Source organism: Molothrus ater, chromosome Z, assembly GCF_012460135.2.
Source record: "Molothrus ater isolate BHLD 08-10-18 breed brown headed cowbird chromosome Z, BPBGC_Mater_1.1, whole genome shotgun sequence".
Classification (NCBI taxonomy): Eukaryota; Metazoa; Chordata; class Aves; order Passeriformes; family Icteridae; genus Molothrus; species Molothrus ater.
The window spans coordinates 41,333,240-41,405,328 of record NC_050511.2 but is presented as its reverse complement, the minus strand read 5'-3'; the positions used below and the strand labels follow the sequence as shown (position 1 = coordinate 41,405,328).

At 40.4% G+C, this 72,089-nt stretch overlaps 1 long non-coding RNA gene across 1 annotated transcript; it reads left to right on the top strand.

Annotated features, from left to right (window-relative positions):
* The first annotated feature begins 14,374 nt into the window (after positions 1 to 14,374).
* Positions 14,375 to 64,200, top strand: LOC118699429 (uncharacterized). Its single transcript, XR_004982075.1, has 5 exons — positions 14,375 to 15,104; positions 27,109 to 27,143; positions 40,150 to 40,282; positions 62,314 to 62,394; positions 63,338 to 64,200. It is a non-coding gene; the product is annotated as an uncharacterized LOC118699429 (long non-coding RNA).
* Positions 64,201 to 72,089: the final 7,889 nt, after the last annotated feature.

Genomic DNA, 72,089 nt, shown 5'->3' with positions numbered 1-72,089 from the left:
AGTGGTACATGTGGGGCAGTGCCACTCATAAATGTTTGTGAGATGGAGAATTTTACATGTTTGCTTAAGAATAAGCATCATATTAATTAAAAATATTCTCAGAGGAATAAAATATAAGCCACAGAAATTGAACTGAGTGGCCTCTGCCCTGTTGTTCAGAAGTGTCTGGGGCACAGCCAAATGAAGTATAATTAATATGCCTGGGAACCCATAAACAAACAAAAAGGGCAGGGTAGAAAGTGGGATTTCATCGTCCTTCACATGTAAGTTTATCTGAGTTGATAGCTAATAAATACCTGTGGAATTGCTTATCTGTTGAGAATTATTTCCCTTCTGGAGCAATGTTTCTCTAGAGACAAGTTGTGCTATGCATGAAGAAGAAAAATCTTCTTAAAAGCAGTGCCAAAAAAATGTACTACCACAGACATATTTTAAGCTACAGTCAGTGAAGATTTCTGGCTAAAGTTGCATGCATCTGAAGTGGAGGTGTCCTTTGTAACGAAGTCTTCCCAAGGGTGATTGTAGCCTCAGTCAGTGTGGGGACAATGGCGACATACTAAACACAGAGTACCTCACACTCTATGTTCACATTATAAGGGCTAGCGCATAGCACAGTGTTTTACAGCTCTGTGAAATATTCATGGAGGCCAAACCACAGCTGAACTGGGGCCTAACCACGCCAAAATATAACTTTATTTCTTTTCCCCATGACCTTACACAACAGGTAAAGCTAGAATCAAGTAGGTGATAATTAGGAGTAGCTTTCTGTTTAAATGTCATTTAGCCCAGGAAAATCTGTCATTCCAGCCAGGTGAATAAGAGGTATCTTGAGCAACCAGTATGAGATTTCCCTAATTTTCCCTCTGCAATTCCTTTCTCAAAAACTGCTGTGTTCCACACTCTTGGGAGAAGATCGACTACCGATTCAGTATCTCTTGCTAATGTAATGGGGATCCTGATCCCATTCGGAATTAGGCTGGCAAATCCCATTTGATAAAGTCATAGCATCAAACCCATTAAAGTGCCTGCAGTGGAAGGGACAGTGCTAAATACCTACATTCTGTATGTAAATTCTGTACATAAGTTTTTAAAGTCTGGTCAGATAGGCAAAGAGATCAAGATGAGCAAGCACTTCCTATCTGGTCTCTCACCTTGCATTTCAAAATAAACCAGCCCATTCAACAAAAAAGTAAAAACTAACAAAAACTAGTGAGTGAAAAAATAGCTGCATTGTTTCAACTGTGACGTGTGGGCACTTGCTTTTATATCATAGCATTTAAGTAGCAGGTTGGTAATACTATTGTCTATGAATACTATTGTCAGGCTACTAATGTTTTACTTAAAACATTAACTGAATATGGGAAAATAGTAGAGCATCCTTTTATCCTATTGACTGAAAATATTCTTATCCATTAAATAATTTGCCTGGCAGAATATTTGCTTTTACACTGTGAGCTAATATCAAATATAAAAGAAAAATGCATTTAAGTTGAATGACAAGCATTGCTGGTGGCAGAAGGAAGAAATGTTGGAATAAAAGACAGCTGACTATGTTCTCCATTTTTAGTGTGCATAATTGTTCCAAATATGCCTTTGAAGTTTGAGATTGGGTGTTGGTTGGTACAAAAGGCCTTCTCACTACAAGTGAAACATAAAAGAATTTTATCTTTCAGTGTTACTTTTTCCAAGTTTAATTAAACCTCATTAAGCTTAACTCCCCTGTGACTCAGCTCTGACAATAGTCAAACAAAAATACCATTATGTCAGCATCATGCAGAAGAAAATGAAGCAGCATCAAAATTTCAGAACAGAGGAATAAGTGAGTCCACATTGTTGTATTTGCCAGAACTGGCCCTGTATCTACTGAGATTTGTATAATTGTTGGTTTAATGTCAGGCACATTAAGAAAACAAGGTGGTGGAGGACCAAAAACCAGTGTGGGACCCTACCTATATTGCATGTCTGGACTGAAAAACTGAAAGAACATAAATGTTCCATGACTGTGAGTACAGGGTGAGATTGCTACCAAGCATGCTAAAATACTCCACCAAGCACTGCCCAAATCTCCCAACAGAGTAGGAGAAATTAAATTTTCTACTCAAAGGCTGTGGGCAAAGTAAATTTTCTTTGCAGCAGCACTATTAGAAAGTTATGGAGAAATGTTTTGTATCTGCACCTTCCCTTTTTAAATTAAACAATGTGTTTTTAATGCACCATATAAATACTGAAATTATTGGTGTAAGTTTAAAGAATAAAAAAGAACTCAGAAAATTATGTGCAAAAGCAAAGAAAATAGAAGAAAAATCTTATAATAATGAACAACATTTCCAAAAACGACCAATGGAAAACAGTCAATTTACATTCACAGTGTCTGAGTGTAAAGATGTGATGTGGTAGCAAAGGCAGAATAGTGATTGCAGAATAATGAAAAGCATCTTTCTTTGTTCAAGCAGAAAGCCAAGGTCAGTCCCAAATTTTGAGTATTCTGGAAGACATGCCTAGATACGTAAAGCAGCAGTTTTTCCTGAGAAAATGTCTGAATGAATTATTTTTTTCAGCATTCATTCTGGATGCCTTAGTCAAAGAAGAAAGAGCAGCATCCTTCACACTACAGAGCACAATGCCATTTTAAGATGCTGCTGTACTGCTGCACAGTACGCTGATGACATCTGTGACCTTAAATTCAAAGGTCTATTTCAGAAGTACAGGTTATTTCATAGAATCATGAAATCATGGAAAAGACTTCAAGATCATAGTGTCCAACTGATAGCCTAACACCATGTAGTCCACCACCACACCACGTCCTCAGGCAGCACATCTAAATGTCTTTTATATATCTGCAGGGATGGTGATTCAATCACATCCCTGGGCAGCCTGATCCACTGCTTAATAATCCTTTCCAGCACTTAATAATAATCCTTTCCAGCACTTTATAATAATCCTTTCCAGTGAAGAAATTTTTCCTTGTGTCCAATCTAAGCATCCTCTGGTGCAACTTGAAGCCATTTCCTCTCTCTTCCTATCCTTTCCTGCTTGGCAGAAGGGACTGAATCACACCTTATTACCATCTTCTTTCAGGTAGAGGGTGATGAGATAGCTGTAGAGAGTGATAAGGTTTCCACCTGAGCCTCCTTTTCTCCAGGCTAAACAACCTCAGTTCCCCCATCTGCTCCTCACAGGACCTGTGTTCCAGACCCTTCATGAGCTCCATTGCCCTTCTCTGGACATGCTCCAGTACTTCAATGTCTTTCTCATAGGGAGGCACCCAGAACTGGACATGGGATTTGGGGTGCAACCTCACCAATGCTGAGTACAAGGGGGCAGTCTCTGCCCTGTCCTGCTGGCCGCACTATTGCTGATACAGGCCAGGATACCATTGGCCTTCTTGGCTATCTGGGCATGGCTGGCTCCTGTTCAGCCTCTGTTGACCAAGCACCCCCAGCATCTTTTCTGTGAGGCAGCCTCTTGCTCAAACATGTAGTTCTGCTATTCTGTATGGTGTGGTACAAAGGGTTATGATATATGAACCATCCTGAAGGAGCCTCAAGCTATCCCTACTACATTCGTTTTAGCAAACCCCTAATGAGCTTTCTGTACTTTGAGAATTCCTTTCTGTGGTATCCAGCTTTGCCCATGCATGACTTATTTCAGAACCAAGTTCCATCACCATTTTTCCTTTCATACACTCAGTAGCCTTGTACCACACTCTGATTATTCAGGAGGGAAACTCTCCCAACTGGAACATTAAGAAGATAATTTTGAGGCTATCAAAATTTTACTTCTGTCCTGCAGATTGCAGCACTTGCATTCCAATTAATTTCCCCAGAAACTTTTTTAGCTGTAAGTCGTGATGTATTCTTTAAAGAAAGTGTATTGTATGTCCTTTCCTTTGACTTTCATACCTTCAGTAGAACAAAAAACACATCAAAAATTTCTTCTTGTGAACTACTAATTGAATGTTTGTACACATAGACCACAATTTCTTTACCGCGAGTAATGTAACTGTCAAGTTCCAAGTTACATTATTGAACATTTGCTGAAGTGCACTTCAAGAGAATTGCAACAATACTTTTTCACAAGAATTAAAGCTAACACATTGTCTTTATGTTCTGAGATTCCACCCTCCATCCCCCACCCCACCTCCGGTCTAATGTAGATATTTTGTATTAGTAAATAGACTAGCACAGATCCAGCTGTGCTTAGATGTTGTGCCAACATCACCAGACTCACTCTGCAGACAGGACTGTGTGAACACAGTAATGCTGGTTCCAGATCTGAGATAGCTTTGTACAAGCATAAGGATTTTTTCATCCCACCAGTAGCTCTGATATCATAGAAGGATTCAGATCTGCATGCAAAACCAGCTGCAGAGTGTTTGTTTTTTCCATACTGATACCCTAATGCAAACAGGGAGGAAAGTATGTCACAAGAGAAAAAAAATCAATCCTGAAAACCTAGCCTGTACTTTTCCCAATGTTGGCTGTGTTTATCTGTTTGACTCAAAATTCCCCGGGCACTGAATGCATCTGAGAAAATCTATTCCAAGAAGCTTTTTGTCTATTTCCTGTTCAACTACAATGAAGAACCAAACCCATGGGAAGCCATTTTTTCAGACTTCCAGATTAGCCTTTAGCACACCTACCACCTATGCACCAACCTTGACTCTTCAAATGAAAATGACTGACATTTTACTGAAAGTAATAAAGATTATGTGATTCTGGTCTTATAATTAAGATTATTTGCCAAATTCCCTTGCCTCAGCTGAACAGGCTAACCACTGGGATAAATAATAATGCTTTCCATTTGCTATGCTATTTACTCTTTTGTTCTTCCTGCAGAAGGACACTATGTCAGCAGGAAGGATCCCTCCAAACAAAAATATCCCATCAGCTGATGGTTTAACTATTACTCTGGAGAGAAGATCAGTGTGTTTTTTAAATGCTTTGATTGGAAAGAGGAAATTAACCCTGTCCTTCTACTTCCAAACCAAGTTTTTTTTTATTATAAGGCTATTCTAGAAATATTGAGTAATGCTCTCCCATTTTTTTCTACAAAGAAACAGTGACCCCCTGCTCAGATGATTAAAATAACAGATAAAGGTGACTACCTAGGAAGCTCAGGTTTGTGGATCCCAAGATGACAGACATGATTCAGGCTACCGATTCTTCATTAGCATTTGTAAATACCTAATGAGCTTGATGGACTTTGAGATTCTCCTTCTGAAATATCCAGCTTTGTCCATTCATGACCTACTTCAGATCCAAATTCCTTCATATTTTCTTATATAACTCCACTAGACCTATAGATCTGACTAATCAGTGAGGAAGAAAGTAAAAGTTTCAGTTAATGTAGAGGTGCAATTGTGTCACAGCATGTGAAGCTAGAGGTGATCACAGGCAGCAATTGGTATTGACAATAGTCAGAAAAAGAAACACAGAAAAAGCATGCACAGAACTTGCCCCACATGATCTCCCAGCCCCAAACACCATGTGCCTGGGCCATTTATTGAAATACAGATGTTCTCAGTGTATTTAGTAATCTTCAGTGGATTCCTGTCCCAAGAAGCTGTCCAGCACCCTTTCAGTAAGGATACCTACCATACAACACACACCAAAGTGTTATATAGTAAGTGAAGTACATTCACATATTTTAAAAACCTAGAGAGCCCTGATCTTCATGTCTGGAGTGATGATATGCTCATGTCAAGGCACAGCAGTCCAGTCTCTTAACTCTGGACCAAACAAAACTGCTCATACCTTCATTATACTTTAAGGTGTGGAAATCTAGTGCAGACGTAATAAAACTCAAGTGTGTAAGTGGTGGAAACTGTTTCACAAAGTCTAAAAATGAAAGCACTTCTGTTGCTCTCTTCATCTGAAAGCTGTTTACTTTTACAGACATTTCTTGCCTTTGGGGTCTATTTGCTTCCTTTAGTCTACAGTGGTCTAGGGGATTAGCTATAGATAAAACATATAGACCTCAACCAAAGTATTATGATTGGTTTGACATGTTGGTCTGTATTTCTGTATACAAAAGCCATCACCTTTGACTTTTTCTTGTATTTTTCTAAACTTCTTCCTTTAATAACAGAACTCAAGTAAAACTCAGCTGAAAGTTTCCATCACTTCAGAGTCAGCTATACATTTATCATTTCATCAACAAGGTTTGTACAAATAAACACAGGTATTAAACCAGAATTCACTTTAGGGAATTCACTCTGATGCTTAGTATGGACAAAAAATTCTACAACTTAAACACATGCTGCAATCTATGTAGTTATCACTGTAGACGGACTATTAGAAGAGATATTTGCTTAAGAGAGACATTACTATCCTTTACCTTCTTCTGGAAGAAGCCTTCAAACTGAAAATATTATCCCTGTTTGTGAAATATCACTGGATGTGCCAAAGTAAAGAAGAATGAAATATACCCTTAAAAGTTAGCTGATCTGCTCTAGAAAAATATATACTAAATCCTATAAATCAATTCAAAGTCATTTTCATGTGTTGGGGGTTTGAAATCTTTTTTCTATCAAATTGAACCTTAGAATTACATAGTCTTTTAAAATATGCTTTGCTTTCCAAGCAAACCAGCAGCCTAACACAATAGCATCATTCATATCTGTCCGATACGTTTAGCTTAAGCCTCATATGCAATTGCCTTACTAAATTACCTGGTGCTTTCTGGTATTTTGCTTAGTTTTGCTGTAGTAGAGAACCAATGCAGCTGTTCCTTCAGTTATGAAATCTGTTCCTCTTTTTCTCTTTTTTAAGCTTTGCTGACTACAAGCCAACAAGTAACATAAAACAGTACAAACATTCAGACTTAAATTTTAAGAAACAAGTGCCTGAAAATCAGGTCTGCATTTTCATCAGTGTGTTGAATCTCACTTTTCAAATGTCAAGGAGCAAAAGTTCTTGTATTTTATTTTTTCTTAGAACAACAAGATAAATCTAGGAAACTGATGGCTCCAGCACAAATACATTGTGTTTTCTTAGTCAAAGTAATAAAAAACACAAGCTGTTTTTTCTTAAAACAATAAAGGTTTGAAGAATTATTATAGAAAAATAGTAGCTATACTTGACAAACACTGCTTACATTATCTAGTAAGGACTTGACTATGTTGTCTGTTTTCTTTAGATTAATACACATCTCAGCTATAAGCTGATAACAGAAGCATGAAGTCATCCAGCAATTTAGCAAGCAGAAGAAGCAGCATACAGGCAAAGCAAATTTACAGAATACCCAATAAGCAAATTTACAGCTGAACTATATCAATTACTGCAGGAAAACTTACTGATTTATGTCACAAGGCCTCACATTTCCTGCTACATCTCACACCTCAGTTTGTAGTCCCACGTGTACAGGTGTGTTGAGGATACATGGTGATGCTAGGACACTCATGTTTTCCTGGCTGCACTAAACCTGGGCTCTAAGGGTATTGTGACCCATTTGCAATCCCTCTGCTAGCACAGCAATCAATCTCACAAGCAGAAAGGGAACACTTCTGACACACCTTGTACAATACGTATGCTTCTTTCACTCCCAAGACTCACGTATTTATTTTCCATTTTGCTCTATACTAGTAGGCACAATTACTTTTCACGTTTATGCGAATTCTTGCCTGACCAGTCACAAAAAACTTTTGTGGTTTTCAGCCGTATGTCTCTTTCTGTGACTCATTTTGTTCGTAAGCTGCATGGCTCTCTCACTGCAAGACTGGCAGACAGTATTTGCCTACAGCCTCTATTCTGGTTACTGAGATGCTCTTAAAACAATCACTGTTGTTGGCAGCCAGACTCACGTGCTCAACTTCCCCCCACCCCAATGCAGTGGCCAAAATGAACAGTGCCCTACACCAGACGCACAGGACCTCCTGGAGAACAGATGTCTCATGCAGAACTACCCTGACTCTCCATAAAAGGCACCTCTTGGCCTGGTGTTTGCCCCCTGCAGGGAGGAGCACAACGTGTTTGGGTGTTATCCAAACACACGGAAAGTTGGTTAATGCCACTATTATCCAAACAGATGGGCATAACTCCAAGCTGATCACAGGCTGCGTTTTTACATAGTTGCCGGCAGTAGTATGCCCAACTGGGTAAGTCAAAAGGGTCTGTCAGTTTTGAGCTTTCATGCTTCTAGTTAAAGACATGCCCTGCTGCTAATCTTGCTTTTCCCAAACTAGATTACATTTAAGACATTCAAATGCCTTTCCCATGGCTTCACAAAAGCATTCCTTATCTCAGGCCTAAAACATCAGGCACAGTACTGCCAGGCGAGCGTGTGGTCACAGCCCCTGGCCCATCTTTTTGTTCTTGTCTCCCCACAGTATCTTGGCTGGATAAGTAGCTGGGATGACCCTCACTCTTCTCTAGTGATGGGAAGAGTAAGACATTTGGGCTAATACTTGTGTAAGGCAGCACAGACTTCTTGTTGGCAGTCAAATGCTAGGGATGAGTCACTTCCACAGCTGACTAAAAGGTGAGCTACCAGGGGCTACCATGACAGCAAAATGCTAGACACACTCATGCCTGTTAATTGCTATGCTGCTTAAAAATGGACTAATGAGATGTTTGTGATTCAAACTCCTGCAGTGTCCAGTTGTCTGCCTGCCTTGCTTCAGGTCTCATTCTTCAGTCATAACACTGCCACATGTTGACCTGACTTCTGACATCCAAGGCTGGTTCTGGTAGTCATTTCTGCCAGCCTCAGTGTCACCTGCTTGGAATGCAGCTCCCAGCAGAAAGAAAACTCATGCCACTTGATGGTGCATATTGCTGGGAGACATAATTTTCTTTCTCTCTTAAGTGTTTTGTCCATTACTGCTATTTTTATGCCTTATTGGGTTTTATCTTTCACCTGCCACCACCACCCTTAGAGATGATTCATTAGTGAAAATCTCACAGAAGTAAAAGCCACTCTTGTTCCTGGCACATGGTAAAAACCACTGACTAGTCACAGAAGCCCCAGCTTACCCCCACACCCCTCAATACCAAACCACAATTCTAGGAGTGTGTCATCTTATGGTTGTTTCCAGCTGTTTATTCCTGGATGGCTATTTCCCTGAAATGTTAATCTTTTCTGTGAAGCAGAGTTTCTCTGTAAATTCACATTAATGATGTGTACATTAGGCAATTTTGCTGCTCTCAAACTATACTAGTTGCATTTCAAGTTAATTTCCACTAACACAAAACCATTAAGTTCTTTCAAAATAAAGTCAGCAAAAGCTGAATCTAGTCATTATCCCGGACAAAAAATGGACAAAAAGCAGAAGGTATATATGCATTTTTCACTTGTGCCACTACTGTCCTGGGTTTTTTGTGACATATTATTAAATTACTCCATGGGGACACTGAACAGAAACATAAATAAAACCAAGATTTTATTTTCTTAGGACAGGTCATAAAAGGAAATTAGTAACAGAGTAATACAGAATTTGCATGGGAGTTGAGATAAAGCCTTGCAGAAAATGACAGCATAAAGAAAATTAAAATTTCCAGGTAGAATAATCAGTGTGTTTAAAAAAACAAGCACACAGCCATGAAAACATGCTTTCACCTTTTCTAAGTATCAATAAACAAATACTGGGAACTATTTTTTGCATGATTAATGAATGCTCTTCATTACAAATATCAGATCCTCTGTTTGTGCCTGTGCCCTATGAATGCCCATTATTCACTCAGTTTATTTCATAAAGGGAGGGAAAAACGCTGAATTTTGATCTCTGACAGCTGCATACAAGTCATTTCAGGAGACTCTGCAAGTACTTAGGCAACTGGAGTAGGGGCAAAAAAACTTCAGAGGATCACAAAGGCTGTTTGCTGTTATTTCTGCAGAGCAGTGCTGCAGCATGCCCTTGCTCACACCATCAGTCAGACCAGGGGCATGTCAGGATGTCCTGCACCTTCCTCTCTGTTCATAGGCCCAGTTGTCTCAGCAGAGAAATCGGGGGGGGGGGGGGGGGGGGGATGGCAGTAGCACCTAGTGCATAAGCAAGTCTCAAAAAACTGTCACAGGACCCAGTTACACCCATATAGTCAAAAAAAAGTTACCTTGTTTCCAGTGGTAATTGAATTGCGCACCATTATTCTTTTTAAGAACATTTAGGTAATGCATTGCTTTATTTCAATCAGCAATTATGTAAACATTAACAGAAACATAACAATGGAGTCTTTTTTCAGACTTAAAAACTGGAACTATAAATAATGAACCATCAAAACACCGTAATGTTAAAGACCAAGTACATATTAAGCACTGTTAAAATAATTTACTTGTTACATGTTTTTATTTCTGTTTTGCAATTATGGTGTTTGTGTGCAAAAAAGTATTCATGGTTCTTTCAAACATTGTTTTAGACCATACTGACCCAAAATTTTACTAAAATAGTACAAAAAAATCATAATGAACCACAAGAAAGTTGCTTTACATAATGGGTCTCACTAAAATCTCCCGATCTCCTTTTTCTAGAAAGGAGACACATATACTGTGAAATTCATTCTAAGAGCAGGAAACTCTTTAGGTAGATTCACATATGCAGGAAACCTGTCTCTGACAAATGGTATAGAAAATAATAGCTGTTAGGAGAGGCCTGCTATTAAGCTTTCTGCAGCTGTGGGAAGAGGGAGGTAGTTAAATTAATCTGTAGCTAACTAGTTCCCAGTCAATAAAAAATGTTCATTGCTTCTCACATTAACACTTAACACTGGCCCCCAAGAGATCTAAGACTTTCATTTTGCAGGAGGGAGAGAAGACCATTGCAAGTCCCATCCATGCTCTCCTCTCCCTCCTGCAAAAACAAACAGAACCTGCTTTATATCCCGTTCCTTCCAAATAGAGATTTTGAAACAGATTGCTTATGTCCATTTTTAATAATTAAGAGCTAGTTTTAGAGGTCATACCCTTTTCCCCCAAATGCTAATCCCCTGAGCTCTTATCACCTTGTTAAATGTTTAATGTTGTGAGCATACACTGGTGAAAGCTGGGTCAGGTCAGTGACCTCCCTGATGGGCGAAGAGGCCAATATTGGAGATGTAATGTACATCCCCCAAGGGCTGAGGGGGAGGAGGAGGCAAAACAGCTGCTAATCTGCTGTAGCAGAGTGACAGCACATTCTTCTGGCACATGTTCATCTTAATTTTTGTAATTCCCCTCTCTTTGTTTCCTCAACATAATTTGCCAATTTGGTGTAGCTCAAGAAAACTGGACGGCTCTAAGAAAATAATTACTGTCCCTTTGTCTACAGACACATGCACAAATATGATCAGACTTTTGATTAATAAATGGGCAAAAAATTCACTGAAACATTGTCAACACAACCCGGTTTTGACACTGAAAATGACAGAGGATCTGTCAAAGAGTGGAGTTATGCCAGTTTACATGTTTGGTTCTGAGCATTTTCCCTGCAGGAAATGAACACATGGAAGCTAAGGCCAACCACAGAGAGATTTTCATTAGCTCAGAGAAACTCTCCTTGTCTCCAGACAACAATCCACTTTAGTTAAAGAAACAGATTTACTGAACAAAGCTATTTTCAGCCTTCTTTGACTGGACACTGTACAGGAAGATAGGGATGAGGTGAAAAAAGTTTTATTGTAATTTAAATTATTCTGCTATTTCACATTTTCTGGCAGAGTGGAGAAAGTAATAATTGTGCAAGTTAAAAACTGAGGATCCCATGCATTAAAGTTTATGCATGCAATTAAATGATCCAAAAACTCATACAAACACAAAACAAAAAGAGCATGTAAAGGTCACAACTGATGAGCTTTAGGATTATTTTGTTCTGACAAACAACACCATGCGAAAAATTTGTCCTCTTCTAATAAACTTTTTTTCCCCCACAGTCCTCATCAACCAAAGGAATGAGAGTATTGGGCTATGGTTGATAGAAGAGACAAGTCTCTATTTGTGATCTTGTGTCTCACACAAATTGATTTTCCCTGACTTTCACTTTTGAGTTTTCCCAGATCTCTTATGAGAAGTTGTTTACTTTCTTTACGCCCTTTGCTCATTTAAGTCCCTCTGTGTCTGGAAAATGGCATGTCACCTTTATAAGACAGAGATTCAGAGAATAGCTCAGGCTGGGAAGGATTTCTGGAGGTCACCTGACCACATATCTGCTCAGGCCGTCACATTCAGTTGAATTCTGAGTACTCTCAAGGATGGAGAGTCCACAAACTCTCTGGGCAACATTTGTCATTGTTTGATCATCTCACGGGGGGAAAAAGCCCTCAACATTTGATCAGAATTTTGTCTCCCTGTTGTGATTTGTGTCTGTCTCCCTAACCCTCACACCACTCAGTCAACACAAGAGAAAACAAAAACCCTTGGCCCCATTTTGACTGAGACAAGGCAGCCAAAGGATGTTACAGCTGCAGAAGGAATGCTCTCATGAAGAATTTCCAGTCTGGGAAAACCTGCAGTGCCTTGTCTGAGGCTCATCTGAAGGTTAAGGCTTCATATGCCTTCTCTTACTAGTTTCCCAGGGAACTGTTTACCTTTTTTTTTTAAACTGCACCTCTTTCTCTGACCTTCTGAGAGAAAATTATTTGCAACCTTCCTGACACAATGAAATATGAAGCTACATTAACCAGAGGCAGCCACTGTATGACGATCACAACATTTACATTGGATTATTTTTTTGACCCTAGTGTTCGCTTTGTCAAAGGTACATTAATTACTCAAAACTTGCATCATATAAGTCAGCATGAACATTCAGGTCAAGATAAAGCCTTAAGAATGTTTTTCTTCTTCTGTTTTGCAATATTTGGGAATTAGTCTGCAACACACGGCAGGGCAAAGAGCTAAGCTGCAAAAATGCACAGTAACAGTAGCAGAGTGCTTTATGATAAGGGAAGCCAAGTATCTTAGGCTCAAAGAACTCTAACACTATTGTCAAATAGATCTTCAAGAAAACAACAAAAGTGACATTTTAGATGAAATCTGTGAGTCGGTGAGCAGTTTAAGTTTTGATTAGAAATTAAGTTGAAACATTAGTGTAAAAAAAAATTCCCCAGATTTCATGTTTGATCATTCCTTCACATTTAAGATGTAGGTAGGAATAAGCACGTTCAATTAAGACCGTGTTTGGTGCAACAGCTTCTTAACACAGAGGCAAGAGATTACTTGAACATGCAATCAACCATACTTTCATTCGCAAGAGCATGATAATGGCTATGCAATGTAACACAAGCTGACACCACTTTATTCATGTGTTACATCCAGCTTCACTGAAAAACACAAGGGAGAGGTTTCATATGCTGAAGAGAGTTAGTCTCTAATCACAGCCAGAGTCTGTAATATTCCCATAGAACAGCCTATCATTAGTCTCCAAATGCTTTAAATGAGAAATCTCAGCCCTGCAAGTGCCCCTTGTGCCGTGTCCCTCTAGAAGCACACTGCTATGAGGAGAACAGGGCCGGGCACGGAGCCCCATGGCGGCGGGAGGTGAGCAGAGAGCTGAGGGGGAGCCCCACGGCAGCGGGAGGTGAGCGGAGGGCCGCGGGGGAGCCCCACGGCAGCGGGAGGTGAGCGGAGGGCCGCGGGGGAGCCCCACGGCCGCAGAAGGTGGGCGCAGCGCTGAGGGGGAACCCCATGGCGGCGGGAGGTGAGCGGAGGGCCGCGGGGGAGCCCCATGGCGGCGGGAGGTGAGCGGAGGGCCGCGGGGGAGACCCACGGCAGCGGGAGGTGAGCGGAGGGCCGCGGGGGAGCCCCACGGCCGCAGAAGGTGGGCGCAGCGCTGAGGGGGAACCCCATGGCGGCGGGAGGTGAGCGGAGGGCCGCGGGGGAGCCCCATGGCGGCGGGAGGTGAGCGGAGGGCCGCGGGGGAGACCCACGGCAGCGGGAGGTGAGCGGAGGGCCCCGGGGGAGACCCACGGCCGCAGAAGGTGGGCGCAGCGCTGAGGGGGAACCCCATGGCGGCCTGCCAGGGCCCGAAGGCAGCCTGCGGGAGAGCTGCCGAGGGACTGCAACAGAGCGGGTTAAAGGAGTCAGTCTGACAGAAGGTGGGTTCAGGTTACATACCAGGAGGAAATTCTTCTCTGTGAGGGTGTTGAGGCACCTCCTCAGTTTACCTTCCTCTAATGTGAAGGTAGGTTGTTACTGGCTATGCTAGCCCATGGAGCCCAAGGAAGGTGACATTCCTTTACTCCTAACTTTAACTTACTTATGAGCAGGCTGCATGAGGAGAGAGAAGCACAATTTACATTCTACCAGAAAAGGAGGGAACCAAGAGACAGATTATTCAAGCCCTATGTTACTATTGTTTGTCTCTGGTCACCAAATCTCTTTATTGCCCTTTACTTAAGGAAGCTTTCATTACAGTGCTCTAAAACATCATAAAAGTGAATTATTTCATGTAGCAGGAAAATGAGCTCAGCCTGGTGTCATTGTAGGCAAGAGCTATTTTGTGAGGCAGAAAGGACAGTGGGTCATTGCTGTGCTACACATACATAGATTAGTAGAATAGTTAAGACTGGGAAAGACCTCTTAATCAACAAGTCCCACCATTAACCACTGCCAGTTTCAGCACTTAACCATGTCCTTAAGCACCATATCTGCATCAAAAAGTGATCAAAAACTTCGGGAACCATGATTCCACCACATCCCTGGGCAGCCTCTTTCCATGCCTGACCACCCTTTCCTGACAAAGATAAACACCAAGTATTTAAATGAAATGAAGAAACTAGTAGGGAGAAAGAAAAGAGGAGTACAAAGTATCATGCAATAAAATGGAGGTTGAGAGCTCAAAGAAGCTGGCTAAGGACAATAGCAATTGCAGCCTGAGGTATAGCAAGCAAAAGCAGCAATAAGTTTACTTAGAAGAAGGAGCCAGATCTATTCAGGAGGGGGTCATATTTATTACTGATGACAGGGAGAATTTTTTCCAATCCTCTGTTCCCATGCAGTGTCCCCGGCTTACAAAAAAGGATACAACTGCCCACTTGCAAAGTTACCCTCTGCTGGGATGCTGCGTTGTAAAAGAATGTTCTGCATGTGGGCTTTAATCACGCTTGTTAAGTACCATTACAGGGAACGTGATCCTTTAATATGAAGGCTTACTGGAACCTAGCATCTGTGTTTTCTTCCCTCCTAGCTGCCTCCTGGTAAGTTCTTTTCGGAAGTGCTTACTTAAGTACTCAGGTACCTGTCAGTAATCATAACCTGGCGTCCAATCTCGTAATAGAAAACTTTGCCATTTTCAAGGGCTTTTGATAAGCTACAATATAAGAGGGCAAAGCAAATGGCAACAGAGCCAGAACAAGCACTTTTTGTGAGTGACCTGAACTGCTACTGCTAACATGACAACATTTTGTACCAGCTAGTGCATTACTGAAACTAGTCCAAGTTCCCCTAGTTGTTGTTCTGAGAAAAATTTAAGTAGGAAAGCAGTACTTTAGGCATACTGTGAAGAAGGAAAATGCTACACCCAGAAGCTTATGGCATGAGAGGAAGGCCAGGGTTTTAAGTGTTGACAGTACATACTGTCTATCTGAAAGGCATGAAAGTGCAGGGTAGTGCAACCTATTCACAGAGAGGAGGAAAAGCATAAAACCAGAGATAGATCATGCACAATCAGTAGAAGTTATGCCACTGTTTTCTGATAGCCCATAAATACCATAAAAAGTATGCCAGATGTTTCTTGAAGAATCAACAGCTTTGTGAAACACATACACACCATGGTCTTTATTGGAAGCAACAGAGGGGGATGCTGAGGGGCTGCAGCTACATCCTGCTGTCGTTTGGGTCTGGAGCAGCCGCAGGTCTGACCCAGTGCTTCTCACACGTGGCATGGTCATCGCCAGAGAAGCATCTGGTGTGGGAGCCTGCTGGAAGGGGAGCTCTGCCTGCCTCTGTGCACTGCCTCTGTGTGATGTCAGTCCCCACAAGCCTCATTTTGTCAGCTGAGGAGTGGTTTTTGGTGGGCCACCTGTGCAAGTTGTAGTGCAGCTGTAAGGATTAGCTGCAGGCCCTCTCCATGGCAATCTTGCTGTGCAGGAGGGCAGAAAAGCCAGCTACATACTCCTCATAATGGCTGCCCCCTCCCACTGAGTATGGCAACTTCCCCAGAGACTGCTTGCAGGTGTCCCTCCTCCCTCCCATCACCAGATAAAGGCAAAGCAGAAATTGTGCATGCAGCAGGCTGCATTGACTGCCTTTTAGTTATCTCCCAGGCAGACAGGGCACTGGGAGTCCTGGGAGTCTACTGCTGCCTTTTGTGACCCTACCTGGGGTGGCTGGCTCAGAGTGTCATCCTTTACCGCAGTCACCTTTGCCCACAGCTTCCTTGACACCCAGTGCTTTCCCCTGACAAGAGAGACATGCAGACTGCTGGAACATGTCTGGCAGAAGGGGCACATGGTTTGTTCTCTGCCCACACAGGATGCAGAGGTGGCAGAACAGGTAGAGTCAATGCATCACATAGTTGGCCTCCTCCCAGCTGTCCAGGAAGTTGGGACAGTAGTTGTCTAGCTCCATGGCCATGCTCTCCATTCGCTGCAGTGGCCTGCAGGGAGCTGGTGATGAGTGGTTCCCTCTCACTGCCTCACTGCCACTGCAGTAGTGGGTGTCACACTAGCAAAGGAAGAGGCACCATAGCCGCCAGATGACCTGGAGAGGGGTGATGGAAATGCCCAGGTCCTTCAGGAAGAAAAGCCTCACAGCCTCCCAGAATGAGATGTCCCCTTCCAACTCACCTCTGCTGCTGTGACTACCTCCTGGGTGTCCTGGATGCTTGAACCTGGCAGGGAGGGGGAAAATCCTCCAGCAGCTCTGAGACTGGGCGTGAAGAGCTGCTACAAACAACTGTCCCCACTCAGTGTCAGTACCTATGGCCTCGTTCAGCATTTCAAACCTCACCAAATGCTCAGCTGGAATCTGGGCATGAGCTGGGTGAGTGGAACTTGGCACTGAATGTAAGCAGCAAGGATGCCTAATATCAAGTTCAGGCTTCCCCTGATGCAGCTTTGCACCATCCTTATGTGGCCTGTCACTGGATGCCAGTGAGAAGAGATCAGTACTTCCTCCATGCAGCCTGGCAGAGGATGGAGGAGCACTTAAGGTGCTGCCTTTGCTCAGTGCCCAGACCTGCTGCCCTCCCCCATGCCAGAGCTGCTAGAGCAAGATGAAGGTCCCTCTGGAGCCTGCATGCCTTGCATTTGTGCCCACTGGAGTCCATGCACAGAGGCTGTGGCTGATGAAAAGCAGCAAGATCAGGGGCTGTTTTAAGATCAGGCTTGTTGGATCCTCTGCTGGAAAGCTGGTGGCCCAGCTGAAAGGCCTGGCAATATGCAGTCTTACAATATAAAGGAGAAGTTCTGGACACTTCCTCAGTGCCAACAGGGCATCTTGACATAGTTCTGACAAGGGCCTTCAAAGGAGTAGAAGGCACCCATCATTGCTGGAGGGAAAGTCCATGAGGTGACAGAGTGGTTCAAGTTTGAAGGGACCTGCCAAGGTCACTTGTCAAATGTTCATGCTCTAGGAGGCTCATGTAGAGCATCTTATCCAGGACCACCTCCAGACAGCTTTGAATATCTCCAAGAAAGTAGAGTACAGCAGCTTTCTGGGAAACCTGTGCCAGTATGTGATCACCTTCATAGTACACAAGTATTTCCTGATGTTGAGGAGGAACCTCCCCTAGATGTTTCAGTTTGTGCCCAGTTCCCTTAGTCCTGTCACTGAGTGCCACTGGAAACAGCCTTTTCCCCTTGCCTTCACACTATCCCTTCAGATATCTGTACATCTTGAGGACATCTATCCATAGCCTCCTCTTCCACAGGCAGAAGAGTCTGAGCTCTCTCCACCTTCCTCTTACAGAAGACACTCCAGTTCTTTTGTTATCTAAACACAGCCTTTGGCTGCACTCTCTCCAATAGCCCTGTCTCTCTCCAGTAGTGGGGAGCCCAGAACTAGGTATTGTGCTTCAACTGTGGCCTTTAACAGTGCTGAGCAGAGGAGAAGGATCACATGCACATTGTGAAAAAAGTTGATCAAAGACCTACATGGATCAAAGACCTACATGAACCAAAGAGTGTCATAATTTGCAATAACACTCTGATCATGTATCCTTGCTTCAGACATCGTAGAGTTAATCTCTTCTCAGAAGATGGGGTTGAGACTGTCTGTCTGGTGTTTAATCTCCAGCTGGGCTTAAAACCACAACATCTTCATCAAAATTGAGCATTAAGAACAGTAAGCCTTGAGTGGAGTAGTAGGATCAGTATTGTAAAATGAATTGAAGTTTTTCACAAAATGTGTATGGTCAAATTCTTAATAGTGTAAATGGGAGATTTATTTATTTAAAATAAATTCTGCCAGAAATGGCAGATTTATTTATTTAAAATAAATTCTGCCAGAAATGGCATCTGATAAGCATATTGTGCCTGTAGGAGAAGGCTAGAGAGAATGAAAAAGAGAAACAACAAATTTCCAATTAGGTTTTATATATTGCACCCATTCTTCCCAGCTGACTGCCCATCTGTAGTCATAATTAAGCACAAAGGTGTTCATGAAGCAAATAATTGGCATTTAAACAATTTTGCCATTCCAGATAGCCTCCAACTCCAGTGAAAACATCCCTCACTGTCACCCCCTAGTTCACTCTTGCAATAACTAGGGCACAAATGTACCATTGCTTGGAAAAAATTTTGCTCCCTCACCCTCCCAATTCTTTGCCAGCAAGCTTGGAAAGCTGTAGTGGAACTGCCAGTGTCAGTTTACCTTAAGCATAGTTGGCAAGAGACACTTTCTGTAGCTTCCTCAGAGGAAAGAAAATGAGATTTCAGAGATCATATGCCCAGTGACCATGCTCTACTAGGATAGAGTTTCTCAGCAACAGTCTCCTACTACACTTGTTAAAATATGAGTCTAATCTGATGATAAAACACTCTGAAAGATACACAAACTTGAAAAATGCAGTAAGGATTCTCCCAGTTCTTTGAGATTGGAGGACATATTTTTCCTGTTCCTCTTTTAAATAAATAACAACTTTAAAAATTTGCTCTAGTCACAGCAGGTTTTTCTGAAATTCTGCTAGGGCATGCAGAATTTTACATTGAAACCTTCTCTGTTAAAAAACCCGAATAAACAGCAGTGATGCTTTAGTGGTTTTGAAAAAACAGAAGTCCCCAATTCACCTTTGGAAATAGAGTTAGGGGAATCCACAGGACAAAAAGGTAGAAATAGAAGTGAAAAGTCAGCATTTAGATTATGCACGGAATCTAGGAGAGAGCAAAGCACTATACTTAAATATTACCAACCATGGTGACAGTGAGAATTTTTTTGAGGAAGGGGATAAGGGACAACAGGCACAAACTGAAGGAAGTTTGTATCTGAATAGAGGAAAATCTTCTTCACTTTGAGGGGGATAAAGTTTTGGAACAGGCTGCCCAGAGAGAATACAAAGTCTAATTTATCTGAAGATAGCCAAAGCAACCTGCTGTGGGGAAACCTGCTTTAACAGAGGCGTTGGACTAGGTAATCTGCAGACATCCCTTCCAGCCCCAATCATTCTGTGGTAGTAATGAATTTGCATGGTAATGGTACCATATAAGATTCCCATTCTTTCAACCTGGGTTAAATTCCCAGCTGGTGCACCAAAAAGGCCATAGTGGGTTGACCCTGGCTGGATTCCAGGCACCCACCAAAGCTGCTCTGTAACTCCCCTCTGCAGCTGGACAAGGCAGAGAAACTATAATGAAGGGCCCATGAGTTGAGACAAGGGGCAGAGAGAGATCACTCATCAAATACTGTCAAGGGCAAAATGGATTTGAACTGTGAATATCAATTGAAATAATTACTAAAAAATCAGAGCAGGATAATGAAAAGCAAAATAAATTTTACAAACCCTTTGCCCCCCATCCCTCCCTCCTTCCCAAGCTCTACCTCCTCCCCTCAAGTGATGCGGGGAGTCGGAATGGGGAGTACAGTCAGTTCATCACATGTCAGTCAGTTTATCACCTCTGTTCAGGAAAAAGAGTCTTTCCCCCACTCCAGCATGGAATCTCTCCCACAGGAGACAATTCTTCATTAACTTCCCCCATGTGAGTCCATCCCATGGAAACAGTTTTCCACAAACTGCTCCAACATGGAGCAGTTCCACAGGGTGCAGTGCTTCAGGCACAGCCTGCTCCAGCATGGGTCCCCCACAGGGTCACAAGTCCTGCCAGGAGATCTGTTCCAGCCTGGGCTCTGTCCACTGGCCCTCAGGCCCCTGTCAGGAGCCTGGTCCAGCACAGCCTCCCAAGGGCTCACAGCCTCCTCTCAGGCATCCACCTGCTCCAGCCTGGGGCTCCTCCATGGGCTGTGGGTGGATCTCAGCATCCCCACGGACCTCCATGGGCTGCAGGGGCACAGCTGCTTCACCATGGGCTGCACCAGGGGCTGCAGGGGAATCCCAGCTCTGTGCCTGGAGCACCTCCTGCCTCTCCTGCTGCCCTGACCTCGGTGTCTGCAGGGCTCTTGATCCTCTCACTTCAGTCTTGTCTGTCTGCAATTACGTCTGTGCAATAACTTCTCTTTCCTTAAATGTGTTATCCCCAAAGCATTACCACCAAGTTTGATTGTCTCAGCCTCATCCAGGAGGACATCTGGAGCCAGCTGGCACTGGCCATGCCAGACATGAAGGAAGCTTCTGGCAGCTTCTCACAAAATCCAGTCCTGTAACTCCTCGCTACCAAAATCTGGCCACACAAACTCAACACATTTTGATATTGACAGACAATAATGACAATTGTATGTAACATATGCCAGTGTCTCTTGATTAGGTTTTAAAGATTTAAAAAGAGAGAAAGAGAGAGACAGAGAGAGAACAACAATGGGGAGGGGAAACTTTTACCAGCTGTATTTTAGTTTGGTTGCAACAAATTTTAATTTTACTGTCTATAAATAAATTGCATTATAAGGATGCAGCAAGAACAAGTTATTATCCTCTAAAAGTTGGTCTTTATACATTACAGTTACTGCACTTGCATCCTACTGGCCTTATAGTGTTTCAAAACTATTAGCTCCTAATTTCCTTTTAGGACAATAGACTACAGTAAAGGACTACCAGCAGCAGTTACACTATATTCTAAAACTCATACTTTTTTTTAAACATGGTGTTAATCTCTGAGAAGGTACTTTATAGGTAATTGACTGTCCATTCCAAACCCACAGTACTTCTGTTGAAATGGTCTTTTGGCTTAACTGTATTTCCTAAAATTATTATGAGACCTGTTATCCATTGACGTATCATTTTAAAAGAACATCATGACATCATTTAGACAAAACTGCAAAAGGCTTTTTCTCTGATTATTGATAAAGTTCGTCAAATTAGTCAGTCTAAGAGACAAGTAAAATAGGTTCAGTCTCCCCTGGAACTTCCTCTTGTTCCCAGCTCAGCATGTTGGCAGGGTATAAGTATTGCCACTGGGGTTGTGCCCCAGAGAAGACACACTCTCACATGCTAAGCAGGACACAAAACCAAGTACACAGCTCCCTTGACAGAGGTGATGTGATCAAGTGCTGGCACAGGTCATTAGCCACACCACCTGAGATCTTCTCTTTAATTTCAGACTTTTCCTCAGTCAAACGTAGTCTAGGATTTACTGTAACACTTGGCAGCATAGTTTGGGTCGGGTTTGTCTGAAAAAAATCTCCTGAGAAAAAGATGATCCAGCCTGCAAAAAATTACATTTAAGTGGAAAAATAAATCACTTTTATGTTCTCTACAAAGAAGTCCGGTATGTTCAGTTCTTCAAGAGAGAACTCTGTATTCAGAAACAAGATGTTTTTCATGAAAAACAAAATTAGAATGATCACCATAGAGGCCATTTATCTAAGAGACTTCTATATGTAGATCAAAATGATTGCAAGAACTTGCTGCCTTTTTGCACCATTTGAGGATGACCCTGCAGCGTTTCTCTTGTGCTTGTCCTCCCAAACTGCTGTTTACTCCCTCAGTATTTCAGTTGTCATTGGTTTCCCCATCAATCCCGGAGTTTCAAACTGATGTTCCATTTCCTAAACACCTTCTCTCTTTGAGGTTGCTTCTTAGAAAGCCCCTCAGCTGGGTGAGATGAAATGCAGGCTGGAGGAGGCAGACACCTTGGACTGCCTTTTTTCCCTCCCAGGCTGGAGAGGGGGAGTGCCACCCGAGCAGTGTGTTTGTGTGCGCAGCACTGGGGAACCCAGCCCTGATGTTTGCTCCCATAATTTCAAGTTCTCTATCCCACTGGCAAGGCAAAAGATGGCAGGACACACATACAGCCCAGTGATTGTCCTGTTTTTTTTGTTTCTCTGCTCCCTGTAGCATGGCTGCCATGTCCCATACCAACCTAGTACTTTCTGTTTCCTTTCCCAAAAGAAACAGGGATATCAGCTTCCTCCCAGCCAGCATTCACCGTAGCTGCCAGGGAGGTTCAGGGAGTCAGGAGGTCATGGAACACCTGTGGGAGGAGCAAGGTGGTAAGCAGGTGTAGGAGAAGAGTAATTTCCAGTGGGTTTGGGAAGGGTGACTGTGTGGAGAAATCCTGTGAGGATTTGCACTCTCTTATGTGCAGTATGGGCCCTTCAGCCTGTACTGACCCTGTCAGCTTCCTCCCTTGTGATGGGACAAAGCTACCTTTGCTGCTTGATGAAGGTATCAGATTGAGTTATTTTGTGCGCTTTTCCAACCAGCAAATTTGGCTGTGCCTATATTGCTAGGACGCCCTGACCCAGAGCCATCCACTGTATTGCTCCTCCATCTTGTGGCATCCCAATCCAGAACTTTTTGTACCTGACAAGAAATTAAGTCCTAAGAGCACAATTTTTAGGTAAGTTATTATCACTTTCTTCAGCCTTCAATTCATATTTCCCATTATCTCCCTGCTTACAAACAGGCTGCCCTGTTGTTAAAAAAGTGAAGTGATTTCATCAACATTTCTGGTGATACATGATCTATCCAGCTATGGCTGTCCAGCTGTTGCGAACTTGGTTGCCACTCAGTCAGTATTTAATTTCAAAGTAAGCTACACAAATAGCTCAACTGATACAAAGAGGCAGGAAATAACAATAAGATATTCTTTGAAACATATTAAAGAGACCTTGTCTGTGACAATGTCTCTAGAATTAGAGTCCCAAAAGAGTTCATTCCTATTCTTTAACTTCAATTCTCATCCCCATTTATAAGCATTCACCATAACAGATTGTTTTGCTTTATCACAGTGCTGTTGATAATATGAGGAAAATTAAAACCCAGGATGATTCTATTTTCACACCAAGTTAGAACAGTACAAAGAATAGCAAAGAATTAATTGAGTCAGTGTTTGCTTTTACCTATAGCATGAACTATTTTGAAAATACATCCAAAATGACTAAACTATGTTCAGAAAAAAATCTTGATCATCAGCAAGACTTGTTGAATTCAAACTGTAACCTGAGCCCACACAGCATAACTATATCAGGTATACATCTGGGGCTTCCTCACACTACCTCTGAATTTTATTTTAAGTTTCTCTGGAGTTCTGAAGTTCCTGTGAGTTCATTTTGTTTGTTCTCTTTTGCTGACTGGTGTCAGCAAAAGAGAGTCACCAGTCCCCCTTACCAGTTTGCCAGGTTTATGATCTTTCTTCAGTGTACTTCTTCAGAAGATACTGCAACAATAGGAAAACAATTGTATCCCCAGTGGCAGACCTGCTCCAGGGATGTCTACCGGATCCACTGGACCTCATGGACATATTAAGACAACTAGGGTAGACTTTGGGATGTCACGGTTTTCTTTTGGGTGCCTTCGTCCGTAGTCAGAATTGGGGTGGAAGTATTTCTCACATTCTCATCACATTGATAACATCTGCAATACCAGAAAGAAAATGTAGGGTCTTTTTTCTTTATCAACTTCTATAAGGGCTCTTCATCTGAGAGTCTTGTTACAGGAGAAATGTGGTTTGTTACAACACAGAACTTTCAGAAATAGGCAATCAGAGAAAACCTGATACAGTTTGCCCCACTTATTCTCAAAGACATTTTGTTCTGTGTTCTTTACATTTTTCTAATATAAAGTATATATAAGCAAAAATAGTTGTCTGCCAGAGCAATGAAAATCAAGAATAAAGAGATGCTTCTGTTAATTAACAGCAGCCTGCAATTAACAGCCATTTACAGCCTGCTTCCTTTCCCATCTTGCAGATTTAATTCAATGTTCTTACATATTTGACTGAGATAGAGAGCATATGTTTTATCTTGTTTCATTACTCTGCACACACTGTTGTGTTCACTCCCCTACCTTTTCATTTCCAGCTTTTTGCAGAGAATAACATATTTACATGGCTAAAATCTAAGTGCCAGTGTCCCTTCCTCCTTGTTTTCTCAAGAACTGTCACACATTGTCACATTTTTATCATTACGCTTTCTTAAAGGCCTTTTTTAAAGTAGGACAAAACTCAGTTGGGGAGTTCTGTTTCTAGGAGACAGCAAGAGGTTATTGTTTCATAACAGATGTGTTACATCGCCTCTAGTTTTTCTATAACATCCTTTTAGACTATTCCTGACATATCCTAAAAGATAGACCACATTCTACCAAAACACTTATAGCTAGAGCTAATTGGAAGATTTAATTTGGAAATTAAACAATTTTCATTAGAACTCTATACAGGTATCCTCTCCTGTTATTTTTGGACCAGGTTTTTCTAGATGTCAGCTAGAAGCTGAATCATTAGTTTGGAAAAATACTCTCAGACATATGCTTTTTCTCTAACTGCCTATGTTTTAAAGCCAAATTAGAATTTTGAAGCAGCTCTTTTCTGTTTGGGCGACAATGCACTTTTCATCTGAAACCATGTTTCACCAAGTAGATCTAAGCTTGAAATACCTCGATTGCACACTTGTTTTTTTGATTGGATCTTCAAAGTGATGTGAAATTAGATACTATTCCATTAGTGATAGGACAAGAGGGAATGGTCTTAAGTTGAAGGATGGTTAGTTTAGATTAGATATCAGGAAGAAATTCCATACTGTAAGGGTGGTGAATCCCTGGAACAGGCTGTCCAGGGAAGTCATAGATGCCCCATCCCTGGAAGTGTTCAAGGCCAGTTTGGACAAGGCTGTGAGCAACCTGGTTTAGTGGAAAGTGTCCCTTGTCCATGGCAGTGGAGCTGGAACAAGAGGATCTGTATGGCTCCTTCCAACCCAGACCATTCTGTGATTCTGTGATTAAAAGACATTGACGGATGTTGGTGGAGTGCTTTCTTCAGTTAATACAAATACTTTCAGTAGGCTTAGGGTGACAATGCACTTTTCATCTGAAGCCATTTCCCATTTCATGCTATAACATATTTTGTTGGTTGCAAATTCATGGACCTTACTCCACACAGAGAGGTCTAATCCTGATAGAGGATGATGAGAAAGTAAAGTAACAAAATTGATGTCATCAGGACCCAACTGAATCTCTGTGTCTGCAAGCCTGTGCACTGGGCTGATCCAGAGGTAAGCAGGTCTTAGTGGGGCAAAAGTTGGACATGTCCTCCTTCATTCTGCCCCTCTGATGTATTATCTGTTGTATGTCCAGGATCCTGGATTTGTCAGAGAATAGTGTAGTAATAATGGTGTCCCACCAACATACACCCCAAACCATGTCTCCTCTGTTGAGTATATTTCTTAGACTAATATCACCAATGAAAAAAAGCAACAAATATTTGCAACATGAGGTTACAAATTCCTCCTATGTGTGCCAAGATTAGACAAAGTCTTTTGTGTGCTGAAGAAAGTCAGTCCCTAACAATTTATCACCAAGTAGGACAGTTTATAGTACAGTGTGTTTTGTTTCTGCATGGCTGTCTGTCAGGTAATCTTGCCATCCTAGAAAAACACAGAATCCCTTCTGAGGGCACAAAGAATAGCTTCCCACCTTGGGAAGTGATGCTGAATGCTACCTGTGGCATCAAACAAAAGATTCCTTGTTAGACAGGAGGAGAGTTGATCTGACAAAAGGCCATTGAATTCAGCTTGCAGGTATCTTTTCAAAAGTAACATCTTTGGTTTGGTAAATAGCAAAGTCTTTAAGAACTGCAGATAAAAAAAGGCAAGAAAAATTACAGTAGGGTTACTTACTTTTTCTTAGTTATTTCATCTTGTTTTATTAACCTGTATAAAGGTTCATTAGATTTGTTCAATCCCAGAAATTTGAATAGGTGCTGACTGTTAAATTTGTCAATGGAAAACAGATCTGGAATCCCACTATACTAGTGATACTGCAAGACCTTCAAAGAAGCATAACACCAAAATTTCCCAAGGGCATACGTCTTGAGAGACAGAGCATTAAGCTTTCTAAGCAGGAACTGATGATAGTAGTAGAACTGCCAAAGCAAAGGACAGCCTTCAGCATATAGACCTTTCTATAGCACAGCTCACTAGGACTGTCCTTTCTTTCCCACCTGTATTGCAGGCGGTCCAAGTACTAGTTCAGGCCAAATTCTCTGTGTGTGAGTGTAGATGAACAATCCCAGTCTGTATTCTCTTTAAATTTTTAATTAAAATCTATGATATATTTTTTCAGAAATACTATGTCAAATATTTTTTGTTGAAGGACTCAGTCAAGGTATGAAAGACCTTCTGAAATCAATTCTTTCTGTACAATTCATCACCACATGAAATACTAGCATATGGAAACAGATATTCTCATGACAGAATCCAGTCTCTGTTCTTGTTTATCCTCATATTTTCAGCTCTGCTGCATATTCAAAGTGCTGTTTTGCCTTAACTACAGTTGGCTTTAAATCTTTCTGAAGCATGTTCTTGCCCTCCTAATACTTTCTTTTGCTACTTATCTTTTGGCTTAATTAGCCATTAACAGGACAACATTAGAGCTTGGACTAGGTATTGATTCTTGTAGGGTATTTATTTGGGGTTTTTTGTTTTGTTTTTAAGTGTCTATGGGACAAACAACCCAGACATGGAAAGAAAAAAATAAAGCAGGGCAGGTTTAGAATTCTGTACCCCACTCTCACATACAGAAGAGCAGAAAAGTAGGATACAGAGATACAGAAGGAGAAAAACATGCACTATATAAATTAAATTGAGTTTGGGCTTACGCATTCTGTCCTACTGAATGACTTCCAGCCCTGGTAATTGTAATTCATTTCCTTTCTGCAGGGTGGAAGTTGCCCAGTAACAGCAAGAGTGAAAAGGTGGGTCATTTTTCTACTGTTTCACATAAGGCCTCTTAAGTGATTTGAAATGACTAGGTCACTGTGTCTGTATTGAAATACTCCAAGTATCATATTCATTTGTTTGAAACAGGAATTAAAACCTAGACAGTGATTAAATTGGATGAACATTGATCCCTTGACAGACACCCCTTCCCTGCTTCACTGCCACGACCCCATACCACTCACAGTTTCATAACCAGCCACAAAATTACTACACAAAATAGATGGAGAAGGGTCATGCACAAATAATCCTTCAGCTGCTGGAGTCCATATTGCAGAAGTAATGCTTAAGATCTACTTGCATTTACTACAGCCTTAGAATCTGCATGAAGAACACACATTTGGAGTAAAAATCTATTAACATTTTTGTTTACAGCCAAAGTAAATGGGTCTTTTTCCAGTGTCTAAGTGCTGAGTGTTTGCAGTGTGCTATAGTCAAGAATGTCCTCTTCTTTTTGTCAATTTTTAACCCAAAGCATACACATTGAAGCTTAAATTCAGAACTGAAGTTTGCCCTCCATGTTCTTTGTACCTAACTTAATTTTTCTTAAGTTGTTAGGCAGAAATTGATGGTTTTCTATTCCTGAAATGCAGTTTTTTGCTTTCTAAGAACTAGAATTTTTATCACTTTCCATTGAAATATCTGCAAAGCAAAATAGAAGGAAGAAATATGTTTACCAGCCAATGGATAATACAGATACAAAGAAAGATAGACATTGCTTGAACCTTTTAGGTTATGAGTGGAAGCTCACAGACTGTAGCATCACGAACTGAATGACGTTCCAAAAGGATAGGTAGGCTAGTTACCATTTACACCACAAAACAATCACTTGTACTATGTACAGTTTGACAGGGCATTGAAGAATCAAGATTCAACTGTCCAGCTCCTTCATTCTTAAAAGCAGGTAAAAAAAGAGAAAAATGGAAAGAATTTTAGATGGAACAAGGCAATTTTTGTATGTCAGAAGGCACCCAAGTTTGCTCCACTTACTTTTGTTAGGCAGTCATGAAGAATATAAAAACCCCAGTCCTTTCTGCTCCAGCCATGTTAAGCCCTGAGATGTTTTCAGACTTATAAGCTGTCACTGTTAAATGTTGTGAGCATTTGCAGACACACTACCAAGAAGTTGCTGAGGAGAGACAACAGTACACTCATGCCAGCAGCAGCCAGGTTAGAAAGTTCTGCCCTGGTTTGTTCTATATTTGGATGACTCACATTCCCCAGGAAACCACATCAATGAGAACGCAAAAAAGAGCACACATGCCTATGTAGATGGATAAGTATAACACTTGTTGGTCAAAACTTCTCAAATGGTAAGATAATTTCTATAGGATTAAAATAAAAGTTATTAAGAAACAAAACTGCTAGGGGTTTGGACGAAGTGGTCTTTTGGGCTATATAAAAGAGTAAGCAGCAAAGGGCAGGGCTTAATGCTAACTTGCCATGGAGCTGGATAATATCAAGGACCAGATTATTCAAAGTCTTTGGTAAAGACTTTAGAACAGGTTTCTAAACAAGCTACTTAACTATTTGTAGTAGGGAAATGCCATGCCATTGGCAAAGAACTCTGTAAAGACTTAACAAAACTACAAAAGTGAGGCCATATGAGCTCCAGTTTGAATACATATAAAGCATCTAGGCAGAAATAACCTAACCCAGAGGAAGCAGGGCGGAGAAAGGAAATCACAGAATCATAGAATGGTGTGGAGTGGTAGGACACCTTAAAGATCATTTAGTTCCAACCCTTCCACTAGAGGAGGTTGCTCAGAGCCCCATCCAACCTGGCTAAACATCTTTGATAGAGCATCCACAGCTTCCCTGGGCAACTTGTTTGACTGATTCACCACCCACACAGTAAAAAACTTTTTCCTTATATCTAATCTAAGCCTACACTTTTTCAATTTGAGCCTATTCCCCTTTTGTTTTCACTACCTGCTCTTTTAAGTAGTCTTTCCCTATCTTTCACATAAGTTCCTTCCAGGAACTGAAAGGTCACAATTAGCCTTCTCTTCTCCTAGCTAAAAAAAAGCCAGTTCTCTCAGCCTTTCCTCACAGGAGAGATGCTCCAGCCCTCCAATCAACTTGGTGGCCTTCTCTGGATTTTTCTCCCAAGAGGTCCATGTCCTCCCTGTGCTGGGACCCCAGAGCTGGATGCAGGGTTCCAGGTGGGCTCTCACCAGAGCAGAGCAGAGGGGCAGAATCCCCTCCCTCCCCTGCTGCCCACGCTGCTCTGGATGCAGCCCAGGACACGTTTGGCTCTCTGGGCTGGGAGTGCCCATGGCTGGGTCATGTCCAGCCTCTCACCCACCAGCACCCCCAAGTCCTTCTCACAGGGCTGCTCTGCATCTGCTCATCCCCCAGCCTGTGCTGATAGCAGGGGTTGCCCCAAATCAGATGCAGCACCTTGCACTTGGACTTTTTAAACCTCGTGATGTTCCTGTGGGCCCACTTCTCCAGCTTGTTGAAATTCCTCTAGAAGAAATACTGTCCTTCAGGTGAATCAACGTCACCACTCCACTTGATATCACTTGCAAACTTGCTGAGCATGCACATGATCTCTCTATCTGTGTTATTGATGGAGAGATAAAATAACACTGGTACCAGTGTGGATCCTTGAGAACCACCACTCATCACAGATGCACATTGGGATTCTGAGCCATTGACCACTAGCTACTGGATGTGACCACACAACCAGTTCCTAATCCTCCTAAATCCATCACTCTTCAATGTAGAAAGAAGGGGGGGGATCATGTCAAAGACCTTACGGAGGTCTATCTAAATGACACTTGTAGCTCTTCCCTTATCCACTGACATAGTTACTCCACTATAAAAGGCTACTGGGTTGGTCAGACAGGACCGTCCCTTGTGAAGCTGTGTGGGCTGTCTCAAATCACCTCCTCCATGTAGCACTTGACTGGACATTATTACACTACTAGATTTTGCAACTTCCTTTTTAAGAGAGCAAACCCCATTGCCTTTAAAATCCTGCATATAGTGTTTTCAGCTTTGCAAAGTGTATGTGATAAATTATTTCAAAGCCCTGTCAGATGCAAAGTGCTATATGCTGAAGAGTCAGAGAAGAAGCAATCCATTTTTCTGCTCCAAGCTTAATTTAATTTAATTTAATTTAATTTAATTTAATTTAATTTAATAATAAAAACTTCTTTACACATACTACTAGCAAGGCCATCTTTACAAGTATTCATGTTATTCCATCCTACTCAATAATTGTAGTGTTTACTCTGAACTGAAGTCAAGCTACTTGTTAGTGGTTTGGTCTTTCTCATGTGATATCTCATTATGAAATCAGTCCAGAGGACAGTGGATGAGCAATAGCGTTTTCCTATGTAGTGTTCCAGCACTGGAGAATTTCTTGATATTGCCCCTGATGAAATGTTAGTCATGTTACTTCATTTTAGCTAACAAAGTACAGAAAACTTTCTATACTTCTACAGTGATAAAAACCGAAATCTGTTAGAAAAGAGCTCCACAGTGGTCTTTAAGATTTTGAGAGATGCCAGGACAGTTACAGCAACCTCACAAGCAAGTGTTGCTTCACTACCCTTTCTGGAATGGGCATAAGGAACAGGATTCCTTTCTCACCATGCCTCTGTGACTACATCTGTTGTAATTTGGAGCAGTTTAATTGATTGAATCTGATTTCTTTTGTTCAGTGCATCTCTTGGTGATACAATTTTATTTATATATTATTTGTGATTATTATACCATTACATTCTCTATATAAAGCCTGCTTATTTTAACTCTGTATATTAAATATTTTTAATATACCTGTCAGATTTCATTCCTTTGAGAAAGGAACAGTGTTTCCCATCTGAATAAGCAAGTAGAAGAGGTTTAAAAAGTGCTTTCAGCTGAGCAACAGTGAGCACTTCCCACGATGCACCTTTACCCTGTGCCAGGTGATGCTCCTAGCTGAGCTACAGTGCAGTTCACTCTGCCTGCCACAGCAGCCTTCATTTTATTTTGTGTTTGTGCAGCACAGACTGTGAGAAGTTAATGCACCATTCCAAGGTTCACAGATGCTATGGTAAAGCTAATTGGTTACCCGCAGCAGCTGTCACCATAATTAAAAGAAGGAATTTCTTTTTAATATTTTTTGTCCAAGTTTGTTTGATCCCCTACAAGTGTCCTCTGAAAACATATAATTTATAAAATTTTCCCCAACTCTTTCACTCAACTCAGAGTGCCTGCTGCCTTGGCTGATAACAAGTCATTGCTCCTGACCTGCAGCAATCTGCAATGTGCAGGAAGTGAGTAAAGCTTGCTAAGAACTGCTTTTCATCCTCCTGTCTGCTAATCCTACCTGATAAGATCTGCTGTCTCTGAGCACATGCTGCACCATAGTTTCCAGCCTGAGGAAAAATTTATGGGTTGTGTAGTCATAAATTTTATGTAGCCATATATGCAGGGAGAAGCTTGTTATAGGCACATTTTGAAGAGTTCTGTGCACACACAGAACCATTAGCACAAAATCTTGTTTTATAAATGTCATAAGAGGAACATGCAGTGGCAGTACCTTTGAGTGCTTGAAGGCTATGTTGCAAATATGAGTCAACTACAGTGCTCTACTGAATTGCTACTCTGATATTTGTCACACATTCAGTATCAACCTATATATATGGATATGAAATTTTAATTGGGGTCAAAAGTGTTTGGGTTTCTTTTTTGAAAGGCATTAGAACTAACTATATAATGCCTTTATAATGCCTTATTATAACTAACTATAATCAAGAGCCCAGATCTGATCTGGTATTTTTTTTTACAAAACATTCATTTTCACGGTGCTGAAATTCAACAATTGCTCCCACTGAGAGGTATCTTTTCAGCAAGTATGTCTCTGCCAGCTATGACATGAATTATCATACCCTCTGAAAAATTTAAATTTTGGACCATTCAAATGGGGTAAACATACAGTAGCTCAAAACTTTTTCAGTGTTCACCAGGCCTTTCCAAGACGTCACAACCTGTTAAAATTTCATACAAGATTGCCAGGACATAGATCTAATCTAGACTGGAAATATCCTAAAGTACCCAAAAGGAAAGGTAAAATAATGGCCAAGAATGATGGGGGAAAGAGGGAGCAGCAGAGTAAAATAATGCACATTACTCACAGCCTTGACTTTATCAACGTTCCTGTAAGGGCACTAACTTCTAAACAATTTGAAAAATGCATGGAAGTGCTAAGCATTTCAGGTCCATGCAAACCTGTATTTTTAAGCTTCTCATTGCACATATGTTAAAAACAAAAGTTCCAGAAATCTTCAAGATTTTAAAGGTCTGAAGAAAACACCACATATTGCTAGATTCATGCGAAAAATAGTGAGAGGTAACAACATCTGTGCCTGGAATTGCTACCAGAGCAGGCAACTCCAGGGTATCTTTCATATGCCATCAAAGCAGCAAAATACAACTGCATGGGATATGTCTCTTAAACAGTGAGGTAGACACATTCCTAGCAATATTAATATCAATGAAACATATTTTTGCAAATCTACACAAAAATATTTTAGACGCCTTTCCAATACTGGCAAAACTTCTGCCAAATTTGACCAGTGAATAAAGCAAATATGTCTGAATCTGGCTTTGTAAGAAGATAATGTGATACAATATCCAGCCCAGAAAAGCTAAATGGCTTACTGAGATCACTGTAAATTCCCATTTTGCTGCCCTCAGAACCTTTCACACCACTCTCAGCTGCTACTAACCCTCTGAGCCACCATCCTACTACCGCTTCATTGCATTTGTTTAAATTGCTGAGAAGCTTGACACAGTTCTTGTCTCAAACTTTGAAAATGCCTAAGCAGCCATATGCAAATGAACACGAGGAAAATTTAAACTATTCAAGGAGTTTGAGCCCCATGTGAAATCCCACCAAAGGAAATTGCTACTTAATCACCACTGTAGTTCTTCACACTACTTTCACAAATATTTTCATATTCTAAATCAGCAGGGGTTTAATTTATTTCTTTAGTTCACTTTATACTCACATATACATATACATATACATATACATGTACATATACATATACATATATGTATATTGATATTCCCTATATTTGGATATTCTCCATACATAATGTGTGTACAAAATTTTGGTATTCCATACTTGATATTCCCTATATTTGGATATTCTCCATATTAGCTTCTTTCTACATACTAAACAGACCCATCACGTTGACCTGGAGGAACAAATCTCCTTTGTTTTACTCTGCTCTGCTTTTGCATCATTGTACACTGAGCCTAGAAATAAAATGGTAGGCCAGTATTACCACAAGGGCTGATGGACATTTAACAAAACAGTGATGTTCACAGTCAGGCTTAAATTAAGAAGTCAAACTCATCATCAGTTATTTCTGTGTGAAAAGTCAGGTCACTATGACTCCTTTTTTATCTTCTTATGTATTAGCAGGAATTAACCACATTAAGAATATTAACAAATCTTGAGGTCCAGGAGCTCCTTACCAGCTTTTCCAACAGAGGTTGGAGACAATTTAAGGAGAAGCTATTTACAACATAAAATAAATTGAAAGTTCCCTTGCAGGCAATACATGAAAGATCGTGCTTCAACTTCACATTGTTTGCAGATCACGTTGGCTTGAGAGATTGTTCATTCACTAGGGCTACAGCATATTTCATGTAAAAGCATGTACTGCTGTTATCACAGCATTTCCTAGAGCTGAGGTGAGGGCTTCAATTATGGCACTGATATCACAGTTGGCTCAAGATGCTAATGCGTGCCCCTGTGAGATAACTGTGCACTTGCAGGGTACACTTTAGGTGTGCAGCAGACTCTTAATTAAGCTCTCTGCCCAGCTGCTCACCAACATGAGAAGAAAGTTCACTTCAGACCATGGGAACATTTTGTTTTGTCCATGCTGGGACTGCCTTTTGGAGTGTAGGTTCTGCCAGCCTTCACTCAGCAGTCACAGTCATCAGGGAACATTAACCTTTTGCAGACTGTAAACACAAATGCTGTACACATGCCTTCCAAAGTATTCATTTGGCTTACAGGCTGGAAAATGCCATTATATTTAAATCATTGGCACTGATCTCATACAATCTAGGTATATACTGTAAATTTGGTTTAATTCTTCTCCTGATTGATTTGTGCCTTTTACCTTTATGATACCAGCACATTCTTGAATATGAAATACCACTTTTTGGGGTAATCAGTCCAGTACACAAAAGCTTACAAAGAAGTAAAAACAGAATCTTGAGAAATGGAGAGTGATTTTAAAGGCAGATTTATATGTTAATATTTGTCTTAGATTTATTTTGAAATTATTTTTCCACATTATTATTTGATTAGCCTGAAACATTTTATGAAGGCACAGAACATAATAGTTCTACCTAAGCAAGAACCAATAATAACATAGGATGTGACAATTATAATAATTGAAAAAGAACTGAAGCATTTTCCTCCTGGCTAAGAACACAGAGGAAAGGTAGCTGGGAACATGCTGGACTTAAAATCTGGGTTATAATCATAAATGAGGTCAAGTAATGAGTTAAAGAAGCTTGGACCTTTGGATACAAATGACTTTAAATACAATAAAAGTTTCTTTCAAGTTCCAGATTCTCTACTATTTTAAAATATCATGCTTTAGCTCTCTGTGGTAAAGAATCTGAAATGTGAGAGCAGAAACTCAAGTGAATATCTGGACAAATATCATGATCTCTATAGTAATCTTCTTCTAAAATAGGGATGCAGGAAACAAACTTGTGGGAGCATCATTAAATGTCCAGGTGGTAACACACAGTCAGATGGAATATGCTCTGTTATTTTTAATTTTTGCTAGTAAGATTACAGAGCTCAGAGTAGTCTGGTGGCATTTAACAGCATGCCCTGAAAAATGCACCTATTGAAATGTTGCTGTCTCTTTTAAAAATATCTCTGGTGCCTGCAAAACCAAACATTAAATTGGAATATGCTATCTGCATCCCTGAGAACAATAGAAGGCTTGATTTGTATGAAGCAAGACTGAGCAAAGTAATTATAAGGAAATAGAACTTTCAAGACCCTCAAAGTATAATGAACCTTTTCATGGTGAAGGAGGACAAGATCAGAAAGGTAAACAGAGAATGCTGCCTTATGTAATTTTATTAATTCCATTATATTAAAAGATAGGAAGTTTCAAAATACAAAGTTTGTCTGGGAAGTCCTTATAAAAAGCTGTAATATATATAAGAAATTGAATGAAAACTTTGTCCCATGAGATTTGCAGTCAACTTTCTCAATAAAATTAATCTATAGTATCAACAGATATATTCTCTGATCAGTATCAGAACGCCTGACCCAAGCTCTTGATATTCAAGGTCTTGCAAACTCATTCCACCAGGACAACTGGATGATACATTTGATATGGTTGCAGTCTTATTTATTTTAAAAGAAGCTAGACAATGTAAAATTTTTTCAGAGCACTAGAAATTCAAAAATAGACAGTAGTTTCCTTGTCCAGAGGACAAGTGTTCTTTGAGAGTCTCGAGTGTTTTTCTGTCTGGTATCACACCCAAAGCTTTCAGCTTTTACTCACTGCCTTTTCTTTCTGTGTGCACTTTTGTTGTGTCTCTTTTGACTGTGCCTGAGTCTCTCAAGCATAACCAAACACACACAGACATGTACGCCTGACTGCACGTAAGATTCCTCTAATGGTTCCAAATGTATCTGTTCATACCCAAAACCTTGCAGGGGTCCAGATTACTTCCTTCCCCAGCCTCCTCACAATCTGCATGCAGATCAATCTGACCCTGAGATTAGAGCATATTGCTAATGACATCAGAATTGTGGGTTTGATCTCTGTATGGACCACTCACTTCATATGGACCTGATGATCCTTGTGAGTCCCTTTCAGTTTAGAATATTCTGTGATCTGCAAAGTCCAACTGCTGGCCCTGCATGGGACATCCCAGGAATGTGCTTGAGAGCATTGTGCATGTACTTACTGAACTCTGTCAGGCTGATGCTGTGACCACTTCCCTAGAGAGCCTGTTCCAGTGCCCAATCACCCGCTGGGGAAAGAACCTTTTTCTAATATCCAACCCAAAGCTCTCCTGACTTGGCTTCATGCCATTCCCTCAAGTCCTGTCACTGGTCACCAGAGAAAAGAGATCAGTGCTTGCCCCTCTGCTTCCCATTGTGATGAAGTTGTAGACTGCAACTCCTTTTTCCAGGCTAAAGAAGTCAAGTGATCTCAGCTGCTCCTCATAAGGCTTCCTCTCTACATCCTTTACCATCTTCAATTGCTGCAGTCTTTTATTTCAGAAAGTAGCTTGGTTTTCCTTTCACCTAAGTTCAGAACCAGAATAAGCTCTATGATGTGCCATGGAGATGTGTGAGAAATGGGGTGGGATGGAGTATGAGAAGGTAAGACAGGTGTATCTATGCAAGGTATGCTACAGTGCAGCAAGGAGGGGATGGAGACAGCCCTGTCCTGCTTGACACATCAGCTGGGCTTATTTTGCAGTCAACAGAGATGCATACCTTTGTACCTATGTACCTTTGTCACAGGTAGGTGACAAAGGTACGTAGTGCAGGCACACACATTCATCTAAGTTTTCTTCTACTCATTATTTATGAATTACACTGTCCCCTGGAAAAAAGTTCTGCTGCCTGTTTTGCTGTTTTATATGTAAAGTGTGTTTATCATAAAGCAGTCTCATTTGCGGCTTAAGACTTATTGTGGCACCTCTGCTTCCTCTTGCTGTTCCATACACTATTGGGGTGTATGTGTGTGTCCATACACTTGTGCCTGCTGTCTTGGTGCAATCAGGTGGTAGAAGCTGTTAGACACAAGCTAAGAGCAGTTTCCAGAGAGCTGCCATAGCAAATACCTATTGGAAATCAAAAAGGCTCCTAGACAGCTTTTTTATAGGCTTTGAGTTATTCTTATTTTGAACATCATTAAGACCCTTGCCTGATCAATAATGTAACTCCAAATCCAGACAAGTTCCTGAGTGTAATTGCATAGTTCTACAGGATTGCTTTCTATTAACAAAACTTTGTTACAGCAACTAATTTCATTGAAGCAGCACTTTATACCCAGGTATATTGCACTCTTAATGCTACTGAATGTCAGTTAAGCTTCACCTTCCTTATAAATCTATGTATTTCTTCTCAAAACATTTAACAGAAAAAAAAGATGAGGTATTATTTGGCTTGTCTAACAAAGCAACACAAGTTCTGTAACCTGAGCAACAATAACACTACCTGAAACATGTCAAGTGAAGAATCAAAATCAGCTTTCTTTGAAGAAAAATAAAATTGTTACTTGCATATAACTTGTAACTTTAGTTTATTACTATTCTCATTCCATGATACTGCCTTTGTTCTGTGAATACAGTACAAAATGGTTAGGAAAACCAAAAGAAAAAAACCTTAACACTGACAGATTTCCTAAGAAGGTCAAGGAAAATAGCATGTAGTCCCTCCACTGAATACTCCTTATTCCCATGCATGTTGCACATCTTCTTCAGGATAGGACAGGAGGGATGCTGAATTGCTGCAAAACCCCTGTCATCTCTGCAGCTGCCTTCCCATTGCTCCCAGCCCTGACCACACTGCTGCAACTGCCAGGGTACCACACAATGTGTGTTACACAGCTCACTGCTCTCTGTGCATAAAACATCCTAGTCAAGAAGTAGGCTGGCAAGCAAATGGATGCCAAGACTGATTTCTGACACCTTCATACTGTTTCTGACATGTCTGTGATGTTCATACTTCTATTTAGCATTAAAGGAGGTTAAAGCTGGGCAGCAGCACAGTCCTCACAAAACAAAGCGCTGGCCACATTTAGCCATGAGAAAAATAAGCTGCATCTTGTGGGTCATTACTTTTCTTCTTAAAACAGCTGTAGCCTATCAGTGCAATCTTCCTTCACCTGTTATGAATTCTTCAGATTCATTATTTTACCTTATAGTGTGTCAGTATCCACTGAGCTATGTGTCCTGAGATCACAAACCATTGCACTCATAAAAAGCTATTTTAATGTTTATTTCTACCTTCAGGAGTAGGAAATTTTCACATCACTACCCATGAGTCACTAGTGATCAGACTATTTTAACACCTACCCAAAACATTACCTCCCTTGAGTTTATTCTTTCCTCCTGCTGCTCTTGCTAGCACTGATTGAACTTACTGTACTAATGTTTGTTAGTAGAGGTTTTTTCCAACCCCATCAAACTATCCTAGTCAATAGAGAATACATCTTCTGCAAATCCTAGGAAGAACTAGTTGGTGACAAAAAATAAGATGCAGTACAAAGAGGATTAAGTCAGTGAGGTGAGGCATGGATAACAGAGAGGACTCTTTCACAGCCCTCCTGCTTTCTCTTTTCAAATTGAATGATAAATCTTAGAGTACATAGAGCACACACGTTATTCAACACCCTGGAAGGTGATTATCTACTGGTAGAGGTATTGCATTGAGGTCTGTGAGGGCAACATGCCATCATTCATCTGGAGGATGAATACCATTTGCTAGCAAAAGATATCAGCCCTGTTCTTAAAAGGACCACCTGCCAAGGAACCAGCAATACTTACTGAACACAGTGCATCCACCAATGCCTCAGAGAAAAGCAAACTCACAGAGGACAGAGCTGCTTGGTTTCTCTTGGTATTCATATAAAGAACAGGACCATGACACTCTCAGCAAGTGTCCGTGCACCTGTGTTGCAAATGCCATGTAGGACCTTGCTGTGTTGTAGGACGAGTGGCCAGTGACATCACTTTGCTTCTCATTTAGGAAGAAATTCTTCACTGTGAGGGGGATGAATCACTGGAACAGATTGTGCCAAGAAGTAGTGGATGTCCCATCCCTGAAAGAGTCCAAGACCAGGTTGAATGGGGCTTTGTCTAACCTGGTCTCGTGGAAGGTGCCCTTGCCAGTGGAATTGAAATGGGGTGATCTTTAGGTCCCTTCCAGACAATTCTATGATTCTGTGATTCCTCTCTGGAATAAATCAACTGGTTTGGGTTTTTTTTTTTTCTGGTATGGATTCCACACAGTTCTCTGAAATGTTACCAGGGCAGTCACCAGCTTTAGTGGACATTTTGTATTTAACAATGAAAAAGTACCAGGAAAGCAGTGAAGGAAGACAACCAAGTCGGTGTACCATACAGTAAGGACCATTAATAAACACAGACCTGAATACAACTGTGGTTTTGAATACATGAATTTAAGGTAGTTTTAGCTGTAGCCAATTTATAAATATGAGGAAGCAGAATACTGCTGAAGCAGTGTCCTTTAATCATCCCAGGAGAATGGGATGGAATCCCATGCAGGTATCATATCTGAGCTACATGTAGTTTTGTTAATGCACATGGTGCATTCCCCTTCTCCCTCTGTGGATATCTTTCTTGAGAGACAAATACAGCTTACTGGCCATTAAGAATAATTGAGTTTTCCTGCAAGATAAAGGCAATAGTGTGGGTTCAAGTTTGTTAGTTGTTTGATGCCAGGACTTACATAATGCTTATTTTTCAATATGTTTACCAGAACTCCATCTACTAGTGGATAACATGGGATCAGTAAAAATGAGACAGAACCTTCCATGATCAAATGAAGTCAAAATAAAGCCTCAGAATCTTGGTTTTTATCAGGCATTACCTATCCACTGCTGCATCCACAAATAACTATGAAGTAATTCCTATAATTTAAGTGTCTGAGTACTTTGTCTGCAGGGACAATCACATACTTAAATGTCTTGTGCTTGTCAAACTTCTGCAATTCCTGCTACCCACATTTACAGCTGAAAAAAAAGAGACCATTGTTTAAAATTTGCTCCTTAAAGTATATGTCCTCAATAGAAGATAACATCTGTTCATTGCATGTGCCACTGTCAGACAAACATGGAGCTTACAGACAGATCTGTACCAATTTCTGCAGATTGAGGCAGAATATGAACCCTTGAAATATTCGCCTACTTCTGCAATTACTTTTTTTCTTTCTTTCACTATTAAAAACAGTTTTAGCTACAGACTGTCTACATCTGATTTGAAGAGGATCTGAAGGAATCAGACTCATTTTTTTCTGAAGGACAAGACAGACTTTTGCTACTCAGCATTTGCTCAGAGTTTGCTGAAGCTGTGATACTGTTCGGTGAGTATTTCTATTTTCTCCTTCTAAATAAATATTATTTGGTCAAACAGCTTGCAAAATGTGTTTGAATTGAACAATGGCTAAGCAAAAGCATGGGATCCCAACTCAGTGATTTTCTTGAATCCTTTCCGAATCAGGCTATTCATATTTTTGCTCTGAATTTTCTTGGCCATCCTCATTCCAGATCCTTTTCTTCAATTAAACACTAGGTAACTAGAAGAGAAATTGGAGTGAAGCAGAAGATGACCAGCAGCATGTGCCCAGAAATGGGGAAAGCTAGTGTCCAGAAAAGCAGCAACCCTGAGTACTGTCTTGAGAAGTACCCCAAGAGATGACAGAACTCTCACGGGGGCCCAAGGATGCAGCTAATGCTGGTGGAAATGCAGCTAATGCTGATGGATAAGTGAGCAACAGCTGCAAGAGGAAAGAAAATCACCAAGTTCTGCAAAACACACTGTATATCAACTGAACTTAAATTTCAAATAAAAGTGCCCACACCATGATGTATTCATATGGCCACCCAGTTCTCCAAGGGCTTGTATGGAGAAGCCTGCCAGTAGTAGCCCCAGGAGCTCCCACAATTCAATATCAGATATTGATATTGAATCCAGATGTTGCTAAGGTGTTCTAAGGGATTACGCACCCAATGGTACCTACTACATGGCCTGCACAGCAACTTTTGGTATCAGCAAAGTAAAGACAAGGCCATTGGAGATTCAAGAATTCTGGCAGATGCACTATTTGATGTATAATTTGAAAACTACTCTAATTATAATTAATTACATTAATTAACAGAGTGAAAGAGTAATGAGCCCAGAGAGATAGAGGTGAGAACACAACTATCTGCTACAGGTTTCGTTTATTTTATTTACAGGTTTCTGTGTAATGCAAAATAAATAGAGGAGAAAAATGGGGTCATTTTTCCCACCTGTGACCTGTGGAGATTGGTTTACTAAATCCTGTGTGATCAGATGAAAATGTTCATTTTATACATGGGACATAGAAATATTTCCAGTTAATGTCAGGATGAACACGTCTTGGAATTTATACTAGGTTTTGCAGGAGACTAGACATACAATATTGGTGCAACAAAACCTAGAATGTAATCTATTTCAAATTATTTGAGGGTGGAAGTTTTAATTAATTTTGAATTTGGTGTGAATATCATACGATGAAATAAAACACAATCTGAAAAATAACTTTTAGGAAAACAATGAGTAATTAGAAGCAGCTGTGGGAATTTCAGAGCCAGATAGTGAAATGGTTTCCATGTACTTCTGAGAGCTGAAAAAGGAGACGAAACAAGAAATCTGTCGGTTCTAAACATGTCAGATAAGTAACAGAAGCAGAAATAGTCAGTTTATCAACATGTCACAAACAGATGTGATTGCAGAGAATACCATCAAATGGGGTTTCCCAATCCAGTTCTCTGTTGTGTTGGGTGACCCAGGCATCACCTGCAAACTACAGTGGGATCTCATTGGGTGGTATAGTCCCTGGTTGCAAGCTAAGCCAGCACACCAGGAGGGAAAAAAGTCCTACATCCCAACCTAAGCAGTGAAATTAATACCATGCAGTGCAGATTTGCTAGCTGGCAGGTGACATACAGAGCCAAAGAGCACAAACCTTTTTGCCATCTGCAGACAAACCTGATTTTGGGCTGCCCATAATAGTCCCTGCCTACCCCAGATTGCACAGGGACATGCCCTTGGGCCTCCCAGCTCACCCCTGCAGGTCCTGCTGAGAGACTTTGCACGAGATTTTGGCAATGCTCAGAGTCAAAGAGTTGAGATGCCAGGGACAGAGGTTAAATGTGACCACATGCCTGTAGCACACTAAACCTGTCCCACTCAGCTGCTCAGGGACAGAGAGCTATAGCTCCATCACCCTGTCCCTGAGCAAAGCTGACTTGTTCAGGCTCTGAACAGAAAGCTGAACTGGCCTTTGTGGGTTTTCAGGCTGTGGGGGGCTACCAGAGAACTGGATGTGTGCTTGGGTACACACCCACCCTCTTTTTACAGTCCCCTAAAATGGAAACCAGATGTAACCGGGGGGAAAAAAATCAAGCTGAAGTGGAAAGATTGAAGGGAATGGGAGACTCAAACTTTATTTTTATTGCTAATATATGCACCTTCAGTCCTGAAAGACACACATTGCACCTTTTTTCTGAATTAAGAGAGGCAGGTGAAAGCATTCAGACCTGCTAGTGGAACACTGAATCTTACAGTTCAACTGTAAGATGCAGTTGAACTGTGTGAACTGATGCTGTAAGAACACTGAATGCAGCACCCAGTAACATCAGTAGGAGGGAGATGTGATTTCCTCCTTCAGGATAGTAGATACATGACTGTTGGGGTTTAGCAAGATACATCCTCAAACAAAACTGTGCGCAAGACTAAGAGGCAGTGAGACAGAAGGGTAAAAAAAGGCTGTGGGTAAAGACTCTGAAAGTGCCTGGGAGGATGACTGGTAGACACAAACAGGAATTCTATTTTCAAGAGAAAATGCCATTTTGAGAAAATCAAAAACATTCATAAACATCAACCAAAGAGGGAGAGAAGGCCTCTTGGAACCTGGGGAAATGGAGCTTTACAGTCCAGCTCATGGGAGAAATTAGGACACAAGACACGTGAACAGCAACTGCTCAGAGAAAAGAAATCTCTTAGGAAGTGTAGTTTAATTTTTGAAATTACTGAAAATGTGTTGTTACACTTTCAACAGATGTAAGTGAAGCATATTAATTATGAATCACTCATTCAGAACTTTTTGCTCCACAGTAACATTTTTTTTCCACTTTTTCATAGAATCATAGAACCATCTGGGTTGAAATGGACCTTAAAAGTCATCTATTTCCAATTCCCCTGCTGAGGTTAGGGACACTTTTCACTGGACCAGGTGAAAGGTGACTTGTCACTCAGGACACCATCCAATCTGACCTTGAACGCCTCCAGGGATGGGCCATCCGCAGCTTCTCTGGGCAAGCTGTTCCAGCACCGCCCTCACAGAAAAGAACTTTTTCCTAATACCTAATTGAAAGCTACCCTACTTCAACTTAAGGCCTTTCCCCTTATCTTGTCACTGTATCCTCTGTAAAAAGGATAATAAAGTTCCTCTCTATGTTTCTTTAGGCTCCCTTCAGAAATTGGAAGGCCACAATTACATCACCCCAACTTCTTTCTTCCAGGCTGAACAATCCCAGCTCTCTCAGTCTTTCCTCACAGGAGAGATGTTCCATCCCTCCAGTCACCTTGATGGCCTCCTCTGTACTCACTCCAGCAGTTCCATGTCCTCCCTGTGCTGGGACCCCAGAGCTGGATGCAGGGTTCCAGGTGGGCTCTCACCAGAGCAGAGCAGAGGGCAGAATCCCCTCCCTCCCTTGCTGCCCACGCTGCTCTGGATGCAGCCCAGGACACGTTTGGCTCTCTGGGCTGGGAGTGCCCATGGCTGGGTCATGCGCAGCCTCTCACCCACCAGCACCCCCAAGTCCTTCTCCCCAGGGCTGCTCTCCATCTGTTCATTCCCAGCCTGTGCTGATAGCAGGTTTTGCCCCAAATCAGATGCAGCACCTTGCACTTAGTGTTCTTAAACTTAATGAGATTCACTGAGTCTTCTTCATGAGATTCACTTAGGCCCACCTCTCAAGCCTTTCCAGGTCCTTCTGGATGGCATCCCATCTTTCAGGTGTGACTGCACACTCATGTGCAGCTGCAGATTTGCTGAGGATGCACTTGATCCCCTTTTTTTTGTATGGAAATTCAATCCTGCTTCATACAAGACAGAAATTTTAATTTTGACTATGCTTTATGCAGGCTTTATGTCCCAGTTTGTTAACAATGCCCTTAGAGGGGAGCCTAGTAGTATGACTTATATGGGTATTCCAGCAGAAAGGAAAGAGTAGCACTAAGAGTGGACTAAGGATTTAAGCGTTGGAATGCAGGGGTATAGCAGGGCTCCCTTATCCAGGAAGAGTGCCCTCTTAAAGAAATATTTAGATTTTGGCATTATTGTTAGGCATTTTTTCAATGAGACTTGAGCTACTAAACATTTATCTTTGGTTAAGTGGGAGAGGAAAGCTGGCAGCTGCATGCCAGGCAGCACAGTGGGAGAAAGGGCCACAGTCCTCCCACACCCTGGGATACTCCCTGTCTCAAGGCTGCTGTCATAAGAAGCACTGTGGAGTTAAATGTTTTGCAAGATGAACAGCTGGAGGAGAAGTAGGAGGAGTACTTGGGATAGATAGGTATCTACGCATCATTTAGGGCTGTAGTTACGGCAGGGAATTTTATGAGAGCAAGATGAATAAGAACTTGCAAGCAGGCATTGTTATGCTGAAAGGGGAAAGTAACATACATGTTCCTAATACATATGTTTACACCTGTTTGAAGCAGGTTTACAAACAGTGGTAATTCTTACATTATTCTTTTAGAGTCTGGCCTAAATACAGGCTGCCTGAACTTTGCATGGCATGGAAGTCCTATGACTCCCTGCCTGAGCTGAATCCCGGCAGCCATATGTACCAATCTGACCCTGAAATATCCGGCCCTGAAAGGGATCTTTGTAGGATGCCTGTGCATTATATACCACTGACTCTTGAGATTTAGTTATGTAACTTGCTGTTTCCTTATATGTAGTGTGTTTGAGAGCTCCACAAACCCAAGTGACTAAAAATGTCAGGCGATAATGTACCCTTTCAAAGAAAGGTATGCAACCCTGCCACTCCTGAAGCTACACAGCACAACACTAATTAGCCTTTATATTATAATTTAGTTTCATATGTCCTTCCCCAGCTGGGTAAGTGAATCTCAAACTAGAATTTTCAAGAAAAAACACAGGGATTTCATCAGTACTTTTATGAAGTACCTGGATCACTGATATTACAAACTGTGAAAAACAACACCTCGCATGATGTGTGACTGAATACCTTCTCCAGTAATCATTCAGATTAATTTCTTGATCGATGTCCTGCATTTCACTTAGCCTCTTGAATGAGCAAGTCACATAGCTTCCTTCTTTTCTCCTGGAAGACCATCCATATCTAAGAGTGATAAGGAGGGGGGTGGATATGAAGGGGAAAAGATTACAGAACAGTTTGTTGCTGCTGCAAGATTGCTTGTCTTCTAACTTCAGCATTTTTTTTTTCCTGTACAAAAGAGAACAAAGGCAAAAGCACCTATTGTCAGGTGTTCCAGAGAGAGCCAGTAAGTGGTCAGGAATGAAAGACAGTCAGGGGAACAGACAGTGGCAGAAAACATACTGAGTAGTATAGAAATACTTAGACACATGCAGAGTGTCTTCTACAGAAATGTAACTAAATTGGTAATCAATGAAGCTTTTATAATGCATGGTCTTAAAATAGGGCCCTGGGTCAAACACAGGCATTGAGGTCCTGCCGAGCAAGTAGGAATTTTTCCCCTTTTATGAGACTTGGAAAAACAACAGCAGTCTCAGTGGTACTGATCTCTCAACACTGCTGGTAAAGCATTCCCCTGCTTCAGTCTGGCCATGAATGCATAATTGCCCAGTCAGCCCAATGTCATCACTTCCCACATCTTACAGCTTTGTCATAAAAAAGTCTAGATCTTTGTTCTCTGCCAACCAACACAACTGCAGGAAAAAAAGGAAGATTATTTCTACTACAATATTTAGAAACACGTGTTTCCTCTTGTTTAACTTTCAGCATATGCCAGCATAATTACATAAGGCTGCATCAGCTGTGTAATGTGACATGAAGTTGCATAAGACAGAATGCCTCATGCAGTGTGCTGCATCATCCAGGAAATATGAAGAACTTCAGTCAGGAAAACAAGTAATTCTCAAGCAGAACATTTAATCCAACACAGCCTATGCATAATTTTCAATAATACTGTCATTCCCTCTTCACGTGGGTCATTCCAGCAAAATAATAACTACTATAACCAGTAGCTTTTTCCCCAGTCATGATCTGGGCTTCAGTCTGTTGTTCAAACTGAGTAATTCTCCTGATTCACAGGGCAACATCTCCAAATCTAATATTATATTGGACTAGTGGATCTCAGCAGAATGGTAGTAGCAAGTGTTATTTTGTTATGCCACATACATACTTATCCCAAATGCTCTTTCATTTTTAAGTCCAGGGCCATATATCACCATGGTATGAATGAGTGGTCCACTCAGCTTTTTTTGAATTCTGGGACTTTGTGCCCTTCCTCATATTTAATGCAGGGACAGGATTTTATTTTATATTGCAATACTGCAAAAGTTAATAATTCCATGCTATGTGTTTTTGCTAGAACTCAACAAATTACATTTCCCAAACCTACAGAAAAAGGATGCAGGTACATTTTGGCATGAGAAGTTGATTGTCAGGCCCATGACTATTTTTCCCCCTATTGAACTAGATACTCAAAACAAACTCCAGAACTAAAATGATACTGACCATCTTTACTATTTATCACTTACTTTCCTTCTGTAAAATCTAACAAGTTCCAGCAATGAATGTATAACATTTCATCAAGTTTTCTATTCAAAAGCAGCAGAGAAACTTCTGTTCCTTTTCATGTAGCAAAGACCATAGCTGACACACCCAGTCCTGATTTATTTCTTTTCCCAAGGAGAATATAATTCTTCTACTTGCCAAGTGGGAATATTTTCTTTTGCACCATGCCAGAAATTGATAGAAAACTTCTTCCATATGAAAATGTCTTTCTCCTCTCTCTGCCATTTCTCAAGTTGAACAGCCACATAATTTCAAATCTCCTCATTAAGCAGCACTCTCCCTACAAAGCATGCAATTATTTGGAAACCATTTTACAAGCTGAAAATTTCATTTTGTGCAACCCTTGTAGTTTGCTTCATCAGTGTGTTGCCTTTGTTTTCTACTTAAAAAGCAAGTTCTTTCAGTCTACAAAGTTGTTTTATTTAGTGTCTGCACATTGCTTGACACTGAAGAGTTCAGTTTGCAGAAATCTGTATGGCACAGGCATAGAGATGGGCAAGTCTGATAGTGGCTGGTCCTGCATCTTGTCATGGCAGCTTTCATTAACAGCTTGTGTGATGCAGTCCTACTCAGTGTTTGTCACGGTTTCCAAAAAAAAATGAGCACAGGAGGAATGTAAGCTTTTTCAAAGACAGGACCAGAGCTCAAAATGATCCCAAGAAACAGGTGAGGTCATTCGAAATCAATATGAAAAAACTCAGCAAAGAGAACTGCAAGGGCCTGCAGTTAAAGAAATGAAATGCACAAGCTTGAAACGTGTAGTAAATGGTGGTCATTAGTATAATGATAAAGGATCTGGAGTTATGGAGGTTTGAAATTAAATGTGATATTTTTAAATACTACATTTCTTATTTTTCTACTACAAGTAGCCATCTCAGCTCATGTCTTAGAATCATGTAACTGTTGGTAATCATCTGGTATGGGTATCCAATGTCACAACTACCAGGAGAAAAATAGGCTTAAGTTAGAGCATGGGAGAGTAGAAAAAGGGTATTTAAATATGGTAGTGAAGCTCAAAGATTCCTATAGTGAATAGTGTTCTTTGAAAAAGTTAATCACCTGTCAGGTTACACATCAACTTGCATGATCCCTGGAGAGTTTTTTTCTAGCCTTGCACTTTTATGTTTCAGATTTGAGTCCTCCAGCTAGGGAAATTTATTTGTGTGAGCTGCAATTTGAAGGGCATGCCTTGGCAAAACCAGTGGTTCACAAGTGAGCCTAAGAGACTGTGGTGCAGAACTCTGTGGCTTCTGTCTTTATTTAGCATGCAAGGGAATTTCATTTTCCCCTATTTGGAAACTGAGGTCTCTCCAGTTATTACAGTGTGATCCTCTACTTCCTGCATATTAATAGGACCTGGCCTAAGAAGAAAGGAGAGCATTACTAAAAATGAAAGTGATCCATTAGGAAATCAAGACTTAAAAGTAACTGAACAAGATCCTGTAATATCAGCTGTGATAGCAGCTCTCAGTGGCTTCACTAGCACAAAGCATGACCTTGGTTCATGCTTCTGCCTGGCAACACTGTTCACGAAATGCAAGGTGCTTCACCCATTCCTCTGAGCCATTCATTCCTGAACAATTACCGTGTTGTAGGAACACATACAGGAGCAGCTAGCAAGGAGTAGCTGCCACACTCTGAACTCTGACAAGGAATCACAGCTCTGACACAGAATTTAAAATATTGATTTTTAATTCTAGACTTTTTCCTTATCATTTGAACAGCATTCTCATGAATGAAACACAATTCTTTGAAACAATTTTTTGAAACAATTTGACTGTCAAATTCTTTCCTCTTGTCCTACCTTACACACACAATTTATTTTTCTTCTTCTATGGAAACCTAGCATTTCTTGGAGCAGAATATTTATTTCTAAAAGGAAGTGTTGTAGCCTAGTTGTGGTGCAAATCCATGCGGTTCATTCTGAGGCATATAATGCTGCATCCCTGTCCTCACCAGTATGTTGCATACAGGTTTTGCTTTCAGAGAAAGTTTGTAGGAGAGCCCTTGGCAGTATGGCCTGGATACTGGATGTCCCCAGGCTCTTCCCATGGGCACACTGAGCCATCAGAGCACTTAGAGGCAGGGCAGTCTCTTCCCACTGCCCACCACTCACCATGGAATGCTCACTCTCTCTGCCTTGAGGACCCTCCTTGGTTACAGCACCAACTGCAATGCTTTACAGGGGTATGAGGGATGACATATTCTGGAAGCACTCATGCCACCAGGAATAAAAGGGCAACATGGATCTAACTCACAGACATGACTTATCTCTGATACCTGTGAACCACTTGACCAATCTCTCTTTAGACAGACTCTTCATTGTTTAAGGCCTAAATAAAGAGTCATAAATTTTTTTGTCAATGACAGGCTTCTGTCTGTTTCAGAAATTATCAGATAGACCTCGACATATATGTAATAATAATAAGATAGCAGTGAACTCCTCCCTCCTCTGAGCAGCACAATGTAGTTACACAGCACGGCAGCATACCACAGGGACACAGCTCTGAGCATACTCATTAGAATTTCAGTATCCCACAGAAGAAGAAGGGAAGGACAAATGCAAGGGGAAATTAATTCCAACAAGTAAAAGCTAAAATATATAGTTCATTACTTTTGGAAAAGTTCTGGCCATTACACTATTCCACACTGGTATGGCAGTGGACATTTCCTGATACTCTTTTTTCTTCAGACTCCTCTGAAAAGGTATCACTGTTTATGATGGCTGGGAGGAGGAAACTACAAGTAGATAGTTGGGCATATTGGGCACAATGGACCAGGCACAAACCTAAGGGTGTGGACATGTTCCTAGTATTCAAGGAGATGTAGGATAATACAGACAACAGATAATTTGGGTGAGAAAATATTCACTGCAAAAAAAGGAACATAAACACTCAATGCTTCCCATTTCTTCATGAATTGAAGCATGATGTGACAAAAATGTCATATGATGTTGCTGACCAGTTATCTCTTGAATTTCCAAGAAGAGAGTAATGTTTTCAGGAAACTGTAATTAATCAGAGGGAGAAGAAAAGGGGCATAAAAGAGCAATCTAATTGAGAACCAGAGCTCTCTGTTATCCATTAATAATTACAGGAAGTTCTGATTCACCTCTTAGCTTCTTAATGTGAACTGACTACTTGAAAATATGAACCTATGTTGTGCTCTGTTCAGACTTCTTCTAAAAACCTGGTGGAAACTGCATTATATTTCAACACTGACAAATGGTTTCTGATAAAGGATGAAGCAGTTGCTTTCCCTCTAATCTTGTAGCGATGGATCACTTGTAGATAATGCATACCCACCAACTTTTTGCACCAGGTCCATTTTTGAAGAAAGATGAATTCACAGGTGTTCCATGTTTGCAAAACAAATACAAAAAGAAAAAGAAAAATGAGTTTATTAAAAAAGTTACTAACATTTTAGAACACATAAGTATTTCACCCCTTCTACCATAGATTTAAGCCATCACTATGGCAAGATGGAAAAACATAAAGTTAATCTGCAACTGGTAAAGATATTAAAGGAAAGAATCCTTTACTTTCCAGTGCTGCATGCAGCACTGCCTCTGCTTTTAAAATAATCTGTAAAATTCTCTACCTTGCAGCAAAGGAAAATAAGTTAACTGATTCTTGTCCACTGTGTCCACTGTTACCACAATCTGCTCTTTTTTTGGTTGTTTTTTTTGTTTGGTTTGGGGTTTTTTTTGCCATGAAAAGGCAGCACAAACATTAGTTACTGTGAGTAAGTGAAGCAATTGTATCCAGAAACATTGCTCTTTTTAGCACTACCCTTTCAGTTTTAACTCAGAATAGGGCTATGACCTGTTTTCTCCATGGACCCACCCAACTTGCCACCTGATTGAGTCTGCAAGAGAGCTGAATCCATGGGAAAAACATCCCACAGAATACAATTCTGTCCAAAGGACCAGGTGGCCTGGCTTGTTGTAACAATGTTCCTACTCTTCCTTACTAAATACTCTCTCATCCTATGCCAAAACAGTGCGGGTCTGAAAGCCCCAATTCTCTTTTTGAGGGGCTTGTGCAACTTGCAGCTGAAGATTTTAGTCTTTATGGGTTTGAAGTGCTGCTCAAGACTAAGCCAGTCTTGTGGCCTGTGCCAGAGTTGTGTATAATAAATTAGATGTAGGTTGTTTTTGCTTCTGCTACTGATCTTTTAGGTCTTTGCACAGCATCATAGTTTAATAATAAAAAGCTAGACCACAGGATAATCAGCTGGTTCTATTATTAGGGCTGAAGAAATGGGTATGTGCTTCATGGAGGCTTGATGCAGGAACATCCAGGCTGTGTTTTGTTCAGAGTCAAACCTCCTCTTTAGATCATTTACTTTCTTCAGAAAGATAAGTCCCCTGCTGATTGTTCTTCCTGGGCTAAAATCAACTTTTCTGAACTGTTTCCATGTGAGGGAGGCTTTCCACTTGTCCCACAGTAGATATTCTCCAGAGCAACTTTCCTCATCAGACTTTTATCTCCCAAATCACATTCAAGTATCATTTCCACAGCTGGTTTCTTTGTTTTTTTACTAGAAGAAAGAGATCAGAAAGCGGCACCTCATATCAGTAAATGCTTATAAACAATCTCAGCGTGGAGAGTTGGAGCTATTACATGATGTACTGGTAACAACATGTTCATTAACTTAGAAAGATTAAGCTGTTTTCCTGACTCCTAAGGGCAGTCCTGGGGAGTGGTAGAGCCCATGACAACAGAGAAACAAAATAGCTGAAGGGGAACTTGGGCTGGCTGATGTTATTCAGGAGAAAACTGAGAAAATCACCATGTAGTGATCATTTTCCATTGTAAAACTTTTCTTAAGGGGCAGAGAGCTATAGACTCCACAATTTACCTGACCTTATAAATTAATTAAATTAATATTGGTCCTGTTCAAGTGGAAAGAAACATAGTAATCAAAGGGAAAGATATGTATGGAAAGAACAGAAAATCTGTAGACTCATGATATCTTTGATCACAGGACCCATGTTTTTTGTTTTCCGAGTTCAGGGGTTTGGGAAGAAAGGTTTTAAGTTGAAGCAAACAAACTTATTTTGGGGATAAGCTTACAACATAACATTTCTAGATAGATGGTACAAAGTAAGGAAATCTCAAATTTGCTAAAAACTTTCCCCATCTGGAAACCACTGTACCCTGCACAGAAATGAGCACATTTACAAAGGCACAAACATAAACTATTTTATTATTACTACTTGAAATTAATAATTATACATATTTTCCAAGGACTTTGAACTTAAGTTGTCATGTGATTCAACTAATACATATTAATAAATGCCATAGTTACTAAACTGTTGTTACCTATACAGACATTAAAGATGGTGTAAAGATTGTGCTGAAGGTATGAGGAAGGCAGTGAATGGCCACATCAAGAATATTTAATCTCAGCACTCAACCTAGTCCAAATATACTAGCGTAACATTTTTTGGTTTTATGCAACCCATAGATTTAATCCCTAAACATCCTTAAGTTTTGGCACTGTCATTGGCGTCATTGGTTCATGGAGCTTGTCAGAGCACTTAATTAATGTGAGGTCAATACACATTTCAGGCACATCAATTTTTCCTGGAAAAGTACTTGTGTCAGAGATGTTGAAACTCGTAAAGATGAGCAACTGCCTGCTACCATGGAGATGCATAAGATTTCCAACTTGCTATTTCCTGCATTATCTAGGGAAAACTGTAAAACATCATTTGTTCTGGAGTTTGTGTATTTGCAAATTAACTTTACTCCTGAATTCAGTCTTACCTTAGGAACAGTATGACATTATTTCTGTTCATCATGTGCTAATACAATATATCCTTCCTGAAATGTTTCTGTTGGTAATGAAATATAAAGCACTGAAGAGCCTCTCACTACAAGGATGCATTTATATTATATATATAATTCTTTTCATGGAAATGCAATTGTTATTGGTCCTTTCAGTAGAAAGCCTAGCATGTTATTTGGTTAGAGAAACAAACATTTTAACTCACTGAGTTTCACAGAATTGCAATTCAAAAAAGCATTATTCAGTAATGGTAAATTTTACCCTTATACTTCTTTTATTTGTCTAACTTTAAATCCTGTGCTGCAACTAGGAAACTGAAAAATAACAAAATGATAGGAGATGATCAAATAAAGAAACAATGCTTAAAATACAACTTGACCGTACCACTTTAATTTAGTGTAGAGGGAAAAAAAACCCACACCGTAGAAAAGATCAAATTATTATTAAAATATCCAGAGAAGGCAAATCTCACTGATCCCTGCAAATGGAAAGAAATCTCACTGGTGGTTATCACTGCACATATCTTTCCAGCATGACACCAAGCAGTGGGAGAGCTGCTGGGGATTCACCAAATCCCCAGCAAAATTCAAATTCACTGAGATATCACCATGGGGAAGGCCTGTTCCCTCTGGAGGGAGCACGCACACGCCAGTGCTCTCAAAGCAGCACCAGTCACCACCCTTCCCTAACAAGTCCTGGTTTCAATCATCATCTGCAGGCAGGCTGGGAGGTGCAAAGCAACCCCAGAGCAGCCTTTGCTCTGAGACAAACCTGGGCTGCATTCTTCTGCTGCTTTTTAGTGTTATTTCTAGTAATGAAACCAATAAAAAATGGTGTAGCCAGCAATATCTATATTTCACCAACAAGGCCTGTATTTTACTAGGAAATTTCAGCTACTCAGCGCTATTCTGGAAATGCTAAAAAGATATCAACAGAGCAAAAATAGCAAGCAAGGTAGAGTTTAAAACTAATTAAGACAAGAAAACCAAAGAAGAAGCCCTTGATGTCCAGCTGCAGTACTAGTGGGGGAAGCTAAAATCACAGAGAGTTATAAGCCAGCACTGAAGGAAATTGCATTAAGCATTTGACAAATTTCCACCACATGTAGCAAACCTAATGACAAGCAGAAATCAAAGCAAATGCAGTGTTAGAATAAAAGTGAGAATTTTCTTTCCAAATACTTCTTGGAGATTCAGTTGCAGGGACTGGAGTCTTGCCAGAGTGTTGGGCAGGAAACCAGGTGTCTCATAAAACCACTTCCTCCAAAAGTCCTGGAGAGCAGCCAGTAAGCCTCTGTTATCAGTGAGGAGAGAGAAATCTTGCTCATTCACACCAGCGTCTTAAAAAAAAGTGTTAAGGATATTTAGACTGTGTGTGTGTGATAAGTACACAGGTACTCCTGCGCATACCCAGCAGAGACCATCCTGGATGAGTAAATAAAAGGAGGTACAAAGAGCTCCTTTTCCCTGTTTTTATGTTTTTGTGCTTTGAGATACTTCACAAATCAGGAAGCTGTGGACGTTGTTGTAGTTTTAAGTACTTAGTCACCAGGCCCTGGTCTTCAAAGCTTGCTCATCCTGATCCGTCAATATTTATTTTCTCAACTCTTGTTAATGACAGCCTATAGTTAGAGACCTTGGAAATGGAAGGCATATTTGAAGTTGTTATAGGAAAACAGCAAGGAACAGTCTGTATTTAAATAGAAGTACTAACACGTCTTCCTTTATATCCTGTCCGATGGCCCAAGTGACATTACACATTACATTAAATATTCTTCTTTTTTTTTTTCAGCAGAGTGTTGCAATAGCTATGTCCCAAAAGGTCTGTACAGCTTTGGCAAAACTGACATGGCACATGGCAATGTGGGTGCACACTTAGCATTTCTGGGTTAAGAATTTTATATTGTGCACAACTTGGAACATGCTGGAAAAGAGCAAGACTCACTCATCACCCAAAAAGTGACATCGAACTTTTAAGTGCAAAGAGACTTTGCATTAATGACAAAACAAAATAAATTCACCTGTAGATGGATACAATAGTTCCTGGGTCTGTGGTTTTCTAAAGGGAAAGACAAAGTCAGGTCTTCAGAAGAGCCTGAGAACTCACACTCACTCATAAAACAAAAGGTAGTCTTCAGATGTTACCTTTAACACAAAATTCTTTAATGCTGAAAGTCCTGTAAAATACCTGAAATGCCTCTGTGTCCTGGAGCTCCCTGGCTCACTAGACAATGGTATGTTTTCATTTGCTTTAGCTAAAAAGAGGTTATGACCAGAGACTGTGTTAAAGGTTGGATTAATTTCTACCTCTTTTATTTCATCCCTCAAACTCCAGATTACAGAGATATCTCAAAATAATTTCCTTCACAAATGTAGCTTTTTGTCTTAATTTTTTGTAAACTCATGTATTACAGATTTATCTCATTTTACTATATGTGTTTTCTCACTTCCTAGAACTTTCAGTCTAACAAGCAACTTGGATCCACAAGCTGTTTAAAAATCTTGTAGTCTGCTTGGAAGAGAGGCTTCCAAGCATTTTACAGGGAGGTTTAGGTAGACTGGGCTGAAGCTGTGCAAAATCACCCATCTCAGCATAGATATTACCTTTATGTTACCTGGCCATATTCATTTCATAAATTATGATTTGACTGACTCTTGACTCACCAAGCCACATCACTGTGTGGTCTCTGCTCAACAGTCTCTGCATTTTGGGGCAGAGTGCTCTACAAAGCATCAGCCTTTCCCAGTTCAATTAGCTCCTAAGGAAAGGCTTAATAAAATTAACACTGCAGACTCCAGCTTTCTCAGAGCTCTCAGAAAAGGTGTTCTGTAATAACCAGAAGAGGTTGAGATAAGAGGCAATTGCATGCATTGCTCTCACTAACTGGTACAAAGGGATCATGAAACAAGTCTTTCTGCACTTCGTGTGTCTCTGCTGCCATGAGCTAACTTCCACTGCTCTGCTCTGGCACGTGACACTCCCAGAAATGCTCCCTCATCCAGCAGGACAAGGACAGCCATGTAACACTCACTGAGTAACTTGGATGAAACAAAAAGGTGAGCCTTTGTCATGCCAGGCACAATATTTCAAAGTATTCACAGCCACAAGGGTGTTGGGAGGAGCTCCACAACCTACATAATAAACTGCTGGTAGAACAAGCAGACCCCCTTCCCAGGCTATTCCTGGGTGCCCATGTGTACTTTTGGTGCAGGAAGAGCTCAGGAGATTTCTCTAGGTAAGAAAATATCCAGCAAAAGATGCAATCCCTCTGCAATACCTGTGATTTCAGCATTTTCATGATTCAGACCCTAAATGTTTGTGTGTCACATACTTAGAGGAGTCCAGACTCAGAATGATGTTTTAGAACAAACATCTGTGTGTCTAGACTACTTCTTGGGTATTTTTCAATACTCTGCAGACAGCACACTCACGTCCTGCAATTACAGGGCCGTATTTGCACACCAGTGTGTACCTGGCTCTCATCTCGATTGGAGGGAGAATCTGAGTTTCTCGCACCACAAACTCATCGATCCCTGGAATAATCTTTCATGTTTTCTTTTTATCAAAGCTTTCAGAATGAAACAAAGTTTTGCACAAACTCATTAACTTGAGTTAAGAAGACAGAATGTTTCTTTCAATCAGAACATAATATAAAATTTGACTGAAAGTTAGCAAGAGAAAAGTGGGTCTCCACAATACCTAATACCTTCTCCTTTGGCAATAGGCAGATGCAGTAGTATACATGCCTTTATGCAAGCTCCTATACTGCTTTAGAAGATCCTAAATCACTTGGTTTTTTACTTTGAAACCTAACAGAATGAGCAGCTATCCCTGCAAAAGTAGTATGAAAGGACCAAATACTGAGTTTTGGTCCAGGTCTTCAGTTCAGCAGTAGCAATGGATGACTAGGTTAATGTCATCATGGATTATTTCTTTTAAATGTATGTGTTCCCTGCATGAGCAACATCTCCTTCTTAATTCTGAAAAATTAAAAATTTGTAATTTTCATCTCTCATAAAATTGTAGAGGACTGAATGTTTTCATTTGGCAAGAAATATTAAGACCTTAGGCAAGTGAATTATGTCACCAGCTTGAAGGTAATGCCCTTCTTGTGAACCATGCCACAGCATTAAAAAATTGGTTATTCTCAAAGGCAAGTAAGGAAAAACCTAGGAGAGGTATTTGCAGTCACTGCAAATACAACATTTTGTACATGTAGAAGTGCAGTCAAGCATTTTTATCACTATTTACTTGAGTTATTGAGACCCTTCAAAAAAGTATCATCTAAACACAACTAAGAAAAATTTACAATTAATTAAAACATTTCTCTTTTTCATAGCTCATACAGCTTTTCTCAAACTTCATTTGCAATACATCTGTTCCCATTAATAGATGCAGAAAGCCTATAAATAGCACTGTTAAAATACTTAAATAACACATCCTTGTTGTTCTTGTTTTGCATACCTAACTGAAAAAGCAGCAACACCCAGGAAATAAATTGGTTAAAAAATTATTAAGCCAAGGAAATGTTTGCAGGCATTGACCATTGAGTCTGCAGTATCTCTTCAGGAGCTCCTATTCACTCACCAGACAGCAATATCCTATTCTCAAAACCTTTGTGGCCAAGCATTACCATCAAGAACTATCACACTTACTGGAAACTTAAGGGAAAATTTTCATTAGCAAGTGCAAATAATAGAAGCTAAAATAATTTTTTTCAGCTGTTTTATATATGGAAGGGAAATTAAATATATTTTTAATGTGAAATTTACAGAAGCCTCACAGAAGAATAAAAGAGCATATTGCAAGTGAAGGAAATGTGATATAGCTGAAAAGACAATAAAAACTAGTCATGTAGCAGAAGTTGCTTTCCCCCTGAACAGTGGTGGTGAGAAGGTATCTTGTACTTTGACAGAGAAGGGAGTTCCATATGGAAATGTGCACCAGTGTACAGCAGATTCTTTTTGGCAGACCCACACCAGTCCCTCCTTGGCATACTCAGGGTATCCCTCCTCAATCCCTAGTATGTCTACTCAGGCACAAAGCAAAACAGTCAACTACAAATTTGAGTTCTTCAACCCGAATGAAAAAAGGCCATTAAAATTATCTTGTCAGTATGCATGTTGTCAGTTCTGCCCCTCAGCTGTCATACCCTTGACACCTCTTTGACAGACAAAAATATCTGATTTCTCCTTGGGTCCACAGCCAAGAAAGGGACCTATGGATAGAACACCATACTTAAACTGGGGTGGTTTTACATCAAATATTGGAAAAAATTTTTCCATAGAAAGGATTCTCAATTATTAGAATAGGCTGCTCAGAGCCTATGGTGGGGTCACCATCCATGGAAGTGTTCAAAAAACACATGGATACGGAACATGAGGACATGGTTTAATGGTGAACATGGTGGTCATGCTAGGTCAATGACTGGACTAGCTGATCTTAAAGATCTTTTCCAACCTTAATGATTCTAGGATTTAGTGACCCTCCAAGATCAATGACATTTTATGGAGAAGTCAGCATCAGTTGAGAACCTAGTGATCCTATGGATTTCTACAGGCAAGGTTTACTTCTTCTGGTGGTCTACAATGTCTATGGGGTAGCCTTCAAAATTAACAGGAACTTGTCAATCTGAAAAGAGAGTTTTGGCTTCATTCCAGAAGCAGGCTGGATTGAGTTGCAGCATCTGGATTTTTAGGAGTTGTTTGGTGCCAGGAGAACAAGGATGAGCTATACTGAAAATGTTTGTTGGCTCTTGCAGCCTGGAACCTGTAATACAGCAGAGATTTATTTTTCATTTTTAGTCCAGCTGCAGCTGATTCATACAACCATGTTATTTCCCTCAGCTTGTTGCAGAGGAACAAAAATTCCAGTGAAGTCAATTAATCCACGCAGATTCACTCCTAAAAAGGTAAATTAATCTTCCCCAATTTTTTTAATGTATTCCTTAGGGTGTACACAACTGAATGATGTCAATGATCATAATCTTTAAAGGACAGACTGAAAACCTAGCTTACAGTATGACAATCTGCCACTAGTTCAGGTGGGCTGCCCTTCAGTCGCCAAGGACTAGTTCACCCAGCTGCCACTGGTGTATCTCCATCTGAATGACATCTGGGCTGCCAAGACTGACACACTTAGGAGGGGGGCATGTGTTCCTGCACAGTGCAGATTCTCTTCTTCCTTGTGGCCCTAACAGAAGTTACTGCCATAAATTGCATACAGCAGAACTTGATGTGGATGAAAATTGAGGTGCCCCATGTGCTCCCAGGGTTGAAGCCATGGGCAGGGGTACCTGTGAGATAAGCATCTGTCTGTAGCAACTTTCTTCTCCAGAGCTCAGTCAGCACCTACAGAGAAAAAAGCTGGTTTTCCACCTGGTCACTTCAACAGAAAAAAAATCCAAAATACTGAAATACCATATTTCACAGTCTTATCAAACAGCTCTTATGCAAACCAGTAGGAGCTTGACAATCACACTGATGTACAGGAAAGATTTGCTATATGGAAAAGGTCTAAACATGACTCCTGAAACACTATTCAAACAATATGTGTAACATTTTCCCATTAATTCAGGCAGTAATGAGTGAAAGGCCTTGGTAAAAGAGTTAATAAAAGTCAAGGAAATTTTACAACAGCAGAAACCACAAGTCTCATTTCACTTTTGCATATATTTTACAAGAAGCTGACTAGAATTACTTTTAATTGACAGTTGAAATGAGGATCAGAGCCAGCAATATCACAGCCTGGTATACAGAGTTTGCAGAAAAACTTATTTTAATGATAAACTTCTCAGACACGGTAGGTGATAGAAATAATTTTAGTTATGTGTCTCTGCATCTTCAGAGGTAAATTTCAGAGTGCCCCTGTGTCTACAGACTCTTACTTTTCTTTTATTCATTTGTTGCACTTCAGATCTCTTAATTGAATCCCTTAGACAAACCACTGAAATTTTCTGCAGCTCTCTTAACAATAGGATATTTATGACTGTTAACATTCAGATTTTTTAATAAGTATTTATTCTAACATCACATTTAATTTCCCATTGAAGTAAATGGCACAATTCCAGAGTAGCATAATTCACAAATTGGTGTTTTGATGCCATTTTTTATTTTTAAATGTTAAATAGACATGCTTTTTACACCCCAAATAGAGAAGAAATACCCTCATTATCTAAGTTTAGCTTAATTTAGCTGTAAGTGCTATAAAGGAAACACCATCTCTGTTCATGGGACCTTTTCAACAATCTCTACTGGAAAAAAATAAAATTACTTCTTCCCTCTGTCCTTCCATTCAGTATGACATAGTGTCATTATTTCAACCTACACAAAGATTTTTGTCAGCTTCTTAGAAGCTTTGGTAACTGCTGCAGCAATTCCTATGTTTCTAAAATATCTATCTTGCTGTGGTCAGCTTTCCATTTCTGTGAACCATCAGATGCATGGACAAGGGTTTTGGGTCTGGGACTGTCAGTTCTCACCTCATCACACATGAACCTCAGCACTGAGGTGCAGATGTGGCCTGCACACCTGGACGGGTGGAGAGTCCAGGTGCTCTGCCTGCAGCAGGAATGAGCAGCATAGGGTCACCTGCAGACTGTGAACTGCAACCTGAATTTTCAGAACATGCAAGACGTCACCATCAATGCAGGTCTGTAGGGCTCCCCACATCCCTTCACTTATTTTCCTCCAATGAGATGGTTTTCTTTTAGTTTGTGCAGGGGTTTTTTTGGTTTTCAGATTCTTTGGGAAGGACAATGAACAGACTGGGAGTGGGAGTATTGCTTCAACTAGTTCATGGTTTCATTCAAGCTGACTAGATTTGGATTACCTATTAGTCAGACAAATTAAACTCCAAGGCCTTGACTCAGACCTACCTTCAAATGACAAGGTCACAAAGAATGAAGTGAAAATATCACGGTCATAACACAGGATACCTCTTGGGGAGGCATACGGGAAGAAACTCCTAGTTTAGGTGGCTCTCCAGCAGGCATCCAACACATTTTTATCTCCTTCCTCTCTAATAAGAAAATAAAATATTTTAACTTCTCCAGACATTTTGTCAGCAACTACCTTCAAACAATACTTTGGAAATAGAGTGGGACAGGGAACCTCAGAAAAGCTGTGAGTGCCAACTCATATTTTAATAAGGAAAGAAAAATATTGCTCATATTGAAGTGTTGAACTATTTAAACTACCATCAGGTACCGGAGATTATATTTTTCCTAACTGGGTCACAGCACGATCTGTCAGTCACTTGTAAAGCCTAAATGTGTTGCAAATGATGACCTGCTTGTAGTGCTCAACAGGCATAAATAATTCTCCTAAGCCATTTCAAAACAGACCACGTACTGCCTTAACAGAAATCACCCCTCTGAGAAACTGATCTTTTCCGTTTGCTCTCATTTCCCCCAGTGACCTAGTTCTGGAGTAGAACAGCACTTTTCCAAACTATGCTGAGTGTTCTGAACTAGCAATATGAGTCCTTCTGAAGACATCAACAGAAACTGCGAGACAGCTGTGCCAGAGCACCTGGCAGTATCCTACCTGACATGCCTGGCTTTGGTGCCAGCCCACCCAGCAGCTGCATTTCACCAGCTGTGGCAGCCAACCCAGAAACTCACCCTGGGAAGGCAATGCTGCTTTCCAAGCATGCAGAGCCCACCCCTCCCACCCCCAGAAAACAGAAGCACAAAATATTTGATAGAAAGTGGTTCCAGACTCTGCAGATATGACTGTTGCACCAAGAATGGCTTTCAGAATTGAGTGCTGGAGATGCTGTAGTATCAACTCAGGGAGAGTCATACCTGTATTTTAAATAACCAGCATACACATAATGACCATGTGAAACCTTTGCAAGAGCAGGAAAATCTCATGACTGTGTGACAGAACTTCATTTCATGTGAGATGGCAGCCTTCCACTGATTTGAGAGATGCTTTACAAATTATGCAAGGTGTAGGTATGGCCTTATAGCCCTGCAGCAGCTTTTTTTCTGTCCCCCCTCAATGCTGGTGCTATATGCAATGGAAATTTAAATTGAAAGCAAGAAGTAAATGTTCCTCTTTAAAATTTTTATGGCTACCAGAAAACAGCATTTGTCTCCTAGTTTTCTGAAAAATTCACTGATCTCTCTACCATTTTTCTAAGAAGGTGTTTACTGATTTTACACATATTTCCAAATTAGTAACTCTATCCATTACCCATATGCCAAGCATCAGACTGCAGCAGCTGGTTGGAAAACAGTTTAATCTCTTTTAGACAGCTTAAAATCCATAGCTTATAATTATATAAAGGTAGAGCCAGGCTAGACATCATCAAAATATTAACTTCAAGGCAAATGGGATGTCAGATGCCATCAAGAACTCAAGTTTCCGGGACACATTCCAAGGAAATCACTAGTTTGTTTGATGTCATTCCATACCAGAGCATATTGGTACTAGGAGACTTCACATGGAATGTGGGGCCCCTCCAAAGCGCTTCCTGGAAAAAGCTGTGCTGCTTCTCAAGCTGATAAGAATATTGTACAACATATGCAGTGATTAATGGATTGATCACAAAAAGTCAATGTGGTCTGGCAGGAGAGAGCCAGAGACCACACAAAGACAGAGGGAGGACTGCTGCTGTTGCAGGAGGCCCAGATTGAAGGGCTGAATTATCAAAATGTTTGTTCCTTGGGCTGCTGAAATAATTAGTCCCTTTAAAAAGCAGTGTCCACAGTGAAACTGACCTTTATGATATGTATCTTCTCTATTTGTTACAGACCACACTCAGCCTGACAGAGAAGAAGAGTGTATTCCAGCTTCTCCTTTTGGTGGCACCTAGCAGCAGCAGCTTCACAAGGGTATGAAAGAATTCTTCACAACCTGTAGTCTGATAGCCCATTCCTTATAGCAAAACTTTTCAGCATCAAGCGCCTTACAGGGTTTATTTTACACAGACAAGTCATGTCTGTGTATGTGTTTTCCCATTCTCACTCAAACTTTCTCTCCAGTCTATCCAAAACTAAACAGATAAAATATGTTTTTTCCCTCATCTTTAAAACTACAGATTGTCACTTTGTCTCCTTTGCCCTTGCAGAAATCTAAAATTTTGCATAGTGTAATTCTCCTGTTCCCTGTTACAATATTTCACACTGTAACAGTATTTCATGCTGTTATTAAAGGCAACAAAATTTTCTAGCAGCACAAGTGCATGCCTACAGCTCTTTTGAGACAACAAGATTTTGAGACATCAAGAAGTGCCCTGGCCAGAAATGGAAGCAGAAAATTAAAATCTTGAAAAATTCATGAACAGATAGTGTGGAAAATACCAAACTAGAGCAACTTAAAATTAAAAGTAAAATCCTTTTTTTTTTTTTTTACTTCACAAAACATGTTTAATTTTTGACATTTGGACTTCTGATTATGTCTTAAGAAAATTTTCAAAACAGATAATCTATATAGTGTAAAAGCCATATGCTTTAAAAGGCTTTTAAACAAAAATCCACCCACAAAATAACAAAGCCAAAAACAAACCCATCAAAATACAACAACCCCAAAACCCTATTTTAAACACACAGATCTTAACAAATCTGTCCTTGAAAGCAATTTCATTTTCCTAAAAGGGCCCTCTCTAGTAAAAAAAAAAAAAAAAAAAAAAAAAAAAAAAAAAAAGAGGATTTCTTTTTTCATGTTTACCAAACTTGGCTCTTCCTCCTTCATCTTGGCAAGATGTTAATGGATTCAGAAATACTTAGCCTTTCTTCTTTACAAATGTTACAGCTATCATTTTATCTATCCTTTTAGATATTCCAAGCCACTATGGCTGAACATTGCCCAGATGGATGATGCCTCTTCCGTTGAAACTTCTGTCCTCCATCCCAGCTTTATAATTTGCCTGCAGTTGCTATGGCTGAAATGTTGGTTGGAAGCTCTTTGCTGAGCCTTCCTCTTTGGGATTAACCCATCGTCAGTGAAGGAGCTGCCTGGGCTTGCCATGGCCACCACCTCCTCACCCACCTGCCAGTGTTAATGAGGATGTGGCCCACTCCTTTTACAGCCTTTAGTAAGTGTCTGTCTGGTGTTGTGTGTAAAGTGCTGATGCTTCCCCTCAGAGCTATAAAACAGCAAAATATTTTTCCTTACAGTTAATAACAAATATAATGAACTTTTTGATGATTCCTTGAACTTTATTATTATATTCCACTGGATAACTTCCAAACTTATTGTGGAATTGTGATTTCCTTTCCATCTCAAGAATTCACACTTCTTTTTTTCCCCCTTTAAATATATATTTCAGGAAACATGTTTCCTATAGCTCCTTTCAGCCTGCAACCAGCCCATTCATTCCATAGATTTAAGTCCTCCAAGTTCTCAATTATCTACCTGAACTTCATCAAAATCCTACAAGAACTATGATGCAAATGAATATTGATAGAAAAAGAGGGCATTAACCATGGCAGCATGGAGTGCTACCCATGGTATTTTGTCTTTCAGAGTCCTAAAGCTCTCAGGGGAAGTTAGGTTTTGAGTGGATTGGGTGCTGATGACTCATGAAACACTTCAGATTTCACAGCCCTGACAGGCTGCTGGGAAGGGTATGTGTGAACTTGGGAAGCAGATCAGGGCTCTCCCTAGATAACAAAGGCAAAGTACTTAATGAAAACTCCTTGCACCATAAATAAATTCTTTTTAAGAATGTACATATTCCTGTCTGCATAGTCTTTTTTTAGTTTTTGGTTGTCAGCCACAGGACAATAACATAAATGAACCTCTTTACATTACTGGACTTTGAACTGAGCTTCAACACAAGTCAAATCAGAAAGGGCAAACTTGCTACATGTTTTAAACCCATCTCGAAAACACAAGATCTCGGTGTCCTAGATGAAATATTGACCTCATTTTACTCATAACAGCAAGGCTATGTATTCCAAAGCAATTAATTGCACCAATAAAATTCATAGGCTTTGATGAGAGAGGTTGTTCAATGTATGACAGCTTAGTCCAAACTCTTCCTGTTTGCTGCATCTCATGCTGCAACTGCCCCTAAGATAAATTATCTTGCTTATTTAATATACATATCTCATTACTTGACCTGAGGTAAAGACAGAAATTTTTTATATGCACTAGACCACACCTACCACACCATCCCTTTGACTGCAAGGGATGCAATAGCTTGTAAATAAAACTGTAGCCATCTCCAAGACTTTAAAGATGCTTATTGAATTGACAGGAAACACATCTTCAGGACAGCTTTACTTGACAATTGTCTTCATGGGGCTAATGAACTATTTCCACCAGAAATAACAGCTCCCTTGCAAATTTTCTAATTAAATCTGCAGCTGCTTGGAACTGTATTAGCACAGCAAAGACTTCCTCTAAGCAAGCCTTCTGGGAGCCTTCCAGTGACCTTACCCTAGTTATCAGCTGAACCAAGGCCTAGGTAACACATTATGCAATTCAGAAGGAATCCTCATTGTTGCTCACAAGGAAGGAGAAGCCCTGCTGAGGGTAAGAGTCAGGGAGAAAACACTTGAAGTTCCTTGCTCTTTTATAAAACCTTTTCTATACCTCTCCTAAGAAAAAAAGAGAGATGCAGGAAAAAACCCATCAGACTTGGAATGGACAAGAACTTGATGGTTTTGCACACAGAAGCTATCTGAGGTTTAAATTCAGCATAAATAAGCATGACCCTGCTCACTCTGATCTCCCAATTCCTCAGCAAGAGCCAGAAGGGGAGCTGTTTCAGGTGGGGAATGTCTTGGAAAAACAGGCTAAGTCTGTCTCAATATTTTGTCTTCTAATAAAGAAAATAAAAATAATCTGTACATCTGTCTTAGCCTAGTGCAAACTCTCATGAGTAGCACAACCAAATCTGTAAAAATCAGATAAGATAACCAACCAGACTAGTTTCAGAAGTGATGCTCTGAAAGCCTATGAAAGATTGACCTCTGCCTTTATCGAACACTTTTAATCACTAGACCTGCAAATCCTATAGTGTTTTGATGACCTGGGGATACAGCACATCAACTTCTCATATGTTAAGCCCACATTTCATACTTTTTCTATATGTGCTTTTCATTGAAACTTAGTGATAATGTGGCAATGTAAGTATTAATAGCTGAATCTAGAGGTATAGCAAAATTTCTGGGTTAATCTGGTTTATTCTGGTTCATCAAGACAAGAGTAGCTGAAAACTTATTAGTCAGCAAATCTGCTATTCATAGCTCTGAGCACACAGCCAGTTATACATATTATCTCATTTATGTCTTTCTGTAAGAATACATAAACCAGTAAACCATTTTACTATATCCTGCAGTCAGCAGGGAACCTCCGGAAAACAACAATGAGATTGCAGAGTACAAATTCTCATACTCGTGTGGTGTCCATATAGTCCCCAAACACAGAAAGAAGGATGATTAAACAGGTAAGTGAAAAACCTTTGGAAAGCCTCTATCTGTTTTACTTTTCTTTAGAGTCATATGGTTGGAAAATTCTTAACATGGAGAAAAAGGCTGCAAGTGATGTCAAAAAGAAGTTTCTAGTGAAGAGGGCTATCTTCAGTCTTCTGATAATGAAGAAACTGTGTGTATTTATCTGTCAATCCACAGTTTGAGTTCACAAATTTGTTTCATTTGTTTCAAAGGTATTAATTGATCTTGCAAACCATCTCCTCTCTTCTTCCAGGCACAAAGAGATTTGTGACATTCTTTAATACCCCATGCAACTCCTCTCTCATACTGGCAGTAAGACTTTGCTAGCAGTTGTTCCTGTCAATTGTCTACTACAATTTTAATGTGTTTTCTAGCACAATTCTTTCTTTCTTCTAAAGAAAAAATATCCTCTTTTATGAAGATACATACACTCTGTGCTTGAGGATCATTATCTACTCTTCCTTCGGTCTTTTTTCCCTTTACAGTTTCCAGTACCATAAATTTGTCCTCACATGTGTTATTTCTAATTTCTTTACTTTGGATTTTATTTAGATAGTTATCTATTTCTGGAAGTCCAGTGTCTAATTCAGGACAGCTGTGGGTTGAACACAGTGCATCTTAAAACAAACAGATGTGGTCAGATATCTCCATGGGATGTTTACCTTTTATACAACAGGGTGACATCGTTGACTCATCTTCAGTGTGTGATCTGCTGTAAAAGATAGGACTTTTCCAAAGAATTTTTTTGTAACTGGTTTTACTCATGTGATATAAATACTGGATTTATTCCATATGACTCCTTCCAAAGGTTTTCTGCTGCAGTTCCCTTAATAAACTGCATATTATTTTTCAAAACCATATCCAGTTTACCACAATCATAGCAAGCTCTAACCACATTCCTAGGTGGAATTCTGACTCTTGTCACTGGAATAGTAATTGAACCTGTCCAACATACTCTTGACTTGACTTTACAAGTGATTTGGAAAAACACTGAGAGAATGCAAAGAAGGGTGGGCTGCAACAATATCACACCCTTCTGGCTTGACACAATGCAGCTAATCAATACACTTAGAACTTGGCTTCCTAGCTGAATACTCCCTTTGGAGTAATTTTTCCAGATTCTGTCCCTTCAACTTGTCTATCAGGAGGTCACCTGCTTGTCACCTCTCAGTCCTACTGAGAGATCAAGAAAACTGACTGCTGTGCACAGAGCCTGACATGCTGCCAGGGCAGAAAATTAGACAGATTTGAAATCGTTTGTCCTGAGAACATTCATTTTGTCTGTTGTTCATCCCGTATTTATCTTCTTGGTATTTCAGTCTGAGTATTTGTTCCAGCACTTTTCTAGGAAGTGAAATTGTAGTCAGAGCCGATAACATCAGTCTCCTCTTCATTTGTGTTTTTTTTTAAAGCTGTGGACTTTCATTACCTGTTAGAGCCCCCTGCCTTCTGCAAAAAGGACAGACACTACTGAAGGTGCGGCTCAAGGCTGGGCACAGCCAGTCCTCAGGTTCAAGTCAGGTCCAGACAAACTGGAAATCTCTGCCTTAGCTAAATATTTTCTGTTTTAGTCTGTCCTCAACTCTTACTTCTCTACTGCTGAGTCAGCTGGCCTTTCTGGTAAAAAGTAAACCATAACAAGCATCAGACATTTTAGCCTTGTTAGCACCATCTAGCTTTCCCTTTCCACCCAGTGATGGGTTACAACTTCTCTCACTCTGCCTGTTACTAACACTGCCCTTATAGAAGTCTGCTCAATACTCTCATTTCAGTCCACACTTGACCACCTTCAATTCATCCCTAACTCTTCATGCTTTTCCCTCATACCTATTCTTAGTAGCCTGAACATTTGCATCTCTTCTATCTCCAATTTCATAGTAAATATTTAGATTTATTTAGTTGCTACAACTTCCAGCCTCCCAAACTGCCACAGTTTGAATCAGCATTATATTTGTCTTATGGGATTATTAACTCTCACTAGCATTTTTATTTTCACCTTTAAACAAATTTTCTATGTGATCATTCTTGTGTATTTTCCAAGCACACTATTGTCTGGCTGTCCAAAAGCCTGCTGGCTTTGCATTATTTTCTTACCTCCCCTATAAGTCAGTCTTGTACCAAACGTTCTCACCACAAATATTAGCATGTTGTTGTTCTTTGATCTTTCATCCCTCTCAGCTGAAATTCCATGAGAAAAGGACCTGTGTTCTTGGGTACTTCTCCCATATTTCACATCAAGTAGTCCTCAGACATAAAATACAGTTCACTTCTACCCCAATATACTTTGGTCAATAGGTTCTTCTCCCTCCCACATCAGCCCTTCCTTGCCCTACACCACACAAAAGACATGACAGCATCTCACCATGCAAAAATCTTCCCATCAACTTCAAAACCATACTAGTCCAAGATAGCCAAACTAGCCTTGTGGCATTTTTGTTCATCATACATACCTGCTGATCCAAATTGGGCTGGTGAGCCAGAGTGTAAAAGAGAAGCTGTCTGGCACTATCAAAAGTCTGTGCATCTCACAAAAGTGATAAAACTATGTACATGTATTTAGTCTCCTTCTGATGTGGTTAGGGACTTTAAAGCTGTGCCTTCTGACTGACTGTGTCTCTAAAGCAGAAGTCAATTGAAAACAGGCCTGATGCTCCAAAGGGAGTGCTCATTTGCAAACCTCAGTCCAGCTGAAGTGGATTGTGCTTTTTTAGGAGACTGGTAGATAAACAGACATCAAACACAGCCTGAGAACAGCTCTGGTGCACTTCTGAAAAGAAGCAAATTGATATCTTCCTCCTCCCTGCAAATGGGGAATTAAAAGTTTCAAGACTAGAAATTGCAAATTCATCTGCTGTGGTAAGACTTCAAGAAACATATACATGTCATTTTTCTTCAGTGTAGAAAGGAGTGGGGTTTTTGCTAACCAGGGGAATGTTTAACTTTTTTTTCTTGTTTATGTATTTTCATACTAACAAAAAAAAATACAGCCTGCCATTTCTGTTTTTCAATAGTACTTGTCTGCACATGTACTAAAATTACCACCTAAATAAAATACCACAGTGTTCCTCACAAGAAAAATCAGTTTAGTTGTCAGGAGCAGTGAACTTTATGAGCTTATTATAAATGAAAAAAAAAATTGATTTCTTGTCACCTTCTTCAGATTTGCAAGAGGGCCTATTTATTATTTGCTCACACCAAAAATTGGGTTTTATTAGATAACTACTTTCATGTCCTTGTGTTAGTTATATTTAATTTATATGCTCCCATTTCCTGAATAATATTTTTAAAGGCTTGATTTCTGGTCATTCCTCTTTGGACTATAGAAAAATAAGCAGGCTGAGCAAAATACCAAGGCCCTGCAATTATTAGTTTGTCTAAATAGCTTTTATCTGAATACCAAAGTAATGTTTTGCCAGTGTCCCCTCATAAAGGTCAAAAATCACATCTCTAAAAGTGCCAGGTACAGAACCTTTCTATTGCTGGGAAGCAGGTGGTCCTGCATCCCTGGAAAATGATTGAAAAATACCTGTCCATACCTCAGAAACTCTGCTGGTGGACTGAAACACTTAACAGCTTTGACAGCTGCCTGAGAAGCGGGGTGAAGGGGCAGCTCCTCTCCGGAAGGCACCAGCTAGGCTGGCCGTGCCGTACGGGTAACACGTGGCAGGCTTGTCCCCTGCACTGCCATCTGCCATCACGCAGCAACAGGGGAATTCAGGCAATTAATGAATAAATACTTCCTTTAAAGGTTCCTGTAGTGCTTTTTTCTTCTCTAGCCAAAGTAAGTTTATTAACTCCAGCAACCTGGCCATGTGCCACTTTGGAAACTATCCTGTCATCTGACTTGTGTTTTTCCTGCACAGTCAACTGTGTGCAGAAAACTTCTTCACTTTGTGGTCTAGACCCTGACCCTGACAGAAAGATTTCTGTCTATTCAGGTGCTGATATTGCACCTGGGAGTAATGAGGTAAAGAAAGTGTGGTACAGGTCTGATTTCCCTCAAGGGCTGATTTCCTGAAGCACCCAAACCATGTTCCCTTTAGCAGTCATAGTGGTCACCTTTTGTCCTAGAAAGTACTGCATTTTGTTGCTGGATAAATGGACCCCTTTTCAATAATCCTGAAAAGCACTCCATCAAATCAAGAGCAGCATCACTTTTATCTTTGACAATGGTAGTAACATACTCGGCTGTACTTACACTGACTACACATTCTTCAAGATTTTAGAAGTAAAAATGAATGCATTGTCTTCTCTTATACAACAATCACAATTAATTAGAATGCATGTCAGTTTAGAGAGCTGTTACTTCTTGACAGTATCAGATTGATTTAATATTTGAAGCTTGTTGGAACTTCTGTAATTCTGCTATTTGTTTATTACAAATAATTGGCTTTAGAGATTGCATTCAACAAAACCTATAATGGTGAAAGAAGGTGATTTCACCTTAGGTTAGGTTAGATTAGATTAGATAAAACTTTCAGAACAAATTCTCTAATGTTGTGTTGGAGAGGCACTGGCACACACAGAGAAGTTGTGGATGTCCCATCCCTGGAGATGTTCAAGGCCAGGTTAGACGGGGCTCTGAGCAACCTGGTTAGTGGAAGATGCTCCTTCCTATGGCAGTGGGGTTGGACTAGATGATCATTAAGGTCTCTTTCAACCCAAACTATTCTGTCGTTCTATCTGATTTTTTTTACTGACTGCAAAGAGAAGTAAGACAATACTGTTTTTTCAAACTCCCATTTCAAACTGCTTTGCCATGCACATGCCTCCCTCCAAGAGGGAGGCAATCTACCTCCTTTCCCCTCAACAGCACATAGCCATGGCAAATGCTTCTTGACTCAGGAAAAGAAACAAAAACAGAAATAAAAACAGGTTTAGAGAATAAAACATCACTGCAGGTTGCAGAAATAAATAAAAACTGATTTTTATTTGATCTTGTTTATCTCTAAGCTCCTGAAACCGAATGCCAGAATGAGTACAGAGAGTGCTCTCCAGCTGGCCTGGACAATCTGCCAGCACACTCCCCTCTGAAGGGCATGCTGCCACCCTGTTCCACTGCCACCCTATTCCTTCAAGCCTCCTACTCATGGAGTACCAGCAATGTGCCTGTGAATATGTGGCACAGATGATTGTCATTTGAACTCCAGGTGAAATCACCAAGCTCCTTAAAATGTTCCAATATAAGAAATGAAGGTGTTTGGCTGCAGATCACAGTGCTTAGTGAAGGGAAAACCTTTTGGACAACTATCGCCTAATTACAAAGTGAAGTCTATGGTCTGCCAGTGATAGTACAGGGGATTTTATGTTTGAAAATAGAGTATTTATATTTCAAGTGATTAAAATTGTTTACTTTCTTTGAATTAACCTTCCACATGAAAATAAAAATAATAGTATATTTCTAAAATCATCTGTCTCCCTGCAGAGAGGAAGATTTACTTTTACTATGGCATAGTCCCAGTTCGAATAAGCATTAAGTTGCGATCAGTGCAGTTTACTACATGGAGCTGCTGTTCATCACAAACCTGTGATCATCACATGAGGGGAAGGCACAAAGTGTATGCAGAGAAACAGGATTACATTTCCATGCCAAAAACTCAGCTTGCAACTGGGCATCCCAGGAGTGATGTTGTGAACTCAGTGCTTTCCCTGTCTCAGTGGGGATCCAGATGCAGGGCATCCAGAGGAACCAGGGCAGACATTCCCAAGCCTCCAGCATGATAAGCCACTAACAATTACGGGGAGTGTTGATTTAGAGGCACATATCTAAGGTGTTCCTGTGGGTCTCTACGATCACTTGCCATCAGGGCAAGGGAATCATCATGAAATCAGTGCCACAGGACACAGACCTCTTGTGCAGGCAAAAGAGAATGCATACACAGGCTTTTTTTTTTAAATGCAGTAAGCTAATAAAATACTACTCAGGCCTACATTTCACAGCAAAATACCCAGTCTTTTGACAGAAAATCCAGCATTATTCTTTTTCCCCAACTTGGAAATCCACAAGAAAGAAAGATTCTGACAGCTGCAGATTTCACAGATGTCAAAGGCACAAGCCCTGCTCTTACAGATGGATTGCACAGAAACACGCCTTTTGTTAAAAGACAGAAAATTAAAGGAACATT